This window comes from Varanus komodoensis, unplaced genomic scaffold (assembly GCF_004798865.1).
Source record: "Varanus komodoensis strain SLA01 unplaced genomic scaffold, ASM479886v1 scaffold43, whole genome shotgun sequence".
NCBI lineage: Eukaryota > Metazoa > Chordata > Lepidosauria > Squamata > Varanidae > Varanus > Varanus komodoensis.
In genome coordinates, this window is record NW_025335985.1 from 8,219,989 (window position 1) to 8,278,240 (window position 58,252).

At 65.6% G+C, this 58,252-nt stretch overlaps 2 protein-coding genes across 6 annotated transcripts; both read right to left on the bottom strand.

Moving 5' to 3' along the window:
* Positions 1 to 4,239: 4,239 nt before the first annotated feature.
* Positions 4,240 to 36,032, bottom strand: NPR2 (natriuretic peptide receptor 2). The gene is made up of 22 exons (XM_044443878.1): positions 35,270 to 36,032; positions 21,257 to 21,459; positions 19,847 to 19,960; positions 17,279 to 17,414; positions 16,881 to 16,975; positions 16,510 to 16,636; positions 15,887 to 15,971; positions 14,931 to 15,051; positions 14,764 to 14,838; positions 14,587 to 14,664; positions 14,207 to 14,311; positions 13,948 to 14,019; positions 13,538 to 13,697; positions 13,213 to 13,374; positions 12,340 to 12,508; positions 6,886 to 7,032; positions 6,645 to 6,768; positions 5,428 to 5,496; positions 5,144 to 5,318; positions 4,955 to 5,053; positions 4,757 to 4,848; positions 4,240 to 4,535 (listed from the first exon to the last, which is right to left on the bottom strand). The coding sequence occupies exons 1-22, from the start codon at positions 36,030 to 36,032 to the stop codon at positions 4,476 to 4,478; spliced, it is 3,231 nt and encodes a 1,076-aa protein (XP_044299813.1). The 3' UTR covers positions 4,240 to 4,475.
* Positions 36,033 to 48,366: 12,334 nt separating this feature from the next.
* RGP1 (RGP1 homolog, RAB6A GEF complex partner 1) lies at positions 48,367 to 58,052 on the bottom strand. Of its 5 annotated transcripts, none has more exons than XM_044444065.1 (8): positions 57,857 to 58,052; positions 53,490 to 53,626; positions 53,228 to 53,311; positions 52,700 to 52,849; positions 52,470 to 52,622; positions 51,967 to 52,094; positions 51,667 to 51,844; positions 48,367 to 49,830 (listed from the first exon to the last, which is right to left on the bottom strand). In XM_044444065.1, exons 2-8 carry the CDS (start codon positions 53,620 to 53,622, stop codon positions 49,607 to 49,609), a joined length of 1,050 nt encoding a protein of 349 aa, XP_044300000.1. In that variant the 5' UTR covers positions 53,623 to 53,626; positions 57,857 to 58,052; the 3' UTR covers positions 48,367 to 49,606. The 5 variants fall into 5 exon arrangements, with proteins under 5 accessions (XP_044300000.1, XP_044300001.1, XP_044299999.1 ...); XM_044444066.1 differs by lacking the exon at positions 57,857 to 58,052 and adding an exon at positions 56,120 to 57,834; XM_044444064.1 differs by lacking the exon at positions 57,857 to 58,052 and adding an exon at positions 56,021 to 57,834.
* Positions 58,053 to 58,252: the final 200 nt, after the last annotated feature.

The following is a 58,252-nucleotide window of genomic DNA, read 5'->3' on the forward strand; positions in this document are numbered from 1 at the left end:
TGGGCTTGGGCTTGGGCTTGGGCTTGGGCTTGGGCTTGGGCTTGGGCTTGGGCTTGGGCTTGGGCGGGGGCGGGGGCGTTGGCGCTGAGCTTCGCGGCCCGCCGCGGCCGCCGCCTGCGCTTGCACGAGCCGCCTTTCTCCCGCAGGGCGGCTTCGGGGCGCCAGGAAGCGCCGAGCGACGGGGGCCCGGCAGCCGGCCTTGCGGAGCGGCCCCCCGACGAGGCCGCGGCCCCCGCCGGCGCGCTGTTGGAGGGCTGCGCGGAGACGGCGGCGGAAGGGCCCGAGGCGGGCCCGGCGGTGGTGTGGACCCCGGCCTACGCCGTGGAGATGCCCCCGTGCCACGGCATCCCGGGGGCCCCCCTCGGGGAGCTGCCCGCCACGGAGCAGCAGGCGCTTCCGCTGCGGCCCCCCGACGCCCCCCGGGAGCTCCCCGCCCGTGGCAAGTGCCTGATCTGCAACTGGCAGGAGGAGGTAAGCGCCCCTCCAGCGCTGGCTGCGCGCGTGGCCCCCAGTCTCCGCGGACCGCCGCTGCTCCCCCGCCAGGCGCCTCTCGAGGGAAGTGGCCCATGGCCGGCCGGCCACCAGGCCAGCCTCATTCACCGCCGCTGGAGAGCCGCTGCAGCCCTGCGTCGCCCGCGCGCCCCGGCTGACCCGCCGGTGCTCCCTTGCAGAGGGCCACCAACGAGCTGGACCGCGTGCCGGGGCCCGAGTGCGGCACGGAGGGGCTCTTCTACCGGCACGGCCACCGCGGGCTGCTCAGCCTCCGCTGGCTGGACGGCCTGGCCAGGAGCACCACCATGAAGGACTCCTACACGCCGCCCTGCAGGAAGGACCTCCCTGTGCGAGGTGGGGCCAGGCGGGCCGGGGGTGGGCGAGGGGCCGGGGAGCAGGCGTGCCGTGGCGCGGAAGGGCCAGCCGCCGCGAGCGGCAGGGAACGGCCTCCTGCTCTGGGCTTCTCTCCCCTGGCTGCACGGCCGGGGCCCCAGGCGGCTCGGCCCGGAGCATCTCGGCGCTGCAGGTGCCCCCAAGGCGCTGCCCGGAGCGGCGGCTCCCTGTCGGCCGGGGAGCCCACTCCCCATGCAGCTTCTGGGGCGATTTTCGAGGGAAGGAAGCTTTGGTGGCCCTGAGAGGGCCCCGCAGCCCGCCAGATTCTCCGCAGCCCAAGGACTGTCCGGGGGCAGGCGGGGTCATGCGGGCCCGAAGGGCGCCTCCTGCCCGTGTCGGCCCTTCTTCCGCTGGTGACTCCCAGGCCTGTGCTGCTCGCTTGGCAGGCCCCTGCGCCCTTGTGCAGGGCTGGCCTAGAACAAGGACAGCGAGGAGTCCTCCGAGGGGCTGCATGCGTGATTTTGCCTGGAGAGGTTACATTTGCCCTGAGAGGGGCTGCCGCCATCTGCCTCGGCAGTTGTGGGCGTCCCTCACCAGCCTGCCCCACGTGGCTTGCGCAGGAGGGCTCCCTCAGTCCGCCGGGGAAGGGGAAGCCTCCGCTGGGCTGATGGGGGCAGAAGGCTCCAGTCCAGGGACGGGAGGGCCGTCTGCTGCCTGGTGCAGACGTGAGAAGGGAGACCGGCCTGCCCCCTCCTTCTGGGGAGGCAACACTGCCTCTGCTCCCCCGCACCCCGGGAGCTGTGGGGCTGAACGTGCCACTCTCCCTCCAGGGCTGCGCGAGGCCAAGCTGGAGTGGCTCCTGTACCAGAAGCACAGGTGAGCGACATGGAGCCTCTGCCCGGAACAGGGCCTGAGCGGCAGGGACCCTCCCCCCACACCTGAGCTGGGTCTCCCCTGGTGGGGGAGCCGCCCCCTCCCCCTCTGGCCTGGCTCGACGTGGGCTGCTTTCAAACCCTGTGTCCCGACAGCCCCCGTCGCGTGGATGGGGGTCTTGGATTTGCCAGGACCGCTGTGCTGTGACGCTCCCACCTGCGGCCCCCACCCGTCTTCCTGACGGCAGCAGTGCAGGGAGGCAGAGCTGCCAGCCCCCCGCCCCCCGGCGGGCTTTTGCCTCCCCATCTGGAGAGCGTACGCTGGAGTGTCCGCGGCCGGAGAGATGGACGGGGCTGCTCCTGCACTGCAGATGCCAAACAGCACTGGATGGCGTGGAGAGCAGGAGACCCCGGTGTGCCTCAGACCGAGGGTTCGTCGCAGCCGGTGTGTGGATCATGCCGTGGCTGGCCAGCTGCTGGTGGAAGCCCCCGCCGGAAGTGGCAATGGCCGCCAGTCAGTTCCCCTTGATGGGCCAAATCCAGGGAGGAAGAGGCCATCGGCCACTATGGGGCTTGCGGGCCCCGCGCCCCCTCCCTCCCTGGGGCGGCCTGACTGTGCACCCCTTGATCAGGAAGAGGCCTCGCGCCGGCCTGCTTGTGGGGCCCTGCTGGCCGCGGACAGAGGGGCCTCTGGCCCAGTCCAGCGGGGCTTCCTCATCCTCCAAGCTGCACACACTGAAGGTCTTTCAAGGGCTTTGCATCCTGTTCCGAGCTCTCCAGAGGGCCGGCGGACACACCGCAGACAAGGCGGCTGCTCTTTTCGCCTTGAGGCTGGGGGTGGGGGGGCTTGCTTATGGAGGCAGCCAGAGGGGTGGTGGGCTCCCTCGCTAGAGGCGCTCAGAGGGGAGCAGGACAGGCATCTGCAGGGATGCGTGGCCCGTGCCCTGCTTTGCCCCGGCCAGCCCTGCTCTTCTGCGGGACACGTGAGCCAGAGCTGGCGGGGCCTGGTGCTGCCGGGTGCGCTTTCTTCCGAAATGGCTGTGCTGTGCGGCTTGCACCCGGTCCCTCCAGCTGTGGGGCTGAAGAGTCACTTCCCACCGTTCGTGCGGAGGGCAGCGCTGGGGCCACGGGGGCCTGCCTCTGCACGGCTGCACTGCTGAGCCCCTGTGGGGGGAAGCATGAAAGGGGGGCAGCCAAGGGGCGCCGCAGCTCCCCTCGTTGTGCAGGGGGGCTTGTCGGAGCAGGTGCGCCTGCACTCATGGCAGATCCAGGCGCAGGGTGCGCGCGGCAGGCCGGGAGCCCGGGGCTCGTGCTGCCCCAGCCTGGGGCTCCGCGTCCGCGGCACACCCTTGGCCCGTGCAGGCCTGCTGCTTCTGGGTCTTCCCAGGCCCCCCTCTGCTAGTCGGGGCTCCTGCAGGGACTGGGGGGGGGGTGCCAGGCGCCCCCGGGAAGCCGTCTCCCTGTAGCTGTGTGCTTGCCCGCAGCAAGGCGCTCCGGGAGGAGGACGTGGACCCGCCGCCCGAGCCCATGGAGGCCCTGTCCACCACGCAGCGGGACTACTGCCTGCGGGGCTCGCTCTCCCCGCCCCCGGCCCCCTCCCAGGTGAGCCACTGCCCATGGCCTCCTGTGCAGCCGCCGCAAGGGAGCCCCCCCCCCCCCGCAAGCTCCCAGGCTGCAGCTGCAGAGCCCGAGTGTGACCCTTGCTCTCCACAGCCCCACGACTACCGGTGGGAGCAGCCGCGGAGCTTCTGGCTGGAGCACGCCCTGCTGGTGCCCGTGAGTGACCCCCGCCGGCTGCTCGGGAAGCCCCTCTGCTCGCCCACTGGCTCGCCTGGAAAGGGCCACCCCAGCACCCGCTGCTCATGCTTTACGGGGGGGGGGGGGCAGGGCAGGCCGTCTCCCCCACTGCAGGGGAGCACATGGATCTTCCTGCCCCTCAGGTCTCTCCCCCTTCCTCCCACAGGGTGTCTCCGACATTCGGACTGGTGACACCCCCTTCCGGAGGAGCGCGGCGTTCACGACCCCCGCTGCCGAGTACCTCGACCAGCCCCTGCCCCATGGCCCAGAGAACTACCCCAAGCTGTAGCCAGGGGGCGCTCCCAGCGCCGGGGTGCGTCTGGCGTGCCACATCGAGCCCCTGCTTGTGCGAGGGCAGCCCCCCCCCCCCCCCGCCAGCCGATTCCTGCTCCGCTGCAGTGGCGGGGCAGCTCTGAAGGGCCTCGTCCCTCTGCAGCAGCCAGAGGCCAGCGACTCCAAGCCGCCCCACGGCCGAGGGGGCCTGAGCCCCCTGAAGGGCTGGGTTGCGTTGTGACTTCAAACACAAAGGTGCTCCGGGTTTAAAAGTCTGTATTTCAACAAAATATTGTGCACTATGTCTGGATTTCTATATTTACACCTGGAGGGGGAAGGGGAAGGGAAGGCAGGGTGGCTGCGGGCTCCACGTGGGGAGCGTGGCTCAACCAGCTGAGCCGTGGAGCCGCGGGGCCTGGATCCAGCCAGTCCGGGGGGGGGGGGTCGGGGGGCAGGCATCTGTGTGTGTGTGTGAGTGTGAGAGAGCCCTGGGAGCAGCCTCGAGCTGCCGTGCGCAGGGGGCTCCGGGGGGGGCCGCCACAGCACGGTTCTTGCGTCTGGGCAAGGGCTCCTTGTGGCAGAGGCATGTGGCGCAGCAGGCGGGGGCATGGCCTGCTCAGACCGGCCCGGGGCCTCCGGTGGAGCAGCGCGTTGGCCGTCCTCTCGCTGCCGGGGCGCGTGGCTCTTGCTGGGAGGTGCACGGCCGCATCAGCTGGTGGCCGCCTTCTGCTCGCCCAGTAGCCAGTACGTCCGCATCTTCCCCTTGCCCTGCCAGGCAGCAAAAGCGGTGGGTGCCCGGGGGCTGCCAGCCGTCTCCGGCCCGTGCAGGGACGCACACGGCGTGCGAGGGGCTGGGTCACGCGTGGGCAGCCCCGTGGCGCTGGTCCGGGGGCCGCAGGCTAGGGACCGGGGCTGGCCCAGCGCTGGACTGGACGGCCCCCTGCCCTGACACCACGCGGCCCCCTCTGCCCGCCCCGTGACTGACGCACCTTCATCTCCACGTCTCCCCGCAGCTCCAACTCAAAGCAGCCGAAGTCATCCAGGATTTCTTTGGTGGTGGAGGAGACATGGATCTTCAGGGCTGGAAGGACAGGCAGTGCGGGGTGAGGGCGTGTGGGGGGGCTCCCCCGGGGCAACCCGGCAGCAGAGGCCCCCGCCCGGCGGGGAGGGGCAGGGTGGGGGCTCACCCTCGCCGTTGGACTCCATGCGCGACGCCGTGTTGACCGTGTCCCCAAAGAGGCAGTAGCGCGGCATCTTGAGGCCCACCACCCCGGCGCAGACGGGCCCTGTGGGGCGAGAGGGGCAGTTCGACTCTGCCCCGGACGGCCCCCTCCCCTCGGGCCGCGCGTGCCCGTCCCCCCCCCCCCGGGACTCGCCTGAGTGGATGCCGATGCGCAGCCGCAGCTGCTCATGGGGCCGGTGCCGGATGCGAAACGTGCGCACCGCCTCGAGGAGGGCCAGCGCCATGCGGACGATCTCGTGAGCGTGCAGCTTGCCGTTCCGGACCGGCAGGCCCGACACCACCATGTAGGCGTCGCCGATCGTCTCCACCTGCGGGGCGGGGGCGGCCCATGAGGCAGCCGCGTGCTGGGGGCCGCTGCCCCACAAGCGCACGGCCCGGCCCGGCTCCGGGGGAGCGGCCCCACCAGCTCGCACTCACCTTGTAGACATCGAAGTTATCGATGATGGCGTCGAAGCAGGTGTAGAGGTCATTGAGGAGCGTCACCACCTGGCGCAGGGGGGAGGCAGGCGAGTTGGCTGGGGCCGACGGGGACTGGAGCGGCAGGCCAGGTGCGGCAGGTGCTCGAGAGGGTTCCCCGAAGGAGCTGAAGGGGGCTGGTCCCCACGCGCCCCCCGGCTTCACAGCGCCCTGCGGGGCCGGAGCTGCGGAGCCCCTTCCCTGCCATCGGGCAGTCGTGGGCCCTCGGTGTGCACAAGCCGCCTCGCCACACGGAAGCCATTCAGTGGCACACGTGATGCGTGGCCCCCAGTGCCATCAGGGCAATCGCGGGGGGAGCAAGCAGGCCCTGCTGGCCCGCCCTTTCCACTCAAGTGGCGCGCCTTGGAAGGCACGTGTGGCAAGCGACGCTCGCTCCCCATGCATCTCCCGCGGCCGCTGGACTTGGGCTGCTCCCTCCGGGGCCTGGGTCAGGGGGGTGTCGGCCAAGGCCCCCGGGAGCCCCCCCCCCTTCAGCTCTGTAGCCCATTAGTTCCCATCCCTGGTTCTGCCTGGCCACAGGCGGGAAGGAAGACGGGGGGCGCTGGTGCCTGCCCACTCCCCACCCTTCCGACGGGCGAGCGGGCGAGTGGGGGCTGTGCCAAGGGAGGGGGGCCCTGCTGGGGTGGCGAGCAGCCCCGGGAGAGGTGGACCAGCCAGGACCCCGGAACAGGCCCACCCGGGTGGCCGTGCAGCAGTCGCCCTCTGCAAAGCGCCTGCAAGGGGCGGTGGCTGAAGGCACAGGCCTCGCCAGGGCCTCCTGGCTGATGTGCTGCTGTGGCCCCCGTGCAGCTTCCCCGCCAGGCTCGGGGCTTGCGCAAGGCGCCGCTTCACGGCCCCCAGGGTGGCGCCTCCTCCCCTGCTGCCCCCTCCCCGCCACCACTGCCTTGTTCGGCCTGCCCTTTACCGACTGGGGCAGCCCTTCCGCCTGCCCACCACTGATGCAGAGGCGCTGGCCCGAGTGCCGGACACGTGGGGCCGAACCCAAAGGCGGGAGGCCGTGCCAGGTGCGTCCCCAGGAGGGCTGCCGCCCCCTCGGCCGGCTGCAGGGGGGCAGCATGTGGCCCGGCTGAACCTGCTCCGGGCAGGGCGCCAGCGGAGGGGCCCCGTGGGGCTGGCCCCCCACCCCCGTGCCACCCGGGGCCCATTGCTGCGGTGACCTGCATGGGCGTGCTCTCTGCCGACAAGGAGGTGAAGCCCACGATGTCGCTGAAATAGATGGTGACGCAGTCGAAGGCCTCGGCCCGCACCGTCTCGCCGCGCTTCAGCTGCTCGGCCACCGAGCTGGGGAAGAGGCGGGCCGTGAGTCCTGCGCCCGCGGCTGGCCCCCCCCCCCCGCCCCCCCCGCTCCAGCACGGCCGCCGGGGGCGCTGCAGAGCCCCCACGCCAGCGGCCACTCACTGCGGCAGGATCTGGTAGAGCAGCGCCTCGGCCTTGCGCTTCTCCTCCAGGTAGGCCTGGGTGCGCTCCTCCACCAGCTTCTCCAGGTTGTTGGCGTACTGCTCCATGCGCGACAGCAGGTTGTCCAGGATGCTGGAGCTGCCCTCCCTGCAGTGGAGCAGCCTGTCAGCGAGGGGCCCGGGACGGCTGTCCCACCCGCCCTGTGGGGGCACCCCCAGGGGCACGCGAAGCCACCCCGTGCACTTGTCGGTGGCACCGTGGGCACCTTCTCTGCAATGCCCTCCACTGCAGCCGAGGCCACGGGGCCCATCCATGGGCTGGCGTGCGTCACTCGAGCAGGACGGGTGCGAGGCCCCTGCCCGAGAGGCCACCGGCAAGGCTGTGAGCACGAGAGCCGCCTGTGGCAATGGAGTGGCAGCGGCCGGCAGGCCCCGTCACAACCGATGGCCTCTGCCCCGTGAGATCTGCAGTCCCTTTTTGAAGCCCTCTGGTTTGGCAGCTGCCGCCACCCCACAATTTCGACTACACACAGTGTTAAGTTCTTCCCCACCCCGTGCATTAATGTCCGCACCTTTGCCAGGCCACCCCTAAGCTGAACAGTCCCAGGTGTTGTGGCCGCTCCTCACGGGGAGCGGCTCAGCCCCGATTTTTGCTGCCCTTCTCAGCACTTTCTCCAACCCAGTGACGTCCTTGTCCAGGTAACGTGGCCAGAACTGAATGCAGTATTCTAAGTGTGCTCATGCCTCATGCCAAAGATTTGCACACGGGGAGCACCGTCTTGGCAGTTCAGTGCTCTAACCCATTCCTACGAATGCCTGGCGTGGACTCGGCCTTCTTCGCGCAGCTGCGCACGGGCCGACTCAGACCCGGCTGCGCATGCCAGCCCAAGGCCCCTCCCGGCTCGGCTCAGTTCACATCAACCTACACTGGAGCCAGGGGTTTTTCCCCCATGTGCATTGCTTTACATCCCTCCAGCCTGGAGAGTGCTCTTTGGAGCTCCAGGCGGCCCCTTTTGGGTTTAGCCCCCTTGAACAGGCTGGTGTCATCTGCCTACCTGGCCACCTTGCCGCTTGCTCCTCATTTCAGGTCATTTTTGGAGATTGAAAAGCCTTGCGAAAGCAAGGCAGAGGCTGTGGGGCGCCACTGCTCCACCTCTCCACGGGGAGAGCTGCCTCTCACTCCTGCTCAGCTACACTTTAATCCGTTTAGGATCCTTACGAGGGACCCCGCCACTTTGCTCCATGGCTGCTTAGTTTGCTCAGCACTTGGGAGTCCGAGCAAACAAAGTCTCCCGCGCTGCCCCCGTCTCTGTGCTTGTTGAAATTCCTGGAGAGCCAATGAGTTGGTCAGAGGAGACTTGCCCCTGCGGAAGCCGGACGGGTTCCTTCGGAGGAGGGCCTGCCCATTGTGCTTACTGATTATGCAGAACAGATATCAAGCTAACCGGCCTGGAATTTCCTGGGTCTCTTTTTAAAACTGGTGAACCCATGTCCGTGTGTGGCTACTTTTGGCTTTTGCTTCCTTTATGCCTGAGAAGCCAAGTGTGGCACGGTCATTCCCCCCCCCCCCCCCCATTTCCATGGCTGCGACTTTGCCCATGTTGGTCGATATCAAGTATAGGACAGCCCTACTTCTCGCTCCTACTTCTACGTGCTGCTGGAGGAAGTTGTTGGCAATGCATGTTTGGAACCTCCCGGAGGGGCCTTTGTTGGCAGAATTTGCCTCCCGACGGAGATCAGGGAAACGCAAGTCCCCACAGCGAGGACAAGGATGCTGGCAGTTTGGTTTTGAAAGCTTGATCCTCATCTTCTTGACTGAGTGGCTGGCAATGTGCTCCTCTTGTTCCCTGTTCGTTCATATTGGTCCAGACACACCAGAGGGGATTACTGGCTTCGCCTTCCTGTATTTCTTTGCAGAGATGTGTATCTTTAACATATATTGCAACTCTGCTTCCTTTCTGTTCCTTTCCTTGGACAGGTTATTATCCGTTGATCTTTGCATTCCAGGCATGGGAGTCCATCCCACCAAGCGCCAGTGCGGCCTATCAGGTTCGTGTCATTTGTTTCCCATACTCTGGGCGTGACTGTACAGACATCGAAGGCCGTGTGAATTACCCTGGCTTGCTCCCTACATTTTTTGGAAGCCTGTTTCAGGCCCTGCTACAGCTGCTTTTTCTGTTGCAGTGCATAATCCTTTGTCATAGAATCAATCACAGACTCATAGAATAGTCGAGTCAGAAGGGGCCGTGAAGACCATCAAGTCCACCCCCTGCTGCTGCAGGACACCAAGTCACACCATCCCAGAGGGCTGCCCAGTTCCGCCTTGGATGCCTCCAGTGTGGGAGACCCCCCCACCCACCTCTCCGGGCAGCTGGTTCCACTGCTGTATTGCTCTGACAGCAAGGAAGCTTTTCTCGACGTCCAGCCTGAATCCAGGTTGTCGCAGCTTGAACAGATTATTCCGTGTCCTGCACTCTGGCATTAGTGAGATCTTGACCTTCCTCTTTGTGATAGCCTTTGCAGGACTTACAGAGGGACACCGTGTCCCCGCTCAGTCTTCTCAAGGCTGAACATGCCCAGTTCTCTCCGCCTCTCCTCACAGGGCAGCGTTTCCAAGCCCTGGATCATTTTGGTTGCCCTCCCTGGACCCTTTCTAGTCTTCCTGCTTCTTTCTTAAATCTTGGTCCCAGATCTGGACATAATATTCCAAATGTGGTCTGTCTAGGGAAGGTGTAGGGGACCTACTTCTTGTGATTTGGAGGTAACACTTGTAAAAATAGAATCTGCCCTTTTGGTGGCCGCATCTCGTCGTCGTCTCACGTTCAGCCAATTGTCCACAATTACTCCGAGGTCCTTCTCAGTTCTGTTTGCCATGTACCCCCCACCTTGCATCAATGCCTCTGATCCGCCGGTTGATGCTGTGCCTGGAGGCCGAGCTCCCTCTCCTGCGCAGCCGGGATTGAAGCCTTCCCTATCAATGCCCTCGCGCTGCTGCCCAAGGCGTCCCTCCCTTCCTTTGTGAGGGGCAGCGCAGCCCCTCCAGCAGCCCACGGCCCTCAGCACCTCGCATTCAGCCAGGAGCTCCCCTGGGTACCTTCCCCATCTCCTCCTCCCGGACAGGCTGGAAGGGGGCTCCTCCAGGCGGTCACCATGGCGCTCTGCAACATTCACGCCTCTTCCCGCCTCTCCTGCACTTGGCAATTCGGAACTTCCTCCTGCCCATCCACCCACTAGGAACGATTTGGCCCGAAGCACGTGCTCCCCAGCGCCCACTGGCTTCCCCCCAGCAGGGCCCAGTTTAAAAGCTGCTGTGCCTAACCCTTCTTACGATGCACCGGCAGCCTGGTTCCATCCCGGTGTGAGCGGAGCCCATCCGGACTGTACAGACCCAGCTTGCCTCAAAAGGTTCCCCAGGGCCTAACAAACCGGGACTCTCCTCTGGGCGCTGCAGCCGTGCTCAGGGGCCAACTCCTCAGCGGCACCGGTGCAGCTGGCCCCGCAGGGGAACTGGTGGCACCTCGGAGAAGCCGCCTCGAAGGCCCTCGACTTCAGCCTTCCACCCGGCAACCCACGTCTGGCTTCCAGGACCTTCCGACGAAATTTCCCCAGGCCACTGGTACTGGCACGGCCTCGGACCACTGACTGCGCCCCCACAGCCTTTGAACCGGGCAACTCACGGCGAGGCCCACGCACCTATCCCGAACCCAATTAGCTACGCTCCTGGTGGTCAAAGCCCCTCCCCCAAAGCTGCCCCCCCCCCCATGCGCGATGCACACTCGCCTTCCAAGGAACGGGTGCTTCCGAACGGACCATTTCCCTCTTCCTTGGAATGTGCCCTCCTTCCCAGAGAGCCCAGGAGCTGTCGCCCTGGGGTTGGGCCCTGCTAGATGGTCCCCAGGGGTCTCTGCGCCCCTCCAGGTCAGCAAGCGTGGCTCAAGGGAATGGATCTGTTCCCCAAAAGCCGGGAGCGCACCACGCATGGCTTCTGTCCAGCTGACGGACCGTCACACCCCATGGTGGCACTCGGTGCAATGACCCAGCCGGCCCCACGCCCGGCTGGCCTCCTGCCCTCGTAATTGGCTTAACCGGTATCGCTGGGCTCCAGCCCAGGGGACTGGCGTTTCCTCTACTTCTTTAGTGGGAAAGGGTGGTGGGTTTCCTTCCCTGCAGCCGCTTGCACTATGCCCCCTCGACTAGAGAAGGGAGCAGGCCCTGCGCCCTCACCTTGGATGGGGCCCAGCCAGTGTGAGCGGGCCAGAGTCGGCAACCTGCGTTCAGACCTTGTGGTCCCTGGCACTAACCGGGTCGCCACATTTTGCGCAAGCAGCAACTTCTGTTGAACAGTTTCAAGGGCAGCCCCGGGTAGTCATCTAGCAGAGTTCACCAGAGGGTGGATTACTGGAAGCAAGTCCAGATGGGGAGTCGTTGGGCCACCACACGGAGCTGGCAGAAGGCACGCCTAGCCACTGAGGCCAGCTGGGCCCCGAGTGCCCAGATGGCTCAAGGAGCACCCCGAGCGGTGAGTCCGCTCCTGCACTGAGAACGGGAGCCCGCCGGAACAGGCTGGCTGCCTCGCCAAGCCCAGGGGTCTGCGGAGTCTCCCCAAGCACCGCCTCCAGAGCTGGCTGGCCATTTGGCGGCAGAACCGCTGCCGGGCCGGGCCGGGCCGGGCCGGGCCGGGCCGGGCGCAGGCATCCCAGAAGAGTACGAATGGTGGGCGGTACTGAGACATGCCGAGAGATCCAGCGAGATCCACGCGGTTGTGCTCCGTCCGCCATTCCCCCAGCACAGAGCCTCGTGCAAGGCGACCGACGCGGCCTGCCAGAACCCAGCCGCACCAGCCCGGCACGGATCCTGGCCCTCCGTTTCGCTCACGAGTGGCTGCAGCGGGTGGGCCGCCACGGGCTCACAGGCCTTGCCCAGGAAGGGGGCGCTCGCTACCAGCCTACAGGTGTCCGGTCTTCTGGGTCAGCGGTGGTCAGGAGGCAGGAGACGCCTCCCTCCCACCGGGCGCACAGTCCCGCAGCTGCTCAGCTGGCGCCTCCCTCCTTGCTGGCTTCTGCTAGCCGAGGGGCACGGACTCGGAACGGAGGGGGCTGCATGAGCTGGTTGGAGCACCGCCTTCCCCAGCCCCTTCCAGCTTATTCACTGGGCTTCTTCCCAGGGGGCTTGCCCAGGCCGTGCTCTGGAGACCTACCCTGATTTCACTGCACTGCCTTTGGAATCGAGGTCCCGGAGGAGAAGAGATCTTGCTGTGGAAACGCCTAGCAAAGACTTTGCAGTGCCGGCTCCCGTGGGGCCAGCACGGAGGAGGCCCTGCACAACCCTAGAGAGCCCTGCCAGCGGAAGGGGAGGGGCCGAGTGGGGGCAGTGAGGGGCTGCGTGTGGGGGGCAGGGGTGAGGCCGAGCGCTGCCCCGCTGCCCCGGCCGCCCTGTGGCCTTCCCCGGCACCCACCTGTTGAAGCGCCGGATGAAGATCTTGACCTGGGCGAAGTCGGGCCGCTCGGCGGCGTCCTGGGCCCAGCAGCGCTCCATCAGGACGGCCAGCTCCTCGCTGTGCTGCTGCGTGTCGATGGTGGGGCGGAAGTAGGGCCGCTGGCTGTTGCGCACCTTCTGCACAATCTCTGTGTGGGCGGGGCGGGGCGGGGGGGCGCACAGGCGTGACTCCATGGACTGGTGGGATGGCGGGGTGGCTGGTGGCAGCGATAGTGATGGGGCGGGAGGGGGTGGCAGGCCACCGCGGCAATGAGGAATGAGCATGAGCGTCCCGGGGGGGGGGGGGGGGGGGGGGACTGGGGAGACAGATACAGAACGTGGGAGTCACTGGGCGGCCACGCTCCAGGTGGCCTGCTCCGCCGGGGCAGCCCTGTGGGGAACCGGGGTCCCCCGAGCGCCACGCATGCCTCCCTCTGCCCACTTCGGCTGCTGGGAAACGGGGGGGCTGCCCGTGCCCCCCACAGTGGGCCTGGTCAGGCCCGGGACGGACGCGCCCCTCCCGTCTCCTCTTGCACCTGTGCCGGGACGAGGGGCCCTCCTGCTGGCCAGGTGCAGGCCGACAGGGGAGGGCACCGGCACGGCCAAGCCCACGCCTCTGCCTCTGCTGGCCAGCTGGTCTCCAAGCGGGGCTCGTGGCCCTCCAGCCTGCGGGTCACGGCCTCTGTGCCTGCGCAAGGGACCTCCCATGCCGGCTCTGGGCACGCGGGTTCCTCTGGGAAGCAACACAAGACTTGAGCATCCCACCGTCGGGCACGGCCACGAGGGTTGGGGGAGCCCCAGCTCAGCTGGGGCAGGGCAAGGGCCCTCTCCTGTGCCCGGGGCCCCCGCTCACCCTTTGGGCTGAGGTCCATGCCCTCGATGTAGAAGGCCCCGTTGCGCAGCGCGATCTCCTGCAGGATGATCCCGAAGCTGTACACGTCGGCCTTCTGCATGGCGGGCGGCGTGTGCGTCTGCGGGGCCTTCTGCAGCAGCTCCGGGGCGGTCCACAGTTTCTCTGGGGGGCGCGGGGGGAGCGGGGCATTAGAAGGCGCTCCTGGGCCCCTCGCCGGCCACGGCGGCCTCCCCGCGAGCGGGGGCTCGGCACTGCCGGGCGGGCTCCCACTCCTCCACGGCCAGGCAGGGGGCAGCGCGGCGGAGCCCCCCGGCACGCCACTCACTGGCATACAGGGCATGGCTGCCCTCGGCCTCGCTGCTCTGGCGGAAGCTGCCCAGCCCGTAATCCGTGATCTTGAGCACGAAGCGACTGTCCACCACGCAGTTGGAGGACTTGAGGCTGCCATGGAAGCCGATGATGCTGCTGTGCAGGAAGGCCACGCCCTGTGCGGGGAGGGAGGGGGCGATGGGGCGCGGCCGGAGGGCCCCCGGGGGCCAGGGGGTCAGCCTGCCTCGTGGGCCTGGCGGGAGCACCGCCGGGAGGACGGTGGCCTCGGTGGGCCCCTCTTCCCGGCCGCCCTGGGCACACTCTGCTTGCCGGGCAGACAGAGCGGCCCCTTCGGGGCCCTCCCCCCCGAAAGGCAGCGGGCCGCCTGCAGGGGCAGCTCCGCTCAGCACCGGCACCGCCTCACACCTTGACGATGTCGTTGATGAGCGAGTAGCGAAACATCCAGTCCAGGTTGATGCTGTCGTTCTCCAGAATGTCCTGTGGGGAAGAGCGAGCGCAGGCAGGCCGTTCGTTCGGGGCTCCCTCCCCCCCGCCCTCCCCGCACGAGGCGGCCCAGGGGGCCGCCGGCCATTCCTGCCCATGCGTCCCGTGGCTGGAGACGGCTCGGGTCCCGCGGGCACGGGCAGGACGCCCCGCGCACCCTGGGGCCGCTGACCCCCCTCACCTGCAAGCTGCCGCGGGGGCAGTACTCGGTCACGATGCAGATGTTGGGCGCGTCGATGCAGGCGCCGATGAAGCGCGTCAGGTGGTTGAACTGGATGTCCCGCATCTGCAGCGGCAGAGCGGCCGGTCTGTGGCGCGGCACTGCGTCCCTCTCGGGTGCCATGTGGCAGGGCACGGGGGGCATGCTGGGATGCGGGGGCACGGGGCACGCGCCCCAGGTGTGGGTGGCGTGGGCATTCGGGGATGCCGGCAGCCCCCCACGCGCCTGCGGGTGCGCATGAGCTTCCCTGCCAGAGCGGCTCAGCTCACCTGCCACGGCGCGGTGGCCCCCAGAGCCCCCCCCCCGCTCGTGACTGCGGCCACGCTGCGCCCGGTACGTACGTGCTTGAGCTCGAAGAGCACCTGCCTCGTCAGCTCGATGCGCTTCTTGTTGACGTGCTTGATGGCCACCACATTGCCCTGGGAGGCAAAGGCGGGTCAGGGGCCGGGGGCGCGAGCGGGCCGGGGGGGGACGTGTCCCCGGGGGGGCCAGCCCCGCGCGGAGCAGCCGGGGCTCACCTTGAAGAGTCCCGTGTTGGCAAAGATCTGGTACTTGCCGTGCGCCGTCATCAGGGAGCCGTAGCTGGAACCTCGCTGGCGCGGGGGAAGGAGACAGCGTCAGCCCGGCGGGCGGCGTGGCGGCCGTGGGGATGCGGCAGGGTGGGGCGGGGCAGGGCGGTACCCACCAGGGAGAGGGTGAGGCGGCTGCCCGCCCCCTTGTGGCAGCGCTCGGCGCTCCCGAACTGCAGCTCCTCCCAGCGGATGCGCCACAGCATGCTGGCCAGCTCCTTCTCCAGCATCAGCTTCCTGGGCAAAGCAGGGGAGGGGTCAGGCCGCGGACCACCGGGCCCAGCTCCCTTCCCCAGAGCCCCCAGGCACCCCCCGCCGGGCGTGTGGGGCAGAGTGCCCTGTCCCCGCGGCTTGTCGCCGGTTGCTGCACCAGGTGGGCACCTCGGGGCCGGGCCACGTGCCACAGAGGCCTCCTGGCCTCCCCACCCTCAAGACGCTCGACTAGAAAGCGCCCCCCACGTGGCCTGGGCGCGAATCCCGTGGCCCCTGCTGTGGTGGGAGGGGCTGCCGGGAGCTCCCTGGCCCTGGGCCCCTGGAGGGCAGAGCGCCACGTGGCCCCTGAGGCCGCCTCCCAGGCCAGCCCCCCACGGGCTGTAGGGAGGGGTTCCCCACTGCAGGATGGTGCCTGCCCCCCACCCATGAAGGCGCCTGCAGGCTCCCCGGTGGTGGGGAGCTTGGGGGCACCCGCACAGCAGCCCTGGGGCTGCCCCGGAGCTCGTCATCGGGGAAAGAGGGGCAGCCGCTCTGCGCTGCAGGAGCGCAACCACGGCCGCCGCAGCGCCCGCGTGACCCCTCTCTCCCCCCTGGGTAGCTCGAGGGCAAACTGAAGGGCCGCTCTGGGGCTCCGCACCCCCCGCCACAGAAAGTGACCGTGGGCCCCAAGAAACCCCGGCTGAGCCCGGCCTCACAGGGCCGTGCTTGGGGCACCTGGCCCGGGATCCGCTCCGTGCCCTCAGGCGGCGCCTCGCAGCATCGGGGTGCTCTGCTCTGCTCTCCCCTCCCCTCCCACACCTGCTCTGCACCCCCACCTCTGCGGGCCTGGCCAGGAAGGCTCTGCCTGCGGCACACTTACCTGAAGATCAGGAAGCTGGACACCCCGAACATGATGAAGGTGAGTCCGGCCCCCAGTGCCACGATGGCCAGGGAACTGAGGGGACCTGTTAGGGGCAGCAGAGCAGACCTGTGGTGCCGGGCGTGCGGGCAGCGTGCAAGAGTGCCCTCCACGCACGCACGGCCATGGGTGTGCCCTGGCACACCTGGGCTCTGGCTCCGGGCGCCTCGGCCTGAGGGGACGGCTCCCTGGACGCTGCCTTCCCCGAGCCCAGAAGCCACCCGCAGGCCGGGAATGGGGCGAGGGGCGGCTGCCCTGCAAGCGAGGGCCGGGGGCACCCCTCTCCCCCAGGCCTGCTGCTGAACTTGGGCATGGGGAGCTGGAGGGCCAGCTGGCCTCACCCAGCCATTCCGGAGCCTGGTGGGGGGGGGGGCAGGCAGCAGGTTCCGAGGCACCTCGGGGGGGGGGGGGGCCGCGGGCACATGCCTCCCGGCACCGGGCACGGCGGGGCCCCAATGGCCACACGGCCGCCGCCGGTCACAAAGGGAGTCGCACCCCCTTTGTGTCTCCCCCCATCGCACCAAGGGGGAAGATGGGCCGCGAAACGGGCGTCCGACAGCCGCTTCGCCCCCGGGGATACCCACTTTTATCGCAGGAGGGGTCGTCCATGTCGAAACAGGGTGGGTTATCCAGGGGCGGCCCCCCCTTCACCCAGCGGATGGGCCCCAGCCAGTTCATCTGCTTCTCCGACCCCACATAGTGCCCTACCACCTGCAGAGAAAGGCAGTGGGGTTTGGGTCCCGTGGCCAGAACTCCTCCCCCGCTCTGCGGCCTGATTCACACGTGCTATGGGCACGGGGTCGGGCACCCCCCTCGCCTCCCTGCCCATCCCGCCCGGCCAGAAGCCCGCATCCCGGCCTACCTTGCCCCGCGGGGCTCCCCGGCGGCCCTCCTGGGACATGCCGGGGCCACGGGCGGCCCTGGGGCCACCATCCCACACGCCTCGCCCCCGCACCTGGTACTCGCCGCTCTCCGGGTCCGCCATGGCCCACAGGTTGAAATCCGTGTCTCGGTCGTTGTTCGCATCCATGCTGACGGTCCCCGTCACGCCTGGGGGGGGGGGGGGGGGGTGAGAGGCGGCCTGCTTGCCTGCCTGCCTGGGCCAGGGGCCCCCAGAGCAGCCGAGGGGCCGCTGCCTCTCTCAGGGGGAGTGGCGGGGGGCTGGCCCCGCTGCTGGGGGGGGGCCCGCCCCCCCCCCCCCGCCCGCTCCAGGCCCAGCTCCTGTGGAGGCGGCTCTCCCCAGCCGCGCGGGGCGCGGTCTGCGCCGGGACCGGCCAAGTCCGCTGGCAAACTCCCACCAGGCCAGCCCCCCCCTGCCCGCCCGCCCGCCCGCCCGCCGCGCCCCGCCGGTACCCTGCAGCTTGCGCCCCTTTATCTTGTCCAGGATGTCGGTGGTGTTGCGTTTGGTGCCGCCCTCGCGCAGCGTCTCGATCAGCGCCCTGGCGTAGAGCAGCAGCCCGTCGTGGAAGCAGCCGGCCACCAGGTTCTTCTGCGCGGCGCGGGGGGGGGGGGGGGTCACGCCGGGCGCTGCTCCCGCCCCGCGCGGCTCCCCGGACACCCTCCGCCTCCTCGCACATGCCCCCCGTTTCCTCCAAGGCACTCAGCGCAGCCAAGACCGGGGGGGGGGGCTTGAGGCTGGTCCAGGCCACCGCGAGCCGGCGGGGGACCGAGCGCCGCTCTCCTCACGACCCCAGAGCCCCCCCGGGAGGCGGTGGGGGAGGAAGCGCCGTGGGGGCGCCTGGGCATCGGAACCGCTCCGGGCGCGGCGCGGGCGCACAGGCGGCTTCCTGTCGGCAGAGGGATGCTGGGTGGGCTGGCCGGGAGGCGGGGGAGGGTCTCAGCCCCTTCCCCTCTTGGGAGGCGCCTTTGTTACCGGAGCCTCCAGTGGGCAGATGGGACGGTGGGAGCCCGCGCCGCCCGCCCCCCGAAGGCGCCGCCACAGCGGGAGCAGCTGAGCCCCCCGCCTGCATGCAGAGCCCCCCCCGCGGGGGGCAGCACTCCCCCAGCCTCCCCTGGGCAGCCGGCCGATCTCTATCGCGCGCACAACATCCTTTCCCACGTCGGAGCGCGCCGCCTCGCCCCCTCCCTCGCCGTCGCAAGCGCTGGCGCCCTTCGGACGCTGCTCCCCGGCTGGGCAGCGCTCGCAGCTTCGGATCCCAGCGAAGCTGGAAGCGGTGCGCCGGAGCCCCGGGCCTCCGGGGGGCGGGGGGGCCGGCCAGGCCCGCGCTCCACACGGCCTCGTCCTCCCAAGCGGCCTGAGGGCGAGGCCGGGCCGGGCCTTGGCGGGCGAGGGCCAGCCGGCCGGGCCGAGCCCCAGCGTGCGGAGCGAGCGAGCGAGCGGCCACGCTCGGCTCGGCTCGGCTCGGCTGGCCTGCGACTGGGCCTGCTCCACGCGCGAAGGGCCGTGGGAAGCGGCCGGTCCTGGCGGTGCGACCGAGGCTCCAGCGCAGCACCGGGGAGCTGCACCCGCACAGTCCGAGGCGGCAAGCTGCGGAAACAGCTGGTGTGAGGAGGGCGGCCTTGCTGAGCGGGGGACGCGGGGGGCATCTGGAAGCCTCCAGCTGGGGGCTGCAGTGCTGAGGGCCGAGGGAGTCATAGACTCGTAGAAAGAGAGCGAGTCAGAAGGGGCCTCCCGGGCCATCTAGTCTGCCCCCTGGCTCCAGCCGGCTCCGCTCACGACATGCCCACCGTGTGCATGTCTGGTCTGTCCTTGAACTAACCAGTGCCCCTGGACAGCAGGGGGAGGGGCTTTAGGCTCCAGCCCTTCCCTGCCCCCATCTCTGCCCATGGGAAGACTGCTGTGGCGCCACTCCCTGGTTAGCCCCAAGAATTACCCCCCCCCGCCCCCAGGGGTGATTGGAGGCATCCGGCCTTAGCATGCAAAGGCCTGTTCCCTGCCCCTCTTTGCGTGGCCTTTTTGGAGTGACCGCTGGATCAACCCTCCCCTGCCACTACAGGCTCACTGGTAACCCCAGTGCTCCAGGGGGACAACCAGCACCCCCAGGTGCCTCCCCAGGGGAGTCCGCCTGAGAGCTGCCCTGCAGCCCCGACGCTGACAGCCGGGCGCCTGCCGCAGCCTCCTCTTCCAGGTGGGCTCCGCCTCCCCAAACGCTCCCCGGTCCTTCGCCATTCTGCCCAGCTGCTGCAGCCGCATGGCGGGATCCCGCATCCCTGTCTGCCTCGCCGGCCCTGCAAGCGAGGCATTTCGGGGGCCACGAGGGCTCCGCAGAAGAGCAGCCCATTCAGCGCGGCACATGCAGCGGCTGACAGGCGCCGACATGCGCGGGCTGGATGGCGAGCGAGTCAAAGGATCCCGCCGTTCCGCAGGACACGTTACTGGGCCTGTGGAGAGGACGGTGGGTGGCTGGGGCAGCCGCGGGAGCAGAGCAGACGGCCGGGGTCAGGCCTGGCGGCACCGGGTCCCTGGGCCTGCTTCCCCACTGAACCGTCTCTGGCTTCTGGTTCAAGGCCATTTTAGGTTGGCCAGCCATGTGCTGCCACATCCAACCGGGCACAAGCAGGCCGGTCACCGTGCAGAAGAATAAATGGGCCCACGTCTGTTTTAAAACCACGGAATAAGGGGCTCGCGTTAAAAGCAAGCAGATTTCGACTAGGCAGCCGGAAGAATTCCCTGACTGGCAGCGCGGTTTGACCGGGGAACTCGTTACCGGGGGAAGCTGCGGGCTCCCCCTCACCGGAGGCATTCGGAAAGGGTCTGGACAGCCCTCTGAAGGAGGCGATGTGACTTAGTGTCCTGCGGGAGAAGTGGGTGGGACCCCAGGCCTTCTGGCCCCTTCCAGCACCACTACTCTGTGATTCTGTGTGGGGAGACTTGGTCCGGCCCCTGAGGGTTTCCCGGGTGGAGGGCGCCCGCCAGGGAGGTGCTGCGGGGCTGCAGGGAAAGCCCTTCTGGGGACTCACCAGAGAGTCATTGAGCTCCACCTGGAAGTCCCTCCGGGCACGCAGGATCAGCTGGTTCTGGAAGTGCCGGTACTCCGGGTTTTGGGGCTCGTGGTAGGTGATCACCAGCACCGTCTGCAGCAAGAGCAAAAGGCCGTGAGGGGGTGGGCAGGAGCGGTGCCGGCTGGCCAGCCCCCCCCCCCCCATGCTGCGCTGCACAGACGAGCGGGAGCAGTGCCAGACCCAGGGTTCCGCGGAGGACGGGGGGGCAGCTGCAGCGGAGCCCACCGGCCCCAGGCCCGAAGCTGGCAACCCCCGAAGCAGCCCCCCAGGCCCCCTTCTGCTCCATGCCAGCTCGCCTCCCAGCTGCTGCCTTCCACGGGATGGAAGCCGAGGGATGGGGCCGGGGGCAGGCAGGACCGCCCGGCAGGCTGACGCCCGGTGTTCCAGGCCCAGGTGCCAGGGAGCCATGCCCGTGGCCGCAGCTTTGTGGCTAGCCACGTATCCCCACAGCTCGAAGGATCTCCTCTGACTCTTCAGCAACTCGGCACCAGCAGTGCTCAGCAAGAAGAACCAAGGCTGGCCAGGACAGAGGTGATCCTGAGGACTAGTCACATGAAAGCTAAATGGGGGCACCTCTCCCTTGCCCCCAACCAAAAGGGGCTCCTGCTTCCCACTTGCACAGTCAGGCTTCCCCCTCCTCCTCCTCCACATCAGCTCGAGGCCACACTTCCCACCCTCCCCACTGCGCCACGGGGGCCCCACAAAGGTCCACGCCGGCCCCAGATGCTCTCCTCCTCCCCAATGCTCAGCCCTTTGCCGAGCCCGCCAGAGCCCCGCCTCAGCGCCTGTGCTTGCCTGGGGCCCAGCCGGGCAAGGCCGACCAAGACACCCAGGGTGGGGTGGGGGACACGGGGTCCCTCATCAGGGGATGCCCCAGCCAGGCCGGGAGGGCAGGGGGAGGAGACGGCTGCCGCGGCAGCTCCCCAGGCCCCGGCAGGCGTCTGCTCCCCCTGCTTGGCTTCCACGCTGTGGGAGGCAGGGCCCAGCCTGCTCCCCAGAGCAGGGTCTGTTCCCCCGGCCAGTGAGGCCCCGGGTGCGAGCTCTCCCTTGGCTCCAGGCGACTGCTGGGAGGGGGGAGCCCCAGCCGCCGGTGCTGCAGGAAGGGGCTCGCATGGGGGCGGCGGGGGCTGCCGCCTCTGCTCTGCTGTGGGGCGGCCCAGGAGCGCTGTCTGGAGGGCTGGGCTCCTGGAGGACCACTGGTTGGGGCAGTGCAGCCTGCACGGCTCAGGACCTCCCCCCGCCCAGGGGCCACTCACCTCCATCCTCAGCCCCAGCCTCCAGGGCACGTCCCCCGTGGCCCAGCGAGCCCGCCCCCGAAATGCCTGCACCGTCCCCCCGCGCCCCCTCCGGGTGCCGCCTGGGACCTACCCGGAAGGCCTCCCGCAGGCCTCCTGGGTCCTGGCCCTCCTTGCTCTGCCAGGGCTTGGCGGCCTCCCGGCGGCCCTCGGTGCGCAGGCTCTCCCCAAAGACGTCCACGTAGAAGAAGACGTAGTCGCCGTTGGCCATGCTCTCGTAGTGCGCCAGGCGCAGGACCTGGTGCAGCATCTCCAGCGGACCGCAGATGTAGATCACTGTGGGGAGAAGCCGGGGGGGGCTCAGTGTGGACGAGGAGGGGTGGGGCGAGGCCCCCGGCACGGGGCAGGGAGGCGGCGCCAGGAGCACTGCTCCCTCCCCGTTGCCGGGAGTCCGGCCTCGACGGTGGCCTGGCTGGGGGCTGCAGCCTGGAGCTCCGTCCAGGGAGACGGAGGGGCTCTGAGAGGCGCTTCCCCTGGGCAGGCGGAGGCATCCAGCCTGTCCTGGGTGGGGGTGTCTCCCGCCAGGGAGCAGCTCTGCAGCTCGGGCTGCTCCTGGAGCCATCCGTGTCCCTTGAGGCCCGGCGGCTTCCGTGGCTCGGAGTGCCTGCCACCAGCTTTGGCTGGCAGCTCAGCTGCGCCCCTTTCTGGCCTGCGCTCAGTCATCTGTGCTCTGGCCATCTGGAGGCTGGACTGCTGCAGTGCATTCTACCCGGGGCTGTCCTTGAAGACTGTCTGGAAGCTGCAGCTTGTGCAAAATGCAACAGCCGGACGAAGAACAGGGACCGCATGGTCTGATCTCGTGGCCCATTGTACTGGCTGCCTAAATGATTCTGAGCCAAACCCAAGCTGCTGGTTTTCACCTATAAAGCCCTCATGGTTTGGGAGCACAATACCTGGTGGAACGCCTCTCCCAGCCTTCATCTGCCCGGACGCGACGGTCAGGTTCCGAGGCCTCCCTCCCACCGCTGCCTCCAAGGGCAGCCACAAGGAGAAGGGACTTTTCAGGGGCGACCCCCACCCCTGGCTTGGAACAGGCTCCCCACTGGGACCCCCTTGGCACCATCTTGACTAACTTTTCAGCACCAGGTCAAGACTGTTCTGTCCTGCAGGCATTCAGTTAGACTAGTGGGGCTTAACCTTTTCTCAAAGTTACTGTAATTTTAAAAATCTGCTTTACATTTGGGCTCAGATTTTGTATGGTAAACCTCCCAACAGCCTTGGCTAATGGGTGGTGTAGAGAACAGGCAAAGAAACAGAGGCCGTAGGGCTGCCCTTGCTCCCCTGGCCCTGCATCTGCCACTAGGATGCCCTGCTCCCTCTGGTTTGGCCACACCTCCGAGATCGCCGCCATCCCAGCGGCAGCCGATCAGCCCAAAAGGGGCACAAAAGCCCGTCCATTTCAGCGCAGAAAACTCCGCGTCCGTGAAGGCCTCTGAAGCCAGAACGTGGCGTGCACAGGGGCCGCGTAGGGCTGCCGAGGGGAAGGCCTTCCCTCCCGCATCCCCTGGTGCCAGAGGCCGCTTGACCGCCATCCCAGCAAGAGGCCACTGGCCCAAGGGCGGCCGGTGGCCAGTCGCCTGGGCGTGAAGCCCATTCAGGCGCTCCTGCTCGAGTTCAGGACCGAAACGGTCTCCCCTTTGCCCCACTGCATGTGACATGGGTGGCAACCCCACTCAAAGAGGTGGGGGGGGGGAGGCAGCCCTGCCTGGCTGCCACTCCAAACCCAAACAGGAAAATCGTTTTTCATCCCTCACAATTCAGGAAACAAATGAAACACTGATCCAAATTTCCCAAAGGTCGCGAGTAGCACAATCCGCTCCGTCAGCTCTTCCCCCACGTCAGGAAATAACGGCAGCCGAGCCTCGGCTCTCAGCCGGCAAGCAGCCTGCTCCAGCGCGAGCCCTGGTCGCCTGCTCCCCGTGAAGGTGCGCGCACCACCGGGTCAGGGGGACGGCTGCCCACCTCACACGCGGGCGTCTCTTAGCCAGAACTGCTGGCAATAGTTGAGCATCCTTGCTGAATAAGGAAGCTGGCCCATGATTTGCCCCCCTGGCACCAGTGCTCGGCCGGTTTCGGGATGATGGATGCAGGAACGTCCTGGAAAGAGGCAGACAAAATTCCTGATTCAAAAGCCTTATGATAAGGACAGAGCTCCCTAAGAGGGAAGGAAGGGTATGCCTTACACCAGTGGTGGTGAACCTATGGCACGCGTGCTACAGTGGCACGCAGAGCCCTCTCTGTCGGCATGCGAGCCAAGTCACCCGAGCATCGCCCCAGCAGGCGAGCATCGGATAACAGTGCACTTAGGGGCCATGCGCATGCTCAGAAAGGGGTAGTGGTGCCAGGCGATGACATCGCAAGCCACAAGTCATTAGCCCCAACTCGCATGGCTGGTCAGTGCACTGCCAAGGAGGTGTGTGTGTGCATATTTGCTTGGACTGGCTGTGAGTTGTTTTTTCAAAACTGAAACCTCAGTTTTCAGGTTTTATTGCAGCGTTGGCACTTTATGATAAGTGGGTTTTGGGTTGCAGTCTGGGCACTCGGTCTCTAAAAGGTTTGCCATCACTGGGTTAGGGTTAGGAAAACTAGGAGTCCTGGCAGAATTTTGATGGTTGGAATGTGTTTGGAGTGGGCAGAAATGTTGAGCTGTGCAGAAACAGCTACTCAAGGAAGGCTTTTTCAAAATTGCCCTCTTTTCAATGGCGCTTTAGCCCTATGTTAGGGTTAGGGCTGTGCACCAAGATAGGGTTAGGGTTAGAAAAATGGTGTGTCCTGGCATGATTTTGATGGCTGGAATGTGTTTCGAATGGGGGGAAATGTTGAGCTGGGCAGAAAAAGCTACTGAAGGAAGGATTTTCAAAATTGCCCTCTTTTCAATGGAACTTTCACCCCATATTAGGGTTAGGGGTGGGCACCAGGGTAGGGTTAGGGTTAGAAAAACGAGGTGCCCTGGCAAGATTTTGATGGTTGGAATGTGTTTCGAATGGGCAAAAATGTTGAGCTGTGCAGAAACAGCTACTCAAGGGAGGCTTTTTCATAATCGCTGCTTTCCACGGTATTTTAGCGTGACTCATTAGCTGCTACTCATCTGAGCTTTCTCATTACTGGTGAGCGCGCTGCGAAGGATATAGGTAGGTAGATAGGTAGGTAGGTAGGTAGGTAGATAGATAGATAGATTTGCTTGGACTGGCTGTGAGTTGTTTTTTCTAAACTAAAACCTCAGTGTTCAGGTTTTATTGTAGTGTTGGCACTTTGCGATAAATAAGTGGGTTTTTGGTTACAGTTTGGGCACTCGGTCTCTAAAAGGTTCACCATCATTGCCTTATACCATCTGATAAGTATGACCCTGGGCCCCAGTCCATTCCCATTCCAGTGAAACACCTAAGATTTGGCATTTGCTGAGTGTGGAAGTCGCTCCTTTTCCTATCAATCCATTGTGGAAGAACCAAAGTCAAACTTAAAAAAAAAACACCATTCTTTCATATATAGGCCAGAAGAAATATTTAAAACTTTATATCCATCTGTTGAGGTTCTATATATACTATTATGCTTGCTTTTGATCAACGGATCAAATAAGATTCTGTCGGTTTTGTGTTTTTGACTGTATCCAAAACAATGTTGATATAGAGCCAAACAAAGACACAAGCAAGCCTCCTGCGCCAAAGATCATCAGACCGAGCTGCCGGGAGAGGGTGGTACGTTTTCTGCCTCAGCATGGCCAGGATGGCGCCCTTAAACCCTTGGGGCGTGATGGGCAAATCCCAATTACTGTTAAATTATACTGTTAAATTATATTGTTTTATATCTGTTATTTATTTATGGTTGTGAGCCGCCCCGAGCCTTCGGTGAATGGGGCGGCATAGCAGTTCCCTAAACAGATAGATAGATAGATAGATAGATAGATAGATAGATAGATAGATAGATCCCCCTCAAGACTGCCGCGTTTGCACGTGCAACTCGCATGGCAAAGCACAGAGAGCCTCGCTCTGGGGCAGAGGTAGCTCCCTGTCCGCACGGCGCTCCCTCGTTGTGCTGCATCAGCCACAGCCAGAGCTCCTCCTCTGCGTGCCCCGCTGCCCCCTCAGAGCTGCCACGGACAGCCGCATCGCCGGCCTGGCCTTGCCAGGCAAACCCCTTCGAAGTCACCCAGTCAAGGACCCAGGAAGTCGCAGACTTGAAACAGCCAAGGGGAGGCTGCGGCCAACGCGCTCCTCCCGCTGGACGACTGCGCGCGAGGGCTGGCCGGGCCCCGCTTCCCACGTACAGCCAGCGCGGGACCTGCAGCGCTCTCGGAGGAGGCTGCCCGGGCTCCCTGCGGCATCTCCCCCTCACCTGCACAGAGCAGGCCGTGTGGGGCAGGGTCCCCGTGTGATTCCAGAGCAGCCGGGCTGCACTTGTGAGCTCGGAACGGGCGGCTCTCCCAGGGGACGGGCACCATTATACTGGGAGGCCTCACTCCCTGGTCCTGGCCGGGAGCTGCACTCCGCGGTGTTGCTTCCTGGAAGCTAGGGAAGGGAGGGTTTTCCAGCTGGAGCATCCGGGAGGCAACGGGGTGCAGGGGGACATCCTGGACCTGGATTTGGCCAAAGGGAGGAGCTGGTGGATGATGTGTGGACTGGGGAGCTCTGGACAGAACTGGCCACTCCTTCCCATACTTTGCGATCAGGTGCTCAGGGAGGAGCAGTAGGTCAAATACTAGGAGATGGGACTTCTTGGGGGCCACCTCCAGTCCAGGGAAGGCCAGGCTGGGGAAGCCTCCCGGAGAGGGTGCTGGAAGGCCAGGGAGTCCAGGAGCAGGTATGGCTCCGAGAAGGGGGGTCTTGGGGGCGCAAGCCTTGGCGATGCGGCTGATCCGCGAGCGGGGAGGCCTTGGAGGGCCACTGGATGTGCAGAGTGGTGGTGGGAGGGATCGGGAGGAAGGGGGACCCTCACGGGAAATGGCCCTGGGGCAAGTGGACCAGGGGGCCCACCGGGGAGGGGCAGGGGGCTTCTCCGCAAGGCTGAGGCTGCGTATGAGCTCAGACTAGTGGAAAATGTCAAAAGGGAGAAAAAGCGCATCTGCCTTCATTTCCAGTGCAGCTGCTTAAGAGAGGGAGGGGATCCGGGCACTGACGGGAGGGAACAGGCCCAGATGCTAAATGAACATTTGCTTCTGCGTTCTCCCCAAAGCAGGATGGGGGAGATGTGCCAGGGGGTGGGGGCAGATGAGGCTGGGGTTCTGGGGGCACAGAGTCACTCCCCTAGATGTTCAGCAGCTCCTTGGGGCCCTGGATGTTACAAAGGCACCAGGCCCTGAAGGGGCAGCACCCCCTGAAGTTGGTCAAGGTGCCCTGTCGGCATCGCTGCCCCCATCTTTGGGTTGGCTGCTCCAGGAGCCCTCACTCTGGAGGCCATCTTAGGAGATGCCCCCGCTTCGTGCCACCGCCGGCGGCGTGACCCGGCTTCCTCCTCAGCTGAGCCAGAGGCAACAGGAAGCCAGACAGCACAAGTCCCACCCTGGGGCTCCCCGGGGAAAAGCCCCGGGGAAAAGCCCCGGGGAGCCCCTTGCTCACCCCCCGAGCCCGAGGGGGCCTTCCACTGCCACCTCCCCTTCTCTGGGGACGTGGCTCTCCCTGTTGCGGGGCTCTTTACTGCTGCCCCCATAAGCTCCCTCTTTCAGTGTGATCGTATCACGGGGGCCGAGGAAGCCCAAAAGCTCTGGGGCTGGAGCAGGGCGAGGCTGGTGGGAGGGGGGCAGGTCTCTGGCGCAGCGGTCTATCCCCACCTGGCCAGCTCTGGCCCCAGGAGGGCGGCCTTCAGCCGCCCTGTCACCGCCTGCGACTTCCAGGCCCCCACCTCTCGGCAGGCTGGTACAGCACCCGCTCAGCCCGGGACCCCCTGCCTCCCGGAGTGGCCCTGAGGGCGCCCGGCCTGCTGCACTCTGCGGGGCAGGCAATCCTGGGCCCCCCTTGCTGGCTCCCCTCTGCGGGGAGGATGCTGCCACTCCATGGAAGCGCCCCCACCCCCTTCTTTCCATGTCACTTGTGAGGTTTGGCCGGGCAGCTTCGCTGACCGCTGGGGCCGCGGCCTGGAGTGCAAGCTAGGCCCAGCAGCTCAGCACGGCACCTCGGGGCTGGAGCGAGGGATGCCCGGCGCCCTGCTGCGGGGGGGGGGGGGTCTGGCTGCCGGTGCTGCCTGGCACGGCAAAGCAGTGGCAAACAGCACAAAAACATGTTTGGGTTTGCGGTGGTGCCGAAAGAATTTGCAGGTTCCTGGATTCCAGCACCTTCTGCCTGGCTCTGTAATTGGAAACAGAGGGGCCCACGGGGCAGCTCCAGTTACAGGAACGAGGGGGCGGCCCTTTGCCTGGCACATGACAGCCCCCTCCCCACCCACCGCACAACGCCTGCCTGCCTGCCTGCCTGCCTGCCTGCCTGCCTGCCTGCAGCACGGGAGCGGCGGCCCCTCCTTCTCCTTCCGAGCTGGGCCGGTGATGATGGGCAGCGCAGACCTTCTCCCAAGCGCCCCCCTTCCCGCCCCAGCCGGCCAGCTGGCAGGAGCACGGCTGTTGAGCAACACGGGAAAGCGGATGCGCTCGCCACCGCCGGGGGCGGCTCCGCATGCGCTGCTCTCTCGCACGCACAGAGGCAGCTGCTCCAGCCGGAGCGGGACGCGTGCGCCGGAAGCGCCCATGGCCAGGCAGCACCAGCTGCGCTCCAGGGCCACGTCCACTCCGTGCTCTGCCTGGAATGCCCTCCAGGCCTCAGCAAAGTCACCGTCTGGAAGCAGCTTCCGCACAAACAGACCATCGCATGCCACATCTGCTGGGGCCCGGCTCCCCCGCCTGACATGCCTCGGGGGATACACTCGGCCTTCAGGACTTCCAAAGCACACCAGGGCCGGCAGTCAGGCTCACCGAACACCCTGGGGCTCGGGGCACATCACTCTCACCCCTTTTAGAGGGAAACACAGATGGGAATCAATTGCACTGGGGCCAGAAAGTGATGCCTCGCCAGCACTGGCCTCAGAGGAACCCTGGCACTATGCAGGCGGGCCTTCAAGGTCCCAGGGAAGAAAAGACCAGAAGTGGGATACAGCTGCAGAAAAAATTCTGCCATGAAGTCAGTATAACCTTCACATGAAAACAGAAAGCAAAATTTTTAGAGCTAGAGTTGTCAAACATGCAGAGGGATAAGTCTTGCTGAGGAAACAGCATGGCTTCTGCAAAGGAGAGCTGCTTCACCAGACCCTAGCCTAAGATGGTCTACAGGCATAGAAACAGAAACAGAGCAAATCAGAAGGGGCCTCCCGGGCCATCTAGTCTGACCCCTGGCTCCAGCCGGCTCCGCTCACGACATGCCCACCATGTGCATGTCCAGCCTATCCTTGAACACCCGCACCGATGGGGCCTCAACCACATCCTGGGGAAGCCCATTCCACACCCTTGGGGTCCTGACTGTCAGGAAGTGCTTCCTGGCATCCAAATGGAACCTTGGCTCCCTGAGCTTTGCTCCGTTGGAGCGCATCCTGCCCTCCACCGCATGGGGAAAAAAGGTTGTGACCCACCTCTGCATGGCCCCCCCTCACGTACCTGTATGTCTCTAACAGGTCCCCTCTGAGTCTCCTCCACTCAAGGCCGAAGAGACCCAGCTCCCGCAGTCTCTCCTATGGCAGGGGTCCTCAAACGTTTTCAGCAGGGGGCCAGTTGAAAGGTGCTGGTGGTTGGCACAGGCTGGCAAGGCAGTGCCAGTGGCGGGCGCGGGCCGTGAGGGGGCGGGGGCGCTGCACTCACGCATGTGGTGAGGCAGGGACACAGGGCGTGTGTGTGTGGCGGGGCGGGCCGGGGCGGGCATGCACGGCGAGGCAGCGTTTTCTCCGAGTGCGTCCAAAATGGTCCCTGCGTGAGCAAGCCGCTGCCTTGCCACGCATGGGGAGGCGGGTGGCAGCGGGCATGGTGAGTCCAAAACCACTGAGGCGGGCTGGGTAAATGGCATGGCGGGCCAGACCTGGCCTGTGGGCCACAGTTGGAGGACCCTTGTCCTATGGCTCCCCCTGCAACCATCCACCATCCCCACGGCCCTGCGCTGAACCGATGCCAACCTGGCTATATCCTTCCTGTAACGAGAGGCCCAAAACTGAGCACAATACTCCAGTTGTGGGCGCAGCAGAGTCGTGTAGAGTGGTAGTAACACCCCTCTCGATCGAGAAGCCACACTTCTGGCTATGCAACCAAGGGTGGTGTTCGCCCTCTTGACCACCGCATCACACGGCTGGCTCATGTTCAGCCTGCAGTCAACCAGCACCCCGAGGTCCCTTTCACAAGTGCTGCTCTCCAGCCACTTGTCCCCTGACCTGTACTTATGACACTTATTCCTATGGCCCAAGTGCAAGACCTTGCCCTTCTCCACACTGAACGCCATCCTGTTGTCTCCTGCCCACTTCCATAGTCTGTCCAGATCCTTTTGGATCTGGAGTACCTGCTCCTCAGTTGTGGCCACTGCCCCAGTTTTAGTATCACCTGCAAATCTGACAAGCAGAGTGGTCACCCCCTCCTACAGGTCACTGATGAAAAGACTGAACAGGATCACCTCTGCCATCTCGATGATTCCCCACTAATAGTTACCCTCTGTTTTCGATCTGTCAGGAATGCCCTAATCCATCGGACGGTGCATTTGGTCTATCCCAAAACTCCTCAATTTCTCCACCAGGATATCATGGGGCACTTTGTCAAAGGCCTTGCTGACACCCAGGTGAACCACATCCACTGCATCCCCTCCATCCAGCCATCTCGAAACCTTGTCATAGAATTCCACAAGGTTTGTCTGGCAGGACCTGTTTTTGCGGGAGCCGTGTTGCGTGGCTGCCAGCCTCCCTTCCCTATCTAGGGACGCCAGAACATTTCCTATTATGGGCCTTTCCATCATCTTTCCCAGAATGGACGTAAGGCTAACTGGTCTGTAATTCCCCATGTCCCTTCTACTACCCTTTTTGAAAACTGGGACCACTGACACCACCCTCCAGTCCTCTGGAACCTCACCCGTTCTCCACGAGGCCTCAAAAATGGAGGCCAGCGGGCGTGAAAGAACCCCTGCCAACTCTCTAAGTACTCTCGGGTGTAACCCGTCAGGGCCTGGCGCCTTTGTAATGTCCAATGCCCTGAGGAGCTCCTCAACTTCTAGGGGGGTGCCCCTAAATCCCCAGCTTCACCCAATCCCCCATGCAGATCTCTCCCATCCAGCTTTGGGGAGAACACAGAGGCAAAATAGTCGTTTAGCATCTGTGCCTGTTCCCTCGTATCAGTCACTGGATCTCCTTCCTCCTTATTTAGTGGTCCCACCACTTGTCTCCCCTTCCTCTTCCTATTTACATGCTGAAAGTGCTGTTTTTGTTGCTCTTGATATTCTTGGCAAGTCTCAGCTCGTAATCAGCCTTAGCCTTGAGAAGAATCCTTCTGCAACGGGCCTCCTCCTCCCGGTACGCCCGTTTGTCCATTTGCCCCAGTACCCATTTCCTACGGAGGTTCCTCTTACGCCCAAGGCATGTGGCTAAAGGTTGCATATCCGAACTTTCATTTTTAAAGGACATTTTCTTCTCCTATTCGCCCCCTTAACCCACCCGTTGACCCTGCAGGTGGGCTTGCGCCCCCCCCCTCGCTGGCCGTAGGCAGATCCCCCTGGGGGCCGTGTGCTCCCTCCTTTGGCAACTGTGACACACGCTTCCTGTTCATCCATCTTTGTGATTTTGAGGAACCTCCAAGGGTTTTAATCCTCTCGACTCACTTCTGCAGCTTCCTTCAAAGCAGGTCCCTCATTGTAGAAGTTTCCCCTGCTGGAATCAAACTCCACTGGGCTGGGCCTCTGCCTGGCCGCATGTCCTGATTGCGCAGCGGACGCCATTCCCAACAGCGCTTGCACTGCAGACTGTGCCCTGGGCACCCCGCCGAGGGGCGCATCCGCACTGCCCCCCCTCCGGGTGGTTCCAGAACCAGCCCTTCTCGGGCACAGCACTGGGTGACAGCGGGGAACTGGGCCTCTCTGCCAGAACTGGGAGACGCACTTGGCTGCCCTGTGGGAGCAGCGGCAGTCGCCCGATTAATCTGCCCGAGGCCTCCCCAATTCCATGCTCCACCTCAAGACCACCCTGAGCATCCTCATCTGGAGGACGAAGAGTTAGTCCCAGGGCCAAATTAATCGTGGAACCTGGTATTCGGAGCGCTTTGGTTCAGGAGTCCCTTTCGACTACTAAGCTGCTGAAAGCGATGCCCTTTTGGGCATCTGGGACAAGGCTTCTCCGCCACGCCAGTCTTTGGGTAGGAAAAACTTCTCCTTAGCCTGCAAGTTGGTACAAAGTAGACACGGCCCAGTGTGCCTTTCTACAGGCACAGATAATGGCCATTGTGCGGGCGAGCTGAGAATTACTGGCCTTCTGGCAGAAGGGGGGGAGGGCACTGGCCCTGCGGGGCGGCCGGGCAGCCCTGACCCAACCGCCCCTTTGAAGCGGCCCTTTGTACGGGAAGGAAACCCTGCCGGGGTGGCCTTTCGTGGTTGGGTCTAGGCAGGCCGTCTGAGACGGCTCAGCAGCAGATCACCTCCTCTTGCCCTGCCCTGCCCTGCGCCCCCGCACCCCCTGCCCACGCCCCCCGCTTCCTGCCAGGCCACCTCTGTCGCGCGAAGGGGCAGCAGGCAGCACAGCCCTAGGGCCATCCTCCGCACAGTCCCTGTGCGGGGGGGGGGGAGGGAGCAGGCCACGGCTCCGTGGCACTGGAAGGCATTTGGGAAAGATAAACACCTTCCCACACGCAACTGGAGACAAGCAGGAACAGCTGCGAGCGCCTGTCCCGCGGAAGGAGAGGCGGAAGTGCCGCTTTCCAGTGGGAGCCGAGTGTCCGCACCAGCTATCCTGCCGCCAGATCCAGACGGAGCATCAGGGTCATCTGCCCAAGGGAACGGCTCCCGAACGTTACATAAAAGTCGCCCCAACGTCCTCGCAAGCCAGCTGTCAAGAGCTGCCTGCCCTGCGGCTCCCCTGCTGCCAGGGGCTGCCAAAGGAGGATCTCCGCAGTCTGAGGGCCGGGCCGGGCCCCAACCTCTCCGGAAGAGAACCGGGATGGCAGATGCTGATCCCGAGGACCGAAGAGCCCTTGGACCGTCACCAGCTGCTGGGTTCTCCAGTCATGGCTGGGATACCTTCGCATTCCAGATGATCCAAGGAGAATCTGAGCTACTGCGCTATTTTGGCTTGGCCGCGGACGGTTGCGGTGCGACGCGGGTCGAGCCGAGCCGACTGTGGCAGGGGAAGGCGAGCACCGGGGCGTCTGAGGTGGCAGCACGCGGAGCTGGGTGCCGCTCCGCCTCGCCCAGCTGGTCAGCACAGACGGGCAGCCATGGTTCTCCCCGCCCTGTGTGGATGGGGGACGCTGAGGGAGCCACTCCTGGCGGCCCGCTCTGTTTCTCTTGACCATGTGCTTGCCAGGCCCCCAAGCGAACCCAGGAAGGTGTGGTGCCCACCTCGAGAAGGGCTGGGCCTGGCGGAGGACTGGCCTCCCACATGCTCCGGCAGGAGAGGCCTGCTCCCAGTGGCGCGGCCCCCTCCCCCCCAGAAGAGCACGGGTGGCCAGGCGATGCCGCCTGCAACGTGGGGCCTGCCCACCGTCAGCTCCCACACGTCTTCCCGGCTTTTTCTTGCCTTCAAGCCCGAGACCTTCTGCTGGCCGGCGCAAGAAGCTGTCTGCCCAGGAGCAGCCAGGTGGGGCTGCAGCAGCCCAGTGGAAGGTGAGGGAAGCTCCGGGCAGCTGCCCCACAGACCCTCGTCACACCCCTGAGCGGCCTCCCTCGCCTGGGCCGCCTCGCCTCACCACCAGCCCACTCCGCAGCCTGCCTCCTGTCTCTGCGTGCCAAGTGGAGACAGCCCCACAGCGGAGCCCCGAAGCAGCTCCCGGTGCTGTCCCCCAGTTCCCTCAGCCCCTCCCCCCACCCCAGCCCCCTTTCGGTGCAGAGAGCAGCGCCAGCCGGGGCAGCGCATTGAAGTGCTGAGAGTCCAACGTCGTTCTCGGAGTGATAATGGAGCAGGCCAGGCAGCAAGAGTCCCGGCCCAGCCCCTGGGGGCAACCGGGTGAGGGGGGAGCCTTCCCATCACCTCCTGCCAGACCCCCCTTTGCCCTCCTGACTCTTGGCAAACCGTGCAGGGAGGGCATGTGCAATGGGGGACCCCGAGGTGTTTCCAAGCTTCCCCCTGCCCCCCCGCAGCCTTTGCTCAGGGACCCGGCTGGCTGCTCGGCCTGAGTTCTAGCCGGCCTCTCTCTGGGGAGGGGGCTGTGCTTTGGCAGTGGGAGGAGAGCAGGCCTGGCCTTTGGGCTTCTGGGGTGGGGGGTGAGAAAGGGCCTCTGCTAAGGCCCTGTGGGGGGCTGCCTGCCCGGGGAAGCCCGGCGTGCGACGGGGGCCACAGACCACTCCCGGGCAGCAGCATTCGGGGGAGGTGCAGAGCATCTTCCTTCTCCAGGCAGCAGGCCGGGTTCAGCAGGCTGCCTGGGCCCCCCACACAGCCGTGGCACAGCAGGGCTGGGGCAGAAGGGGGCCCTGCTCTGCCCCCCTCCAGCCATGCCCCGCCCACAGGGCCGGTAGGCATCAGCAGGCAGTGCAGGGAAGCTGGATGCGCTGCCATATCACCTGGGCTCTGCAGAGGCTGCCCAGGAGCACCCCAGCCTTTCCATGAACAGCCGCCAAATTCAGCAGCTCTCCTAAGAACAGGGGCGTCAGGGGCACTTCTGGAGGGCCGCCCTTGCTTGAGCACCTCCTGGGGCCGTGCCTCCTCGGGGGGCCTGTTGGGACGGCCCTGGCCCCCTTCCTGGGGGGGGGGCAGCTGCAGCCAGGCCCTGACCCACCCCAGAGGCCGGCGAGCCCCCCGCCACTCCTCGCACGTGCGCGCCCGCGCATTCCAGCCCCGGAGGCCGCGACCTGCACAAAGCCGCCGCTCTTCCCACCCCGCCCCCTCCGACCGCCCTGCCCGGCCCGGCCCGAGGCGCCGCCGCTCTGGCCCCGTCGCGAGGAGGGAGCCCTCCGGGCGCCGCGCGGGGCCGAGCAGCAGGCGCGTGCCCGGCGGCACGACGCGCTGAGGCGGGCAAGCGTCGCGCGGCTCCCGAGGGCGCGAGGGGGGCCGTGGCCCCCGGCCGGACTCTGCCCTGTGGCGCAGGCGGCGGCGGGGGGGGGGCCTCGCGGCGCCTGCCGGGCCCAGGTCCCCGTCGGGACGGCGGCGGGGCGAAGGCCTGGTCCCGCTCCGCGCCGCCGCCTGCCACGGAGGAGCGGACCGCGCAGGCCGAGTCTGCCAGGCGTCCATCGGGCCATCCCAGGCGGCTCCTTGCCCGCCCCCATGACACAGCAGCTGCGCGGCGCGGCTCCATTAGCAGCAACCGGGACGAGCGGCAGCTGCGCCCCGATCGATCGGCGGCTCTCGCATCAATAATGGAGGAGCGCCGGGCCGTCCTTGGGCGGCTGCCCCTCCGCCCTCGGCCCGCCCGGCGTCGCCGCGGTGGGGGAGGAACGCGCTTTCTCCAGACGAGCCCCGACCCGCCCGAGCTCCGCGCCGGCCTGGCCCAGCCGCGGGCGGCCTGCGTGTGCGCATCCTCGGGCGGTCCGCAGGGAGGCGGCCCTCCCGGTGGCAGCGGGGCGCGAGACGGCCGTCTGACCTGCGCCCCCCCGGCCCTCTCGGGGAGCTCGCCCAGGCGCCCGCTGGCCCGGGGGACCCTGACGGGGCTGGGACGGGGAGAGCCGGTGAGCTAACGTCTTCCCAGACACATGCAGCAAGTCGGGGGGGGGGGGGCTTGTCCGCTCCGGTCCCCCCAACTCTCGGAAACGTGGGTGAGGCTCGCCGAGCCCGCGCTCCGCCGCTTTGCGCCCCGGTGCGCCGCCTGCCCCGAGGCGCGTTCTCGGACGCCGGAGACGGGCGCCGAGGAGGAGCGGCGCCCACCTGGCCCGCCGCGCACTCGGGGGCTTGCCGGACGAGCCGGTGGGCCGCGCCGCGCCGGGGTGGGGCCGCCCGAGCGCCAGGCGCCCGCAACGTGCAGCCCCCTCTCCGCCGGCGCGCGGGCCCCGCGGGCGCCGCCGGGACTCACCTCGTCCGTTGGCCTTGATGAACTGGACGGCCGTCTCCGGGCCGCCGCCCTCGTCGCCCGCGCCCGCGCTGCCGTTGCTCTCGCGGGGCGCGTAGATGTGGTAGCCCACGGTGAGGCTGGCGTCGCGCAGCTCCTCGTAGACGCCCTCGATGGTGAAGTAGAAGGGCCGGTCGTCCGTCTTGCGGTCCACGTAGAGCAGGGCGGCGCGGGAGCTCCAGTTGAAGTGCTCGTGCAGGCGGGCCACGAAGGCGCCGAGCTTGGGCGCCGACGGGCCGGTGCGCACCAGCGTGCTGAAGTGCTCCTTCTTGTGGCTGAAGTCCGAGGCCACGGCGCCGGCGGTGAGGAGCGGCAGGCGCCAGTGCGAGGCGAAGCGCCCCACCGAGGCGGCCGGGTAGACGCAGCCGGGCCCGAGCAGCACGTCCGGGTCGTTGTAGAGCTTCAGGTCCACGGCTTTCAGCGGCGCCACCGACTCCGAGCAGGCGCCGTTCAGCTCCGACGTGGCGAACACGGTCCGCATCGACAGCCCGGCGGCGCGCAGCTTCGGCTCCAACGCCTCGAGGGCCAGGTCCACGGCGGGGCCCACCCGCGGCAGGGCCCACGGGTAGCTGGGGTTGTGCTCCGGCAGCACCAGGGCCACCGTCACCACCGTCGCGGCCGCGGCGCTGCTGCCGTTGGCGCCCTCGGGGCCCGGCGCGGCTGCGGAGGGCGGCAAGGCCGAGGCGAGCAGCAGCAGCAGCAGCAGAGGCGGCGGCGGCGAGGCCATGGAAGGGGCGGTCGCCCTCGCCCGGGAAGCGGGGTTCGCTGCTCCTCCGCTTACGGCGGCTCCTCCGCTGCCGCCCGCTCTCCCGCAGCCCGCGCGCTTCGCTGCTGCCCCGCCGCCGCCGAATCCTTACTGCGGGCTGGCTGCCCCGCGCTCCCCCGGAGAGGCCGCCCCCTCCGCGGCCAGCCGCTGCCGCCCACCTTGCGCCTCCCTCCGGACGCGATGCCAGCGACCGAGCATGCCGTGGGGGACAGCGCCCCCTGGCGCCTCCCCGCACACGCCTAGGCGGGGGCGCAGCCCCAGGAGCGGTTTGGTAGCGCTGCCTCCTGGCCGGCGGGCGCGCCCGGCTGCCCGCAGGGGCGCTGAGCGCTGCCCTGCTCAGTCGCCCTGGGCGGCTCCGGCTCGGCTGCTGCGGGGCGCCACCCTCCGCCATCTCTCCTGCTCTTATCTGCGACGGCTCAGCTTCGCGGCCTTCCGCCATGCTCTTCCAGCCGCGGTCCCACCGCTCGCGCGTCCCCGCAGGAACACCGCTGCCCGCCCGCCCGCAGGTAGGAAGGCGCGCCTCTCGAAGGGGCGCGGGAAGAGCCGGGCCGCCCCCGTGAGCCGCGCGCCCAGTGCTGCCTGGGTGGTGGCCCGGGTCGGCACAGCGGCTGCCGCCTGCCCGGGAGCACGGCAGCTCGCGGGGAAGCCCCGGCTCTGCGCGGGAGGGAGCGAGGGCGAGGCTGGCGCAGAGGTGCCCGCGCAGCTCGCCCTCCCGATTGCGCCGGCGCCGTCCCATCCCTGGAAGCGCGCAGAGCCGCGCTCCAACTGCCCGCCTGCCCAAGGGCGCCGCGGTGCGGGACCGAAGGCCGCGGAGCGCGAGTAGGGCAGGCCGCTCCCGTGGGGCCTCTCCCGTAGAGGAGGGAGAGCCAGGCGGGAAGCGGCGACTGTCAAAGGAGGCGGTGGGCCGAAGCGCAGGAGGTCGCGGCTTTTCCCTCCGGATGTGAGGCTGCGGACGGCAAGTTCCGCGCGGTTGACCTGCGGGGCGGGCGGGTCCGTTTGCCCGTGGCCGGATCCGTCTTCTCAGGCTGATCTTGAACTACCTCGCAGGACTCCCACTCGGGTCTGGGAGGACCAAACAATTGCCCCCTGGCCGCGCATTTCCCGAAAACGCGCTGCTCTGCTGGCAAGTGCCCGCCCTGCGGCGGTTTCTGGCGCCAGGCTGGGCCGGGCTGGGTCATGAAACGGGGGGGGGGGGGGGGGGGGAGCGCTCCTGCGCTCGCTCCCCGCGCAGCTCAGCCCAGCAGGCGCTTGTCGTCGTGCAAGGAAGACGCCGGCATTGGCTCCTGGAGCCAGCCCCGCGTGCGGGGGGACCCGGAGGGCCTTCGGGGTGCCCCTCCAGAGCAGGAGGCGGCCCGAAGCAGCACGTCGGGCGGCTTGGCCGGGGCTTCCTTCCGCTCCTCTTGCGCAGATGCCCCTCTGACCGGGGAAGAGCTTGCGCCTCGGAGCGCGCGGAGCTCGGCGCTGGACACGCGAGCCTGGGGAGGGCCGGGCCCGGCTGGCCAACTCGCGCGCCCCCGGGCGCCAGCCGCAATCGCGAGCGGCATGGCCGGGAGAGGTCCGCGGCAGCGCCTGCCCCGCGGAAGGGGCCCCTGTCCAGGCCGCTGCCTCGACGGGCGCCTTTCCGTGGGCGGCGCGGCCGGGGACGCTCCTCTTTCCGAGGTGACTGGGATGCGCCTCCCCGCGGACGCCGGGACGCAGAGGCGCGGGCAGGGGGAGCCGCGAGCGCGGCTGCCTCCCCGCCCCTTCTCCCACGCGGCGCAAGCGGTGGCGGGCAAGGGCGAGCGGGGCGAGCAGCGCCGGCCCGGTCCGCTGTGCTCGGAGCAGCGCAGTCAGCCCAGGCGCGCGGGGGTGGGGGCAGGGAGCCCCCCGGCCGAGAGGAAGGGCTCCTGGAAGGGGGGCTGCAGAGGGTTTTCCCCTGCCACGCCCTGCCAGGCAGGCTCCTCTCTGGAGGCGCCCCCCTGCCACCGTGCGCGGGGAGATCGCGGGCTCGAGCGCCGGGAAGCCTGGAAAGCGGTAGATTTGGGGCTGGGGCGGCAGGAGCAGAGCAGGGGCGGCGGAGGAGGCTGCGCGCGCCCTGGCTGCCCCGGCCGGCCGGCCCGCCCTACGGCCCGCCTCTCCCGCCCGGCCCGAGCCGAAGGCTGAGCGGCGAACGGCACGGACCGGCGGCCTCCTCCCGGCCCCGAGGCAGAGCGTCCCGCCGGTCCTCTGCGGCGCGGCACCCGGGCGGCCGCCTCTCTGCGCCTGGTGCGGCCCGACCCGTCTCAAAGGGGCGCCGGAAGCCCCCCGGAACGCCTGCCACGCGTAGCCCTTGCCGGGCAAGCCGCTTCCAGGCGGAGACACCGCCTCCGCGTCCCTGCGCCGCGCCCCACGCTGGCCAGCGCCTTTCCCGGCAGGGGCCGGAGCGACGCCCGCTGAGGCCTCCCGCGTTTGGGTGCGGCGTGGCGAGGAGTGCGCGGGCCCCGGCCCGGCCCGCGGAAGGCGGCCGAGGGCTCCTGCGGGCGGGGGTGCTTGTGAGGCCGCCACGCCCGTGCGCTCTCCTGCACCGGCCGGTTCTGCCGGGCCGCCTGCTCCGCGGCCCTCTTCTCCGCCCGCCGGAGCCCGACAGACGGGAGCTGCGCCGCGCTGCAGCAGCCGGCTGGGCCACGCGGGGCTCTCCTGCTCTGGGGCGCAGGGAGGGCTCCCCGCCTGGGCACCGGAGCCAGGCTGGCCCCCCCGGGATCGCTCGCCTCTGGGCTCCTTGCGGGTGCTGAAGGCGGCCGGACGTGAGCCCCCAGCCGTGCGGGTGGCAAAGGTGTCGAGGGGGCCCCCCTTCCGGGGGCGTGGGGCTGGCGCATGGGGGCTGGCACCGCGGCGTCTCCTCGGAGGCCGGGATCTTGCTGAGAGGGAGGCGAGCGTTTGAGCACCTCTGCTGCATCGCACCCCCTGACTGGCTGGCTTGGTGCCACAGGTGTCCTACTTCTTGTCGCCCCCTCCAACTTTCCCACCTTTTTTGTTAACCCCTGGGATCAAATCCCCCCCTCCGTGTACACCCCTTTTTCAAGACAAGAGGTCCTTGGGAAGTGTCCCCCGGAGACACGCAGAGACTTTAGAGCAGACGCGCATTGGCACGCGCAGAGCTGTGCTTCCCCACCCCATGCGGGTCTGAGCCCCTGACCTCCCCAGACCTCAGGCAGGGGCTGACTCCCCCCCCCCCAATCCAGCAGAGCTCTGCAGAGCCAGAGGGCCCCGCCTCCCTGCCCCAGCCCTGTCTGCGCTGGAGTTTGCCCGTGCGCGGCCGTGCCATCCCAGCTCCCTGCCGAGGACCTGGGCAGGTGCGCCCTCCACAACTCTGGGCTGCCAGCGAGAGAAGGCAGGGCTCATGCGGAAGTGGAAAGCGGCCCTGGGCCGGTCGGCCGGGCCGGCCAGCAGTGGAGGCGCCATCAGCTCCCTCCTAGGTGCATGGCGGGTCATGGGGCTGGGCAGGAGGGGAAGCTCGGGGGGAGAGCAGTCCCCTTTGGTGGCCCAACTCCATCCGATGTGTCCCCCGTTTTTCTTGGCGTGGCTTCCACCATGCCAGGAACCCCCAGTGGACTCGGCAGACGCTGTGTTTCCACTTACTCGGAAGCGTTCTGGGATTAGGAGCGGTCAAGCTTGCTGGGGACACCAAGTGATCCGGGGGGGCCAAGAAGTTTTCTTCAGCTTGGAAGTGAGAGCCTCAGGACGCAGGTGCCCACCTAAAGCGAGAAGCTGGGCGCACTTCGCGCTGCCAGGCATCCTACGCTTCGTGTCGCTTGCCTCCTCTCCTCCCTTGCTGCTGCCCCCTGGTGGCCACTGGTGGAAGCGTCACTCCCCATTCTTAAACCCAGCCCTCCTCCAGAGACGTGGAGTCCTGACTCTAGACTGGGTCAGACGCTCACATAGCCCAGCATCCTGTTAACACAGAAGTCCCCACAGGAAGCCTGCCAACACATGAGGGCGTCCCGCACCTACTTGTCCCCACAGCCGGTGCGCACAAGCACGTGTCCTCTGGTGCTGGGGACAAAGCATCGCCCCATGACCGGCAGCCCCGGGTAGGTTGCCCCCCATGAATCTATCCAGCCCCTTCAACAGCCGTGCCAGCTGGCGGCTGTCACCTCATCCAGCATCAGCATCTACCCGCGATGCCACTTCTCTGGGGCAGCCCTGAGGGCTCCTTGACTCGTGGCCTATTTTTTCTGCACCCCCGTTTGGGTACTTCCCACAACCAAATGCTTTCCAGAGTTCACAGGTTTCCCCGAGAGATCAGTCCTGGGGCAGGCAGCCTCCTTCAGGTGAAAGGCAGAATCCGGTTTGGAGAAGGGCCCTGCTGCACTGGCAGGTGGGACCAGATCGCTGTTCTTGTACTGCCCGCTTTGGTAAAAAATTGGTACCAAACAGCTATGAAGACTCACAGGCCGCATGTAGTTTGGAACAAGCAGAATTTATGGAACTTCAGCAGCAAACTGCTGGGAGGGGTTGCGGCTGCACCTCCAGGTGTGCAGGTGTCCCAGCAGGGGCGGGGGCTCATGCTCAGGGCAGTGCATGTTGGCCCACGAGAGCCAGCTGCTCTGCTCGGTCTCAGGAGGGGCACATCAGCTCTTGAGGATGGGGGAAAGCACTGCACACAAGCTGGAAAACCTCCCATCCTGCGCTTCCTCCTCGTGACAATTTTCAAGGATCTCTTCTCAATCATCCCAGAGTGCAGGACATGGAATGACAGGCTCAAGTTACAGGAGGGAAGGTTCTGGCCAGATGTCCAGAACATTTTCCAGCTTTCCATAGAGCACAGCAAGGGAGCCAGTTCCCGTGGGAGGCGGTGGGCTCTCGCACACGGCGCCAGACGGGCCCCTGCGGGGGGCTCGAGTGGGAGTCCTGCACGGAGCGGCGGCCTGGACCCTCGGGCCCTTCCAGCTCCACAATTCGATGATTCTTGGCTTCAGCCTTCCTGACATCCTTGCAATTTTATGCTACTTTCCTGTATTCTTCCTTCGTAGTCTGCCCTTCCTTCTGCTTCCTATTCCTGCCCTTTTTTGTTCTCAGATCATCTCGAAGCTTTTTTCTGACACTACATGGGCTTCTTCTCTTGTCTTCTACCCTTTTCCCTTGGAATTGTGCCTTTCGAGTTTCCTTTTTTATAAACTCCCACCCGTCTTAGATTGCTTTTCTCATTGGAGTCCCTTGCATGAGAGTCTGCTTCTCATTGTTCCGAGTGTATTAAAATTGGCTGTCTTGAAATCAAGGGTTCATGCTTGGCTACATTTGGCTTTCACTTCCTTTGAAGTCAAGAGTTCATGGACGGCACAGCCACTTTCCCCCACTTTCCCGCAGCTGCAACTTCAACCATGAGGTCTTCCCTGTTGGTCAGAACTAAGTCAAGTATTGCTGTTTCTCTAGCTCCTTCCCCCAGCTTTCAGTTGGATCTAAGCGTCTTTGAAATTATTCTCCGATATCTTGCTTTTCCAGTGCCCAGATTTCCAGCACACACAGGCACGTGCATATCTACGTTATCCATACTTTAATGCCTTGAAAACCTTTTCCAGTTGGGAATGTCTGCAGCACCGGTTGCTCTTCCCTGGATGCATTCCAGCTTCTCAACACACTTCTTAAATGGGAGCCCCAGAACTGGGCAGCCCTCCTGAAGTGGCCTAGCCAAAGGGATGCAGAATCGAGCAGAGCAATGACTGCCAGCGACCTGGACCCTCTGCCGCTGTTCACACAGCTGCCATTGCATCAGCTCCCTCTGCTGCCGCCTTGCACTGCCGGCTCACGCTTAGGCTGGGCTCCACCGAGACGCTTTGGCTCTCTTCGTGTGGTGGCTGCCAAGCCAGGTCTCCCCCGTTCTGTGCCTGTTGCACTGGGTCTTTCCATCTCTGGTGCCTGGATGCCTTTTCTCTGGTGCAGCCTGTCCTGTTAGATTTGGGGCACTGCCCCAGCCTGCCCAGATCCATGAAGCTCGGCCTTCCTCCTGCGGGGTGGCTCCCCTCTCTGTGCAGGTCACCTTCCTGTTTGATGGCCAGTTCCTTGCGGCTCCTTCAGCTTCACGCGATGGCCTGAATGAGACCTTCAGCAGCAGCAGCAGCCACCCGGCGGGCGAAGAGGGCATGCGGTGCCCATGGCCTGCCTATGGGCTTCCCCCGTGGGGCCGCTGCTTGGCTTGTGTGGGAACTGTGTGCCAGGCCTGCGAGGCTTTTGGGGGCTGAGCTGGCTTCAAGCTCTTCTCAGATACCTGGGGTTGCGCTGGCTACTTCTGGGCAGGCAGAACTCTGGCTCAGGGAAGCCAGGCCCCCGGAAGGGCCCTGTGGGCTGCGGGGAGGCCAGAGAGAGCCGTGAGCCGGTGGGTCCTGGGGCTGAGTGGTGCCTCGGAGGCAGAGCAGGTCTCTACATGAAGAGCAACTTGCAGGGGGCTCAGGCGGAAATGAGGCCAGGGAGCAAACCCAGGTCGGTCGTGCTGCCGTGAAAGAGGAGCCCCACAGAGGAGTGGGCACCAGGCACGCCAGGAGGGCCTCTGGATGGTGGCAGGCCATGCTCGGGACCCCTGGGAGCGTCACTTCATGGCACCGAGAGCGGAGGGAGCCTGTCCGGGCAGCCGGCTTTGGCTCTGGGATGCATGGCTGAGAACTGGGGCTACTTTGCGGGATGGCCTCGGCGAGACGAGGAGCGGGCGACTCTGCCCTTGCCGCCTGAGCATCTGGGGCTGGAGGAGGCATCAAGGGGGCCGACTTCCCTCCAGAAGCTGTGCCCCCAGCCAGCCCCACAGCAGCAGGGGCACGGGGCGTGTGCCTCTGTGCATGAACTGGGGGTGGCAGCGGGGCACGCGAGGGGTCCCCAGAGTGGCCAAGGGGGAGTGCCAAGGAGGCCGTTGGGGAGAAGAGGGAGCCCTCGCCCCAATCCGGAAACAAAGGGGAGCACGCGCTCGTGCGAGCAGGCGCAGGAAAACCACAAGCAAAGAGACCCTCTGAAGGCACAATGCGGACAACCTGAAGGTCGACAGCAAAGAACAGGCCTTCACATAAAGCAGAAGAAAGCAGCCGGCCAGGGAAGCCGTTGGTTCTTGGAGGATCATGGGACTAAAGGAGCACCGAGGAGGAGGAGGCTGAGCGAGCGCCTTTGTCTCTCTTCACAGCTGAGGATACAAAGCAGAAACCGGTCCGGAACTTGCACGTTCAGCGCATCCAGGAGCAGCGCCCAAGAGGCGTGCCAGAGAGGAAATGCTCGTCCGCCCTGGCAGTCCGATGGCAGCCCAGGACGGGAAGCCTGCACGGATTGCTGGGAAGCGCCATTAAAGCGCAGGAAGCGAAACGCCCGCTTCCCCAAAGGGAGGTCCTGCCTCGCCCCTGCAGCTTGGCAGCGGCAAGCAGCAGGTGGGCGCCCTGCAGAGGCTGCCGCTGGGGCTTCCGAAAGGCTTTGGCAGCATCCCCCACTTGCGACGCCGGAACAAGCCTGGCAGTCGTGGAACGAGGGGCAGGGGGAGGTCCCCTCGTGAATCAGCAACCGGTTCAAGGAAAGGTGCCCGAGAGCGGGAATAAATGGCCATTGCAGCCCCTGGAGGGGTTCTGTCCTGGGAGAAACGCTTTTCATAAATTACTTGGAAGGGGGAGTTGAGCCGTGGAGCGGCCAAGTTTGCCGCTGACCCGAAACCTTTTGGGGTGGTTGGCACCCGAACGGATCACGGGGAGCTCCAGCGGCTGCCCCCGGGCCGGGAGAACAGACGCAATGCGGCCCAAGCGCATGCGCAGCGGTGCACGTTGGCAAGGCAGAAAACTCCGCCTTCCGGTGCAGGACGATGGGACTGGAGCTTGCAGGGACCGGTCAAGGCAAGGCAAGGCAGCATCCTGGGCTGGTGAGGGGCAGCCGAGTGGCGACGTGGCCTGGTGCGCAGCCGCCGTGCAAAAGGCGGGCCCCATGCGAGGCAGAATTAGGAACGGAACGGAAAATGGAACTGCTGAGAACTTCCTCCCCTTGTACAAACCCTCGGTGGGGCCACACATGAAATCCTGGGCTCGACCGCAGTCCGTGCCCCTGAAAAAGGACATGACTGCGTGGGAGAGCATGCAGGGAAGGGCACATGAAACGCCTAAGGCGCTGGAGCAGCTTGCTTTGTGGGGAGGCCACCGTGACGGGGATTGTCCGGCACAGAGAGACGGTTAAGGGGAGGCAGAAGGGAGGTGGTTCTGGTGGCGTCCACAGCGGGGGGGCCTCGTCCTGGCACGTGGAACAGCCAGTCAGGCGCCCCGGGGGCGCGCCCGGTGCTGCAGGACAAAGGCCCCGTGCACAGAGCAGGCAAAACGGAGCCCCGAGGAAAAACTGCCTCCCCGTCATCACATTTGGCAGGAGTGGAAGCAGGCGCTGGCACAGAGCCGTCTTTTGGGGCCACGGAACGGCCTCCTTCCTAGCCCACATGTGGGCACGTCCAGGGAGAACATGGCTCTGTCCATCAGTGAGGAGAAAGTGGAGGGGGAGGAAAATGCCCCCCCCCCCATAGCACCAGAGCTCGAAGGGGTCATCCTCGGAAGCTAACTGATAAGGGATTCGGGACAGATCAAGGAAGGCCTTCTTACAACATAGTTTTCCTGTGGAATCCACTGGCACAGGAAGTGGGGGTGGCCCCCGATCGGGATCGATTTAAAGGGGATTAGAGGAACTCCGGGAGGAGGCGGCTACTGGAGGCCACTGGCCCATGCTCAGAGGCGCCACGCCTGCGCACGCTGGTTGCAGAGGAACGTGGGCAGGCAGAACTCCCCCCCCCTCCTGCGGGAGGGGGCCCAGGGCAGCCGGCTCACTGCCACGTGAGAGGGTGCCGGGATCAATGGGCCCTGCGTCTGATCTGGCACCAGGCGCTCCTGCTCTCGAGGCTCAGAGACAACATTCTCGGGGGTCGTCCAAAATCGCCTCCTGCCTTGCAAGTCGGGGCGCATCCTGAGAAGGGAAGCGAGCGTGCCCCGGCCAACGGCGCCCCGTCTCGCAGAGGTCACCCTGCGCTGCTCCGCACGCTGACCGGGGACACTGGTGCTTCTGAGGAAAGGCTGAGAGGCTGGAGCACCTCCCGAGCGGGGAAGGCGACTGGCGCAGCTCCGGGGAGCACCGCCCTCGGTTGAGGTGCCCCGTCGTTCCGAGCCCAGGGCTTGGCGCGCTCGCTGCCTTGCGTGGCCTCCGGGGGCACCGAGCCTGGCTCGCCCTCAGGGAGCCAGCTGCCGCACTGGGAGAACGCGCCAGGCGGGGCCGCATCTTTCGCTCGGCCTCCTGGGGGTGGTCTCCCCAAACGGTGCGGCTGCAGCAGGGCGCTCCGCCAGGTGGCCGGAGAGCTGTCCGGCACAGGGGCCCCTTCGCCAAGCAGCGGACGGGCTGCAGCCCAGCTGGCAGAAAGGCTGTCTGCCCACTGTGCGCCTCGTGTCCAGCTGGTGGCCTTGGGCATGCGTGGTGCTTCTGCCCCTCCGTTCCCTACCACGAGGAACCTGCAGTGGCCCACGCATCCCCTCCCCTCTGCCTTATCCTCACAACACCTGCGGGGCGGGTGAGGCTGAGAGCCGGGGGCCGATCCTGAGTCACCCGGCGAGTCCCCTGGCCGAGCAGGGACCCGTGGCCCCCCCGGTGTATGAGGAGCCAGGACGGTGTACGAGTATTCTTACTCAAGGTGGCTCACAATATTAAGAGGTATACAGTTAAAGCATAAATGGAAATACGTAAGGGTTACAAATACAATTGAATTGGTAGACTATCCACACTGTATGAACTAGCAAAGTTAAAATGCTAAAAATATATACCGCATTTCCACCCAAATATGACCTAACCGGAAAGTAAGCCCACGAGCTCGACGTGGCCCTGACTGGTGGGAGGGAGCTGCCCCAGCCTCTGTCACGCAAGCCCTGGCCCAGGACCGCAGGGTGGACTCCCACAGAGGAGATGGAGCGTGCCCGCCTGGGGGCTTGCTGGCCAGGGCCGCCTGGCTTGTGCCCGCCCATCCCAGCACCTGATTCTTGTGCAAGAGCTTGGCCTCGGGAAGCAGGCCGGGGCAAGTCCCTTCCGGGCTGAGGGAAGGAACTTGCAAAGGCAGTGCAAGCCCGAGCCAGAGCGGGGACAGGGAAGGGGCTCCAGGAAGCCGCCGGAAGCCTAACGGAGCACCCCCCTTTTCTGCAGGAACATCGCACGGTTGGCCCACATTCCGCTTGTGATCGGCCACAATCCCAAGGTCCTCCTCACTTCCCGTACTGTCACCAAGCGTCTTCGGCTAGCGCAGCCCTGCTGCTCCCCACTGAAGCAGCCCAGCTCCGGCCCCAGCCCCCCTCGGCCCCTGTGGTGCTGAGATAACAGGCCCGATGTTGGCACTGGAGCCAAGCTCTCGCTGGGCCTAAAGCGGCCCGTCCTGCCTATCTCCTGGGCCTGCATCCTGCCCCCTTCCCACGCTGCAGCTGTTTGCTTGGCCCAGCCCTGCAGTCGCAGGCTTTCAGTGCTTTGGGCCTCCCCGGCACAGGGACCCCACACCCTGGCGACGCAGAGGCGCTGTTGGGGGGAGTAGCCACCTGCATGGGGGTGCTCAGGCGACCAGGACCAGCGCAGCCACCCCCAGGCTTGCAGGATTGGTCCAGGGCCCTGCTGGCGCTCTCACTCCCTGGACAGGCACCAGCCGGCAGCCCTGGGGAGGGCAGCTCTGCAAGGCCAGCTCTTCCCCCCAGAACTGGCCTCGCCAGTGCAGGCCCTCCTGGCGCCCTCAGCCGGACCCCGAGTCATCACAGCAGGAGCTGGCTAGTCTGAGTCCTGCACTCTGGGACCAGTGAGATCTTGACCTCCCCGTTTGGACTTACAGAGGGATGCCATGTGTCCCCCCCCCCCCCCCCCGGTCTTCTCTTCTCAAGGCTGAACATGCCCAATTCACTCAGACTCCTCACAGGGCAGCGTTTCCAAACACAGGGAATATTTTGCTGCCCTCCTCTGGACCTTTTCTAATTTTTCTGCATCTTCCCTAAACTTGGTGTCCAAAACCGGACACAGTATTTTAGGGGAGGTCTGATTAGTGAGGAGTATAGGAATTAAGGAAACTAAGATCATGGCATCCAGTTCTCTCATTTCCTGGCAAATAGATGGGAAAGAAATGGAGGTAGTGACAGATTTCATTTTCCTGGGCTCCAAGATCACCGCAGACGGGGACTGCAGCCGACAAATTAAAAGATGCTTGCTCCCGGGGAGGAAAGCTATGGCAATTCTAGACAGCAGACTAAAAAGCAGAGACATCACCCTGCCGACAAAAGTGCGTATAGTCAAGGCTATGGTTTTCCCAGTTGCAATGTATGGCTGTGAAAGCTGGACCGTAAGGAAGCCTGAGTGCCGAAGAATTGAGATCAAGATCAAAGCAGTCAGTCCTAGAGGAGATCAACCCTGACTGCTCTTTATAAGGCCAGATCCTGAAGATGAAACTCAAATACTTTGGCCACCTAATGAGGAAGGACTCCCTGGAGCAGAGCCTCATGCTGGGAACAATTGATGGCAAAAGGGACCGGCAGAGGATGTGCTGGCGGGCTGGAGTCACTGGGGTGGTGGGGGTGAGCTTGGGTGGGCTCTGGGAGATGGTGGAGGACAGGAGAGCCTGGAGGAATGTTGTCTGTGGGGTTGTGAGGGGTTGGGCACGACTTTGCGACTCACGTAACATAGCATAGGAGAACTACTACTTCTTGTGGTTTGGGAACTAATATTAATGCATCCCAAAACAGCATTTACCCTTTTTTGCAGCTGCATCGCATTGTTGGCTCGTATTTGGCCCTTGTCCTCAATTACTCTGAAGTCTTTTTCAGTTCCATCGAGCCACGTATTCCCCACCTCGTACTGGTGCACCTGGGTTCTTTTCCCGGGTGGAGGACTTGGGGCTTGCCCTCCTGACTCATTCCTTGCTTTCAGCCCTGCATTCAAGATTATCCAGATTGCCCTGGTTCTTCTTCCTGTCTTCTGGGGCGTTTGCTATTCCACCCAGTTTTGTATCATCTGCAAATCTTTCCTTTACTTCCTCATCTAAATCTTTAATAAAGATGTTGAAGAGGCTGGGCCCTGGACTGCACCCTGCGCCCCCCCCCCCCCGTTACCTGCCTCTGGGAAGGAGCCACGGGTGAGCTGTGTGTCTGATTTAGCAGCTAATTTTGGATCCTCCTGTTGTTCTGCCCAGTCCACGTCTTGCCAATTTGCTTATCAGGATGTCAGGGGGCACCATGTTGAAAGCTTTGCCAAAGCTGAGGCAGCTTAAGTCCACAGTGTTCCCTCTGCCCGTTTGGGAGATTACCCAGTCGAGAAGTAAGATTAAATTAGTTTGACAGGATTTATTTTTGATAAATCCAAGTTGGCTTTTATTCATCACTGCAGTTTTTGAGGTGCTTGCAGAATGATTTTTTAGTAATTTGCTGCAGAATTCTTCCAGGGATCGATGTCAGACTAGCTGGTCCGTTGTTCCCAGGTTCACCCCCCCCCCTTGAAGATGGGGACGTTCGTTACTCTGCCACCCCCCTGCACACCTTCCTCTTCCACACGGCTCTTGTTCTGGGTGAGTCTGGAGGCAGCACCCCCACTTTAGCGAGGCTGCCGCCACCCCCCAGTTCCCTGCTGCTCACTTGGGGCCTAGCTGTTTCCGCCTCCGGCATGTGCTCGTAGGATCACTGAATCAGGCGAGCTGGAAGGGACCGTGAGGGCCTTTGGGTCCAGCCCCTGCCTGCCGGGACAGGACACCAAGTCGCACCAGCCCGCTCTCAGGCTGGCACTTGACTTCCCCTGGAGCAGCGCGTGTCTCCTCCGCAGCCTCCCGCCTCTTCCTCCTTGGGGTCCTCTGGCTTCCGGGCTTTGGGGAGCAGACCGCATGCAGCCGGTGCGGGCAGCCCCAGCCCACGGGCCGACAAGCGCGCAGGGCTGGGACAGACAACGAGCGCCCCCGGGGGCCGCGGCCCCTCCAGATGCCATGGCTGCCCTGCAATGCAGCTGAAGCTGGGCATCAGGGCCTGAGGAGCACATGGACTGTGGGGGGGCCCTGCTGGGAGGGGGCAGGGAAAGCCCTGCTGAGCCCCGGCTGCAGCAGCCCCGACACGGGAGGGCCCCCTTCCCCCTCCCGGGACCGCAGATCCCCCCGAGGCCCATGAAGGAGCACACGAGCGCCGGTGCCCTGCTTTTATTGACAGACACAAAATGCAGGGTGGGGGGCGGGGGAGGGCAGCCCAAAGCCCACCTCGGAGTCCTCCAGCCCCAGGGCAGGCGCACCCCAGCTCCCCGGGACGGGGCCCCCTCTCTGCCCTCTGCGCGGAAGCCCTGGAGGCACGGCTGGGGGCCGGCGAGGCTACGGGGGGCTCTCCAAGGCAGAGGTGGACATGCTGGACGGGGTGGGAGACGGGCCCCCCGCCCCAGGGATGGCTGCTGAGGCACGCTGAGCTCCCCCCGTGGAGATGCAGGCAGGAGGGGTCTCAGGGCAGCCCACTGCCCCCCTGCAGCACGCCATGTCCGGGAGCGCCCCGCCACACGCTCCGAAGATCGTGCAGGCCCCACGCGGAGCGTCCAGAGCAGCGGGCCCGTCGCACTCAGATGGCGAGCGAGTTGGAGCCGGGAAAGCGGGAGGCCGAGGCGGCCAGGAGGGGGCTGGCGGGCAGCACCTTGAGCGGCAGGTCCCAGCTGAAGGTGTCCACGGCCATCTGCTCACGCCCGGTCCAGATGGCGGCTTCTGACGCGCCCTCGGAGGCCACCTGCATCTCCGCTGCATCTCGGGAGGTCACGAACTCAAAGTGCAGCCGCCACCTCAGGGACACTGGGGGTAGGGGGAGGCGCTCAGGGAGGGGGCAGTGCGGGGCCTGCTCCGGGGCAGCCCCCGGCACCGGGGCCGCCGACGCCCGCAGTGGCAAGGCCGATTTGGAGCCCTCGCCAAGGGTCCCACGAGACTTCCACAGGGGCCTTGGCAAGCCCCCGCCCTGCAGGTGAGTGCGCCAAGGCCCCCCGGCCCCTGTGCCCCCTTACTGGGAGCACCCGGCTGTCTTCCGCGTGGTGGCACCGCCGTGACCCGATGCCACACCAGGCCCCCGTCTCCGCAGGGAGCCGCCCTTCCCGCTGCCCTGGTCACCCGGAGCTTCATGCCACCTCCTCCAAGGTGCGGGGGCCACGGCTCCAGCCCGTTCGGGCACTGAACCACCTGCCCACGCCCGCTGCCAACTCCTTCGCCCGAGGACGGAATTTCGCGAAGGAGGCCTGGTTCTTCTGCGGCCCGTCTTACTGGGAAGACTCTCAAACAGCAGGATGCGGCGGTGCCACTGGGCGCAAGCCAAAACCCACTTCTGAGCCATGCGTGCGAGGGGACTCCAGCGACAGGCACGTTGGCGCGATCATGTGCATTACGCCGGTGCGAACACACGCAGGCAGCCACCTGTGCGGCCACATCGGCAGAGCTCTGCCAGCACCTCTGGGCTGCAGAAAGACGCCGCCAGAGGCTCCCCGAGATCGCCGTTCTGTTCTCCAGTCCCCAGTGGGGAGCAGGTCAGGGACCTCAGCAGCTGATCTCTCTCTCCTCCCACCGTCTCCCTGATGCCTCCTGCGCTCTCTATCCCACCGCCCCAAGTTTCCAGCTGGCACTGGCCCCGTTCCCTCCCTTCTCGCTTAACCGTTAGAAGACCGAGCAGCAGCAGAGCAAACCCGGCACGGCGAGGTCCTTCAAGGGCCCCTGAAGCCACACGGCCCTCCAGGAGGCATGAGAAGAAACTGACCTCTCCGATGCCGGGCGCTTTCTCTGCAGGTGCCCGGGCCATGCAAAAAATGGAAGGAAAAGGAGGAGAACGCTGCAGTGCTGCTGGCCGAGGAGCACATGGCGAGGGGAAGGGGGCAGCGGCATGTCCGGGGGGGGACAGAGGGGATGGAGTGCGGGGGAGGCCGCCTCTGGAGCCTGGACCTCCGCCCCAAAGCCCGGCCTCAGCCGCGCCACTGGAGGCTTGCAAGAGGGGGACTGGCGAGCAGCTGCGAAGCCACGCGTGCCGAGGACCCGCGAGCGGCGGCCCCCTGCTTTGTGCAGAGGGGGAAAGGCAGGGAAAGACTGAGAGCAGAGCACAGAGGGAGCCAGGAGAGGGCAGGCTGGCTGCACCGCTTTCCCGTGGAGCTCTCGGGTGGACGGGGCACCCGGAGTCGCAGGAGAGTGCAGAGGCCTCCTGGGCCTGGCCCTCAGGGCCCTCCTCCTCAGGAACGCTGGGAGATGACGGGGAGGCAGGCGCCTGCTTGCCTTCGCGGAAGAGCATGCTCTCCGGGGTCGGGACCCAGCAGGAGCTCTGGGTGCAAGGCGCGAGAGCCACCCTGGCCAGCCGGGCGGCAGGAGCAGCGGGGCCCCCGGGACAGCAGGACCCGTGCACCTGCTCACCCCAGAGAGGGGCCAAACTTCTGCGTGCCAGCCGAAGATGGAGGGCCACGTCCGCCGAGCTCCGTTGCGTGAAGCCGGGCCGGCCCACCTGTGCCTCGGCCTGGACAGGCAGGTGCTCCCTCCACGGCTGCCGGGGTGGCACCACGTGGCACCCAGTGTAGGCTCTTGGGGAATACGAGGCAGGGGAGGGGTCCCCGCTGGCCGCCCCAGCCCCCCACGGAGCTGCCGCGCGAGCTGGGCAGGACTCACCGATGCTGGTGCTGAACCCCGGGGTGGAACCCAGCGGGATGGGCAGGCTGAAGCTGGACTGGGCGGTGTGCAGGCAGGCCTCCTGGTGCCGCGCATGCGTGCTGTAGGTGGCCAGCTGCCCACGCCGGCGCTGGAACGCCTCCTGGACGCGCTCCTCCGTCTGAAGGCTCACCAGGTACTGGAAGGGAGCGCGAGCGAGGCCCACGCGAGGCAGGGTCAGTCCCGCCCCTCCCTCCGCCGAGCCGTGGGCCCGCTCGGCTCCCGGCTGCAGCCCGGCGGCGGGGCGAGAGCCTGCCTCACCTGCAGGCACGGGATGTCTCCCTCGGAGAAGTTGAACGTCCCCACGACATCCTCGCCCAGCTTGTAGACTGCCTTGAAGATGCAAAAGGTGCCAACCTTGCCGCGGGAGTTGCTGATATTGTACAAGTCTGGGAGCAGAAGAGGCATCTCGCTCAGTGGGCGACAGACACACCAGGCCATGCGCTCAGGAGGACTGGGTCCGTTCGGCACGCCCACTCGGAGCCTCGGTCCAAAGGTGACGGGAAGCACGTGCCCCGAGGGGCCAGTGGAGCCAAGCAACCCCCAGGAGCCCGAGCTACGCACCCCCGCGCGGAGCCCCTCCATGAAGGTGGAAGAGCAGCGCTGGGAGCCAGGGAGGAGGGGGGCCCCCTTAGCTGGGCGCCGCGCGGGAAATGCTTCGGGGGGCAACAGCAGGGCCCCAGGGCCATGGCGGGGGGCCAGGGCCGCCTCCGCCGGGGGTGGGAGGCGGGCCGTGCGCGGGGGCGGCCTGGCCGGGGACCTACGCAGACTCCGTCGGGACGTGGCCGCCATCAGCAGCTCCGTGGCCAGGTCCGCCAGCCGGGAGTCCTTCTTCAGGCAGCCGCCCTCCTCCTCCTCCAGGAAGGGGTTCGAGGGAGCCACAGCTTCGTCCTGGGGCAGCTGGTAGTCCTTCAGGCCTGGCGGGAGAGGGGGCGCCTGTGAGAGGCCTGCGGGCAGCGGCCGGGGAAGCCACCCCAGGCAGCGGCGCGCTTACCGTGCAGCACCAGCACGCGGAAGGGCACCCGCAGCAGCTTGATGGGCGAGTTCACCCGCTGGCAGCCGATGGTCAGCTTGTACACGTACTTGACCGCCTGCCCGCGGAAGGAGGGCGGCCCGTCCACCGGCAGCACCTCGCAGTAGGAGTCTGGAAAGGGGGGCGCGTGAGCGGGCCGGCCACCAGGAGCCCACGGCACGGCACGGCACGGCACGGCACAGGGCTTGGCTACTCGGGGGCTGTGATTGGAGGAAGGCGCCAAGGCCTCCCCAGCGCAATGGGGGTGAGCCACAAAGACATGCCTGCCCAGCCCCACACGCCAGGAGGGCGGAGAGGCCCGCGTGCCTCCCCCTTGCCTGGGTGCATCTCACGCCGGTGCCGGGTGCCCAGCGGTGCTCCATCCGTGCCGGCGGCAGCACTGGCCCTCCCGTGAGGCCGGGCCGGCGTGGAGACGAGGGGCGCTGCGGCCCCCCCCGGGACCCCAGCCCTCCCCGCTCTGGCACGGGGCCGGGAGCAGGCGCTGCTCACAGGTTCGGGACTCGCCAGGATCCAGACGCAGGTCGCAGAACAGGATCTTCGGGGGCGTGGACAGGACGCACTGGCCCCGCTCGCCTGCAGGGAAGAAACGCTGCTGGCTGGGGTCCGTGCGGGGGCGCCCCTCCCTGCGGCCCCCCATCCGAGGTGCCCCTCTGGCTGGCGCCAGGATGCCCTGCCGGGTGACCGGGCCGGGGTTCGCCCCGCCTGCTGGCCGCAGCCCCCCACGCCTGTCCCAGCCAAGCCGGCAGCTCACCTCTGTTGGGGACGAAGACGGTCTCGTTCTCGGCCTGGACGTCGTGCCGGCTGTCCTCCGGGGGGGGCAGGGCCACACGGCTCTCGCTGGCATGGAACTGGCAGTGGATCTGAGCACTCGCCCAGGCGAGCATTTCACTGGGGGGGGTGGGGGGTTAGGGTTAGAGAACAACAACACTACGTCCCAAGTAAACTTCCTGGATTGTGTTGAAGGTGACCCGAACAGCAGAGCCCAAGGAGCTCCCACCCAGCACGAGGGGCCACAGACCACCTAAGTGGCCAAGACCACCGGCCCATGGTGGTCGCCAATGTGGGGTCTGAGGGAACAGTGAGAAGCCTCCCCTGACTGTGCTCGCAGGGCGGCCCCGGGCGGCCTGGGCTGCTCCCAACAGGAGAAGCCAGGGCTGCCGTGGCGCCTGGCCAGAAGCACATGGCACTGCCCCGGCAGCCGCCGCGACCGGGAGGGCCCGGCTCCTGGCCTGCCGAATGGGCAGCACTCCTCCAAGGGCCGGCATGCCAGAGAGCGGCTGGCGTGCCTGCGCTTGGCCAGGCAGACCCCCACCGTGCCTGCAGCTCCGTCTTGGGGAAGCTCCTGCCCCATGGGGGACTTCTTTCCCAGCAGTCCAGAGCCCTGGAACAGGGGGTCCTCAAACTTTTTCAACAGGGGGCCAGTGGAAAGGTGCTGGTGGTGGGCACGGGCCGGCGAGGGGGTGGGGGCGCGAGCGGGAGCACACATGCGCGTGTGCGGCGAGGCAGGGGCGTCGGAGATCGTTTTCTCCGAGCGAATCCTAAACGATCTCCGCGCAAGCAAGCCGCCGCCTCCCCACACGCATGGCGAGGAGGTGGCGGGCGCGTGCAGAGCGATGTGGATGTGGGGGCAGCAAGTCCAAGACCGCTCAGGCGGGCCGGATCTGGCCCGCAGGCCATAGTTTGAGGACCCAGGGCCTAAAGCAGCGGTGGCAAACCTATGGCACACAGTGCCACCACAGGCAAGCAGAGCCTTCTCTGTCACCACACAAGCCAAGTCGCCCCAGCAGCCGAGCATCAGATAACAGCGCACACAGGAGCCATGCGCATGCTCGGAAAGGGGTAGTGGCGCCAGGCGATGACGGCACGAACTCACCAGCCACAACTTGGCCGAGCTTTCGCGTGGCCGGTCAGTGTGCTGCCAAGGATTTGCTTGGACAGGCTGTGAGTTGTTTTTTCTAAACTAAAACCTCAGCGTTCAGGTTTTATTGCAGCATTGGCACTTTACGATAAATAAGTGGGCTTTGGGTTGCAGTTTGGGCACTCGGTCTCTAAAAGGTTCGCCATCACTGGGTTAGGCTTAGAAAAACGAGGTGCCCTGGCATGATTTTGATGGTTGGGATGCAGTTAGAATGGGCAGAAATGATGAGCTGTGCAGAAAAAGCTACTCAAGGGAGGCTTTTCCAAAATCGCATTATTTTCAAATGAACTTTAGCCCTGTATTAGAGTTAGGGGTGTGCACCTGGGTAGGGTTAGGGTTAGAAAAACAAGGTGTCCTGACATGATTTTGATGGTTGGAATGTGTTCAGAAGGGGCAGAAATGATGAGCTGGGCAGAAAAAGCTACTCAAGCCTTTTCAAAATTGCACTCTTTTCAGTGGTATTTTATCTCTATATTAGGATTAGGGGTGTGCACCAGCGTAGGGTTAAGCCAATGGTGGCGAACCTATGGCACGTGTGCCACAGCAGGCACGCAGAGCCCTCTCTGTCAGCACGTGAGCCAAGTCGCCCCAGCATCGCCCCAGCAGCTGAGCATCAGGTAACAGCACATAGGGGCCATGCGCCTGCTCGGAAAGGAGTAGCGGCGCCAGGTCATGCGGTCACTATCCGCAACTCCTTAGCCACGACTCGCCCGAGCTCGCACATGGCCGGTCAGTGGCTGCCACGGATATAGATATATTTGCTTAGACTGGCTGTGAGTTACTTTTTCTAAACGAAACCCTCAGTTTTCAGGTTTCATAGCAGTGCTGGCACTTGGTGATAAATAAGTGTGTTTTGGGTTGCAGTTTGGGCACTCCGTCTCTAAAAGGTTCGCCATCACTAGAGGCATGACCTGCCCGTCCTTGCCAGAGCTCATGGAGACCGTCCGGGGCCATGGAGGTCTGCGGCCAGCCGGCGGAGGAAGATGCAGGGGCTGCGTGGCAGGCCGACAGCCACACGAAGAGCAGGGGGCCTGGAGGGCGCCCCACGGGGGTGGCTGCTGCTTGGCCTGCATCTGGCATGCCGTGCAAGCGGAATGGGCGGCTCCAGGCAGCTTCCTCCTCCCTGAGGGGCCCCCCCTTCAACCTTGCAGTTGCCCTTTTCTGCAGCTTTTGCAACTCAATAATGCCCCTTTTCAGTGTGGTGACCAGAAGCGTACAAAATATTCTACATGTGGTCACACCAAAGAATCATATGAGAGAAGCCCTTCCTGTCCTGCTCCTTTTTCTTGGTTGAAGGACAAGGAAGCGCAGAGGGGGACAAGCCGGCCGAGAGGGAAGGCACCAGGGCAGCCCCCCTCACTCACCCATCAGGGTCTTTTCAGAGTATAAATGAGCTGATGGGAAGAGTGGCTTGGCAGACTGTTTACGTGGACTTCCCAAAGGTTTTCGACAAAGCCCCTCACCAAAGACTCTAACGCAGCCATGGAGTAAAGCGTGTTGGGGGGGGTCCTCCTATGGATCAGGAGCAGGTTGGAGAGCAAAAGACGGAGAGTCTCAGTGGCAGGTTGCAACCAGCTGGTTTTGCAGGTGCTGTAGTGGGAGAAATGCTTCCCAGTCTCTTCAAGAATTATTTGGAATGGGGAGTTGAGCAGGGAAGGGGCCACGCCGGCTGATGACACCCAGTTCCTTCACTTGGCTAAAACAGAAAAGGATTCTGGGGGCTCCAAAGGCATCTCTCCAGGCTGGCAGAATGGCAAATGCAGTTCAAGTTGGGCGAGTGCAGTAGGGCAGGTTCGGCCCACCGTGAACGGCCCACCTTCACGTACGAGCGGACGGAAGCTGAGCCAGCAGTGACGGGGCGGGGGGAGCTCAAGGGAAATGTGCACCCAGTGTAGAAAACGGCAAAAGCCGTGCTAAGCACGAGCAGGACAGGAAACAGGACTGCCAAGGACGTCCTCCCTTCATGCAAGCCTTGGAGCGGCCACAGTGAGAGCACTGCCACTGCTCCGGTCACCTTACCAGGAAAACGATATGCCTGGCGAGGCAGCGGAGCAGAGGCGGCCATCAAAATGGCCGAGGGGCTGCAGCAGCTCCCTTGAGCTCAGCTTGGAAAAAGGTGGGGAAGGGGAAGCACGACTGAGATGCTTAAAATAACGCACGGTGTGCAGCAACGCATCTTCCTCCCTCTCTCATAACATCGAGCCCAAAGGGCTCGTCCCATGAGGCTTCGGCTTAGGACAGATGCAAGGCGGTCCTTCACACACGTGGAACTGGCCTCTGCTGTAGCTGGTGATGGCCGCCAAAGCGGGGGGCTTTAAAAGGGGGCTGCGGAGGAGGCTACCGGTGGCCACCGGCCATGCTGGCTATGTGCTACCGCCCTCACCAGAGGCGGCACGGCTGCATGCACCAGGTGCTGAGCAGCTGAAGGCCTTGCACCCATCCTGCTGGGGGGTTCCCGTGGGCAGCTGGCTTGCCCCCAGGTGTACGGAGCGCTGGACTGGACGGTCGGTTCCAGCAGGGCTTTCCTTGGGTGCTTTCTGTCAATATTCTTACATTCAAGTTCCCCAGAACTGGTAACTGGCTGCAATTCCTCAGATCCCAGCTGGATCCCTTGGGCTGCCCCGGCCATTTTCCAGTCCTCAGGGACACGTTTCATACCTTCGTAACTTCACCATTGAATCCTTTAGATGCTAACAGGAGTGCTACGCAGACCTGTCAACGAGGCCAAGAATGTTGTCCTCTGTCCCTGTTACAGGCCTGAGTGCCTCAGACTCGCTTCAGGGAGCCTCCGGGACGCGCCTGGGCCCTGCTCATGCTGGCTTCTGCACCTGGTGCCCCCAGAAGACCCTGAAGAATGGCCTGCAGGCAGGGCGGGACCCTGTCCCGAGTGGCACCCTCCCTCTGAAGACGGAGCTCCACCGTGGCCAGCCTCGGCACCCTCTCTGAGTTTACAGCAAAAATGTCCCCGAAGTGGCACTCAGGTAACATCCGCTTTGCAAAATGCCCCCTTTCTCAGCCAATGGGGCCCCCCGGGCCAGGCAGGAATGCAGCAGGCTCGCCATCTAGCAGCCACAGATAACCTTGTCCTCCAGGAATTGTTCCGATCTCCTTTCAAAGCCATCCAACTGGCAGCCATCAAAGTAGCTCGCGGAGAAGCATTCCGCAGAGCACGTCCCACGCGGAGAAGCCCTTCCCTTTACCTGCCCAGAATCTCCCTCTGATCGCCTTAATAGGATTTCCTCTTCGGTTCGCTCTCACGTTTCCCGCTCCACTCCCTTGGGCAACTCCGTCTTGTCCTTCCTCCGCACTAAGCAGCCCCAGAAGGGCCAGTTCGCGCAATGGAGCCGGGGCACCGCGCGTTATTTTACCCGGGGGAGTCGTGGCGCGGCGTGCCGTCTTGGGCAGGCTCCCTGGCGGGGGAGGCCGTGTCGTGAGCACCCGGCCTCCCGCGCTCGCAGCAACCCTGGCGAGGCGAGGGGGCACGGCGCGCCCGTCCGCCCACGCCGCCCCGCCTGCCCGGGTCCCCCGCGTCCTGCAGGCGGCCGCCGGCCGGGCCTCTGCGCTCCCCCCGCGCCGCACGGGCCCGGGCCCGGGGC

Excerpts from the sequence above, each read along its gene's own strand:
- RGP1 (XM_044444065.1), bottom strand. The coding sequence starts at position 53,622 with ATGCTCGCCTGGGCGAGTGCTCAGATCCACTGCCAGTTCCATGCCAGC. Across the intron at positions 52,095-52,469 it reads CACGTCCCGACGGAGTCTGC|ACTTGTACAATATCAGCAAC; the intron begins GTAGGTCCCCGG and ends TTCTGCTCCCAG. Across the intron at positions 49,831-51,666 it reads GGGGTTCAGCACCAGCATCG|TGTCCCTGAGGTGGCGGCTG; the intron begins GTGAGTCCTGCC and ends CCCTACCCCCAG.
- NPR2 (XM_044443878.1), bottom strand. The coding sequence starts at position 36,032 with ATGGCCTCGCCGCCGCCGCCTCTGCTGCTGCTGCTGCTGCTCGCCTCG. Across the intron at positions 5,054-5,143 it reads GCGCATCGGCATCCACTCAG|GGCCCGTCTGCGCCGGGGTG; the intron begins GCGAGTCCCGGG and ends CTCGCCCCACAG. Across the intron at positions 4,849-4,954 it reads CATGGAGTCCAACGGCGAGG|CCCTGAAGATCCATGTCTCC; the intron begins GTGAGCCCCCAC and ends CTGTCCTTCCAG.